Source organism: Rutidosis leptorrhynchoides, chromosome 3, assembly GCF_046630445.1.
Source record: "Rutidosis leptorrhynchoides isolate AG116_Rl617_1_P2 chromosome 3, CSIRO_AGI_Rlap_v1, whole genome shotgun sequence".
Lineage (NCBI taxonomy): Eukaryota > Viridiplantae > Streptophyta > Magnoliopsida > Asterales > Asteraceae > Rutidosis > Rutidosis leptorrhynchoides.
Genome location: NC_092335.1, coordinates 434,849,922 through 434,922,010, shown reverse-complemented (window position 1 = coordinate 434,922,010; position 72,089 = coordinate 434,849,922). Strand labels below are relative to the sequence as shown.

The following is a 72,089-nucleotide window of genomic DNA, read 5'->3' as shown; positions in this document are numbered from 1 at the left end:
ATAACAATATCGATACATGCACGTATATATATATATATAAACACCATATTTACCCAATTCATATACGTGATACTAACGTACTCATTTATATACATATATATAGTTATCACATAAATATATGTATACTCATATATATATATATATATATATATATATATATATATATATATATACACACACACACACACATATACATACATGTATATTCCTATATATGTATTCTCACATATATATATAATATATATATATATATATATATATATATACACACACATATACATACATGTATATTCCTATATATGTATTCTCACATATATATATAATATATATATATATATATATATATATATATATATATATATATATATATATATATATGTTAACACATATATATATATATATATTCATATATGTATACTTTCATACATATATATTAATACACACACATAAATATATATATTCAAGCCAATAATTAATCAAATGGGTAACTAGCAAAACGAGCACGAGCTAAAGGTAAACAATACCTTAGATGCACTTAAACATATACACACTCTTATATTCGCACAATAGCACAAAACGGGTCAAAGTCCAAATGGGCGATACAAACCAACATAAGCTTACCCAAACGGGTCATGGTCCAAACGAGTAACCCAAATTCAAACAAGTCAAATAATCAGTTCAAAGACTAAACAGGCGGTCCGAATAACATAAATTACACAATTACAATTTAAACCCGAGTTTAAAACTAACAAACCGGTTACGAGCTAAATAGCCATTCGAGTAACTTAAATTATCATGAACGTTTCGGGTTGAAACAAGTACACCAAACGACGCGAAAATCGTAACCCGAAAACCACCACCATCCGACAGCAGTCACCGAAGGCCGGCAGTAGCAGCTGCCGGAAACAGAAGGGAAAACAGCGGCAGTAGCCGCAACATTAAGCAGCAGCAGTAGCCGAAGCTAGTATCCGAAGCTACTGCATCAGAAACGGAAACAGAATAATAGCAGCGACAGCAAAAACAACATCCACCACCGCCAGCCACCGGTTGCCACCGGCATCTATGGTGGCAGCGGTCAGAACAGCAGCTATGGTGTTCCCAAATTTATTTCTTGCAAATTGATCCAAATTTGAGCTCACAATCACGCATACACAAGTTATATATCACAAGATTTGAACAAGAGTCAAACCAACTTATAATTTTCTAACATATGAAGAACCCTAGATATAAAGATGTAATAATCAAGAAATAAACACCAACTTGATTAGAAGATGCTAGTGAAGCATAAATTCGATTTTAGCTTGTGTTTAATCTTCATTTTCATCAAGAATCAAACTAGAGTTCCATGGTTTGGTTTGGGGTCGGTCGCGAGAGAGAGAAGGGGAGAACAGTGATCGAATAAAATAAAATAAAGATAAAGATAAAGGATGGTCCAATTTAATTAAATTGGTAATAAACCCATTCCCGACAATACATGGGTATTTACCAGTTTTCCATATTTTCTTTCCTACTCGATTCGGTTAACCAAACATAGTCCAATTTTAATAAACAAAATATTTATGTGACCCTTGTCACAAAATGAAGTCACTGGACTAATAATATAATATAAATTATTATTTCACTAGAAGTACTTAAAAAAACATTTTAAGGGCAATATAGTCATTTTAATCTAAGCCCACTTCGAGGGTGTTACAACTTGAAAAATGGTGGGTCAGAGAGTTTGGTGGTGGTGGTGGTGACCGGAAGTGGTTTTGCGGTGGTTATTGAAGGTGGTTGACATGTTAATTTGATTACTCCCATCAGCAACACCTTCATTTAGTAGGGATAGTAGGTGATGTTTTGTTATCAATTAGTGTATATTTTTCTTTTTGAAAATGGGTATATGAGAATAAGTATTGTTTTTTATATTATAATTTATAATAATTTTTAATTAATTAATTTATTTATAAATAGATAATAACTCAAACGCCTTTCTATTATTCTTGAGATTTTGTGCATTCAAATCCTAAAATCAATTTGTGATTTTTTATTAAGGTACTTAATTTGAAATTTTGGGTGCATAGCTTCTAATTTTAGGTATGTATATAAAAAATTAAACTATATCAATAACTATAAATATAAATTTTCTATTAATTGTGTTATCTTTATTTGTTTTATTTTTAGGAAAAATATTATTAAATACGATTATTCTATTAATTAAGTTGATTATTATTCATTTTATTTTGGGAATGCATATACCTCAAATGGTACTTGACTTCTATTTGAAGTATAATTTTTTCAAATTGATATATAATGTAATTACTGTCATACCCTCAAATAGGGCCGGGGAAATATGGCTTCACAATATCATAACACAAGTATGTATAAACAAGAACGACTCTAAATGAGACGTTTTATAACAAAATTTGAATTTGCAGCGGAAACATAATAATGTGTTACATAATGAAACTCATATGTAAATAACAAATGATAAGTCTAATATGTGGACTCCAATGCAACAGCTAACTAAGCATCATAGGGCATCACACAAGCTAATCTTCACCTGAGACAAACATGCTTAAAATGTCAACACAATGGTTGAATGAACATCATAGGTTTAACAACCATAATAAGTTTTAGACCACAAGATTTAGTTCAAAACATCAAAATATTTTTTGGTCCCTTGATAACAACAGGAGTATTGTAGAGGGGGGGAGGGGGGGGGGGTGAATACAATTTCTTTTAAATAACTTAGCAGTTAAACACGATTAGTATTCAAGCATGTAAATTAAATAAAGTCACAGGTAATTTTCAACGGTTATTCTTTATTGATTGAATCACAAAGAATCACAACTATCCTTGGCGGAATGATAGTTGGTTGATACAGATTACCTAGAATATAGCTAAGAGGTAAACTAAAAGCTATTACACGTTTTTGACCCTAAATAAATAAACCCACACCACTAGTTGTTACAATAGTGGATACAACAATTTATAGTAGTCCTATTAACCGTGTAATGATTCTATTGTCCACTGGTACATAGAATGTCTGTACTTGTGGGGACAACTGCATCAGAGAGCATGCTCTCCTCTTTCCTCTTTAGTAGCTATTTGCATGAACACCCTAATTCGGTTTGGCACCACTATTTGATTAAACAAATAAAATGTTGTGTTCCCTAGGTGTTGACAAAGTATAACCCATGTCTGCACATGCATTAAACTTCTGCATTCCCACGTGGTCTTGTAAGGTCACTTGTCAGCCGCCGACGCGTGTCCTTTTCTGTTCAACTTTGTCTTTGACTTCTGTTAAATAGTACCATTGATGTAGACCACTCAGGAAACTACTATGCTTATAATGGAGCATAGCTGTCTTATGTAGTAAGCTGCATTCCAGCTGTGCTGGTTCTTCATTGCTGAGACACTTGATATTCTTGAACTGCTGAGTACACATCCTGTGCTGATTGAAGAACACTGTCTACCTTGTGCTGGTAGACTGAGCAGCAAACTAAACACTCGACACAGCAATATCTGCTGTCAATACATAAACAAACTTGTGCTGACTGCACATAACATTTTAGTGCAAATAAATTACAGTTTTGTCATAATTAAATCCTTAATTATTTTGGGGACTCAACAATCTCCCCCTATTTGATGATGACAAAACCTATGACATATAGAGAAAACACTAAAGCTAGCACTGAGGGACCTAATGAAAAATAGGCAGTAAATTTGTCCCTTTTTAAGTTTGTTTTTTGGGATCTTTTGCTGAGTTATCTATATCTTATAATTTGATATGATTTTGAATATAAACTCATTTCACTTTCATTACAACAGAGTATATACAGTAATTACAAGAACATTATAATGAAAAATGAAATAAACAAAAGATACAATTTGAGCACTAGAGGGCTATCTATCTTTATCTTTATCTAATTCCTCTTCAGATAGCTCCTCTTGTTTGATTCTCTAGGCTTTAGGAAACAGGATACGTATATCAGCAGGATCAGATACAGGAATATGAGGAGGTAGAATGATGCGATCTCTTCTTTGTGGGCCTTCACCAGTAGATTTCTTCCCTTTAGGTTTTTGAGAAAGTACCTCTTCTACGTTTACTACTGGTGCATTCCCAAATTTTGTAGCTTTGTTGAAGAGATCCTGGAGTTCTGGCTTTAATGACTTTTTAATACCACTTTCAGCTTTACCAATGAAATACTCCAATATCTCCATCCATTCACTGAATCCTAAAGATCGTAACTCATCATAATTTATCCTTTCTTGAACATTATTCTCCCTGCTGACATTGAAAGCTCTTTTTGAGCCTTTGTGCACCTTGATGATCTTGCTGGGCTTTGATCTTCTGTTCATCACATCACCATACTTGCTCCTATAATAATGATCAGATAGTTCTATGGTTCGAGCAGTTTCTTTAGGAGCAATAGCAGGTGCTTTCTCAACAGCTTCTAGTTCATCAAGGGCCTTATCCTGTTCCTTGACAATGGCTTTAGCTAATTTGAGGGACTCATCCTCTAGCTTTCTATCAACAGCCAATTTGTCTTCTATTTCCTGAAGCCTTACCCTCTCAGCGAGTTCAGCATCAGCAGCCTCCCTTCTTTGCATTTCAGCTTGTAAGCCCAACAGATAATCATCGGCAGTAATTTTCAGGGACTTTGCTGTTTCAATCATCTTTCTACCCTCTTCAGTTCTAAGGGCAGCACGATACTCCCTTAGATCCATACCCAGCTGGCGAGCCTATTGAAATTGAGCTTTCTCCTCATCAGTAGAGAGCCTTTGACCACTGTTGTTTAAGTATACACCAATTTCAATGCCATAAGTCAAGACAGTGATGTAGAGTGGCTGATCAAGAGGATGATGCAGCAATCTAACTTGGCGTATCCTTTCATTAATAGCTGCTTGTCTTTGCTCAAGCAATTCTGGTACAGTGATCTCCAGCCTGTAAGCATCTCTTTCATCTGGATTCATTTTAAATAAGTCTGGCTCACCACGGGTAACTGAATCATCTTTCCAAGTTCTGTGTTTACCATGATGTTTTGGGGAAGATGGAGGATACATGATTGATTCACCTATGCCATATGAACTCACTGGAAACTGATTAACACGATTATCCTGTATTCTATTAAAATAAGTGAGGGTTCGGGGAGAGATAGGTGATTGAACAAATAAGTGATCTCCACTACGCCAGACTGTAAAGTCAGTCGAATTAACCGTATCATCATCTTGATTATCACCCAGCACATCCACCTTTGCCGGGTCTTCAACACTTGTTTCACCCAGCAGCACACTACTGGCTGGGTCTTCATTCACAGCACTCCTTGCTGTGTCTTCAGTACCAGTTGACTGATTAGTATCAGCTGGCACAACTGCCTCAGTATCTTCATCAGCTGCCTTAAATAGGGGTCCTTTTCTTAGGGGCTGGTTGTCCCTAGGAGCAGATTTCACCCTTTGTTTGTCAATTAGCATGGGTTCAGCTGATGGTTCTTATGTTGATACTGATTCTTGTGGTGGCAGATAGGGAACAATAGCAAGATGCTCCCCCTGAATATCAACATCTACTGGCTGTTGTTGTGTAGCTGGCTGAGTAGACGATAATGGTCGAGAAGATGAGCTGGTTTCTAACATTGCATCCAGCCATTTCATAAATACATCAGCTCTAACTCCTCCTGACCTAGTAGAAGCTAAATAGTCTTTCATCTCTTCAGGAGTCATCATCTTTATTCTATCTGCTCGCTCAGCATTCAGCTTGGCTTTCTTTTTATCATACTTGATCATGAACTTTAGCATTTCTTTTCAGTGTAGCCCTTTTATATTCTTCAATGCGGATCAGATCATCATCAATTTCATGCTTATCAGGAGTGAGGGTTCGCCTACGCTCCATTTTAAGTCTTTTTAGAGCAGCATAGGCCCCAAACTTAGCGTTGAAAGCAGCGTCTAATTCCTACTGTCTCTTCTGATGTCTCTCCATTTTTGTTTTCAATTTACGTTCAATGGTTTAAGAGACTGCAAAAGATTCAGCAACAACCAATTCAGAAACGTCACTGGGCTTACTGTCAGAACCAATATCATCCACTGATGTGGCAGACACACTGGGTTGAGATTCACCAGCTTCCTGTACACCAGCTTCAGTATGAGCGTTGCTGGGCTTAGTGCCAGTACCATCACCACCATCATCATCATCTCTCCTTTGCTGTTTAGGAGCCTTTTCATGCTCATGCTCCCCCTCAGATTGTTTTCTCTTTTTGGACTTTTTTCTAGACTTCTTCTCCCCCTTTTTGTCATCAGCAGGGGCAGAAGGGTGAGCAGGGGAGACCTGTGCATCAAGGTCACTATCTAACTGAGGAACAGAGAAAGTAAAATTGTTCCAGTCAGCATCAGCAGGAGAAAGATGGGCACCAGGATCTACACCATATTATCTTAGGCAGAGGTTGGAAGTTCGAACTTCATTTCTAGCAACACCCATGGCCATATTTTGTACATCATCCCTAACACCAGCTTTAAGATCAACCATGCGTTGCATTACCTCCACCATTTGAACATAAGCTGAGGTAAGAATCATAGTAGCCATTTGCTGTTCCTACGAATCCAATCTCTCTTCTAATACCCTATTTTCTTCATCAAGGAAAAGAATTCAGCGATTAGCAGCATCCAAATTAGCTTGAAGACGAGCAATATCCTCAGTATACTCATTGTGAGAGATGATTCGCTTCTTTAAATCCTCCTCCTCTTCATGTTATTTGACAATGGCTTCCACAGCAAGATCTGCAAAGGCACACACTTGTTTGAGCTTGTTCTCAATAGAAGAATTGGTAACCTCCCCAGCTGTGCGTACTGCTTCATACACTCTTTCAATAATAGCAGATCGAATGGTGTTCTGTAGATCCGGTGTGACTTCAGCTAATGTCTTATAGACAGCCAAAGTGGAGATGGCAGCCACCTCATCAGCATTAAACTTAGTATAGCTGGTTGAGGGGCGATCACTAGTAGCTAACACAGGAGTACCTTCGTGGGGTGGTGGAGGTGGAAGGTCAGAGTCTGACTCGTCACCATGATCACCATCATTTTTACCTTCACCCGAAGGTTTAGAACCACTGGTATCCTTGTCAGCATCATTATTAGCATCATCAGTGAGATCCACTGGTTTATCTTTGGAGCCAGTCACATTATCATAAATGACTGGCTCTGCCTTACCAGTACCTTTATCAGCATCACCATCAGATGAAGAAGATGATGAGGAAGAAGATGATGAATCAGAAGGTACTGGTGAATCAGGAAGTTGTTGCATGATAAACTTACCAGTAGTGGGATCTCTGATGAACTTGAGAGGCCTTCATGTACCAGGCCATGGAGAAGCAGCTGGAGCCATATAAAAATAGTGATAGTATGGCTGCTCGTTAATCTGTTCTAAAGTAGCCAGCCTCTCATATACCTCTTCTTTTGCTGGTCGATCAAGCTGAGACAGCATTTCGGTCAGCTCTTCCCTAGGTAGTTTACTGGCTGACACCCGAGCACTTTGGGGATCAATAATCAGCTGATCCACCAGCAAGGCAACTCTGGGAGTGATGTAGGCTCCCTTATAGATGATGTTAGGTACAACTTCATCAGGATCTGGTACCTGGCACACATATGTCTGCTGCTCAGCAGAAGCAGCAGCCTGAGATGAGTCAGTAGTGGCAGTAGCAGAGGTACCAGCATCCATAAAGGGTTATGTAAAACCAGTAGCAGCAGTAGGTGACTGTGTAGTAGGCGAAGAAGAAGCATCTGCAGCACCTTTAAAGAAAGTATCCGGTGTTGAATCAGAAACCTGTAGATTACCAGTGGAATCTACAGTAATAAATTGTCTCGATTGAAGATCAGAAACATCCAAAATAATAGTAGGAGCAGCAGTTGTAGTAATAGTGGGAGTGGTAGCAGCATCAATATCAAGAACCTCCTTAACAATGTTATCAATAACATTTTCAAGTACCAGAGGAGGTTCCATTATCATCTCATCAACCACTTCAGAATCAGTGGTTGAAGCAGCAATACCAGATAAAGTAAGAGGAGTAGCAGATATATCAGCAGTAGCTACCTCCTCATTAACAGTAAGATCAGTGGAACCAACAGCCACATTATCTCCAGTAGAGCCAGCAGCAGTAGAGACAACAATACTAGTATCAGCACTACCAGTAGGCAAATCAGTAGCACCAACACTAGTAGCAGTAGCAGAGAGCTCATCATTAGAAACATTAACATCCTTTTCTTGCTCCCCCTCTGCCTGTTCATCTACCCTGCTAAGAACTGAAACAAAAGAACATTTTATGTTAACAACAATAGAACCAAATAAATTTGACTCAACAATTGCATCTGTTGTTGTTCTCTGGGGACAGACTGGTGATTTAGTCAGCCCTTTGATTGAGATAGAGTTAGGTGTCTGTAAGTGCAGCTGTGACTCTGCTGACTCTTTGGCAACACATGTTGACCCAGATAGTGTAGCAGATCTGGCTGGTAATGATGTAGGAGTGAGACTCTTATCATGATCCAAGTAACATATTGGTTGTGCAGTAGCCTGAGCTGATTCAACATGATGAGGAGCCAGCTCAAGATTGCTTCGAGGGTCAGTGATGTTCTCTGCTGGTTGTACTGTCAGCAGAGGATATTGCATTATGTTTATTTGAGAAAAATGTGGAAGTGTCTGGTTAGAAGAATATGGGTTGCTACTCTTCTTAACACCAGTTTTAAAACCAGTCAGCTTGGGAGCCAAGGTTATACCTTTAACTCCACGTTCATTTTTCAAGTCAGCAGTTAAAATGTTTTCAATTAAGTTAGAATTTTCTGCTGTATGGTCTAGAAACGCACCAGGTTCCATAGCCACATCCTTTGTAGGAGCAGCAGTTAAGACTGGTGCAATCTCCCCTGTGGTTTGCTTGGAGCCAGCCTTTGCATGTTTGGATTTGCCTGTTACCAAGAAATAGATAAGCAACGGATTCCAATACTAGAATTGGGTAGTCAGTATATAAGACTATGGCTGTTCTTTATTATCAGAGAGCACTAGATTCTAATACAACTACTGCTTTACCAGTATGTGAAAAGATGGATGTTCTAGTTGAGGTAGCTGGCTGCTTCCTACGCATAGCTGGCTTACGCCGAGGACCCTCCCCCTCAGCAGGTGCAGAATCAGAGGCAGTCGATTGGTTAGCTCCACCCTAAGCAGCAAGATACTCGAGCATGCCTGGTGTCAAACTAGTATATGGAGCAGCAGGTGCATCTTTTGGCATACCCCCTTGTTTTAGAGGCAGGTCGTATGATTGATCAGCAATCTGCTGGTAAGCTTCACCCAGCTCACTTTCAAAAACCAGGCTTAAAAACCTTGGAAAGGGGATTAAATATGTTCGTTTAGGTGCTTGCACCATCTCCCTTAGCCTCAAATAAATTTCTCTGGCATAATCAATGTTCCTGTTGAACAACAAACCATGACCAATTTTAAGCTCAAAATCTGAGCACTGGTCAAAACTTCTAGATTTCTGGCTGATGCACTGGGTCAGCAGCCCAAAGAAGTAGTACCAAAGAGGTGGCATATGCTTCCTCAAAGGTGTATGAGCAATTGGTTGAGTAAACCCAATGATTTCTAGCACCTCCCTTCTGAATACATCGCTGGTTGGTGAATCGACAAACGGTCCATCTGGTAATTGAAGGGCACGACGGATGGCTTCAGCGGTGACGGAGCAAGTTAGGGTTTCGGTTACCATGCCACGAATACATGGAACATTCTGGGGAGTGGTGGCAGTGGTGGCAGTATACCAAAATCGTGCCAAGCAGGCAGCATATAATCGTGAAGGTACACCGGTGATAGCTCTAGCCAGAGGGGATTGCCGGATGTAGTCAATTAGCGTTTCATAACCCATATTGGCTTTTGATTTGGGAATGGAGAGTGAATGAGCAGCATTGCCTCTCGATAGGTGAATAGTCGTGTGTTCAGGTGCATTAGCAGCCCTAACCAGAGCTGGGTGGAGATTGAACAGTGGTCCTTGAACAACCTGTTCCTCCGGTGCCGGTTGTGGTTGTTGATTAGGTTGTTGTGCCGGTTGTTGTTGATGTTCTTGTTCCTCTGGCTGGTGTTCAACATGTGGTGATTATGGTTGGTCTGCCATTGATGATGGGTAAAGATGAAGATATGAAGTTGTGAAAGTTGGAAGATTTGAAGATTTTGAGAGAAAGGAGTGTGTGATTTTGAATAATGAATAACCGAAGGTTATTATGGAAGATAAAACGCTCTTTTAACCATTGTGATTGGATGAAAAAGTGCAGGAGAGAGAAAATGGCAACTGTCATCTGCAGGCGCGTGAGCAGATGTGATAGACTGGCACACTTTCGAGGGGACACAGACTGTTGACATGACGTATATACGGCTTGAACACTCATACCTCCCATTCTGCATTAAATGCAGCAGGTTTTAATTCAAAATTGATTTAAAGACCACAAAATAAGTTTTGTATTAAATACAAAATTCTTTGTTACATTTAATATGTCATGAATTTAATTTAAATCATTGGGAGTAAATGAGTTTCAGTTTTAAGGAATCATTTAATTTTGTGAGCTATTTATTATTTCATTTAAAATATTTTGAGTAACCAAAGTATAAAAGACCTTGTTGTACTGAGTGTTTGACATGTAGGCAGTAAGTTAACAAATGTGATTTACTGGTTTGCCCTATATGTTGTAATGCCAGCACACCAACAAAAATTGTCTTTTATTTAAAGTTCAAACATACCCAGCTCAGAGATGAGATATTTAAAACGTTTTTCATCTAAGGGCTTTGTGAATAGATCTGCTAACTGCTGGTCTGTTGAAATAAAATGTAGCTCCACATCTCCTTTTTGAACATGATCCCTTATGAAATGATATCGAACGTCAATGTGCTTTGTTCTTGAATGCATCACATGATTGTTGGTGATAGCAATTGCACTTGTGTTGTCACAGTAGATTGGAGTCTTTGTAACATGAACACCATAGTCTTTCAGTTGGCTTTGCATCCATAGTACTTGAGCAGTACAACTACCAGCAGAAACGTATTCTGTCTCAGCAGTAGATGTGGACACGGTATTTTGCTTTTTGCTCGTCCAGCTGACTAGCCTACCACCCAGTAACTGGCAACCATCAGTAGTACTTTTCCTGTCTATTTTACACCCTACAAAGTCAGCATCTGAATACCCAATTAGCTCAAAATCCTGGTCTTTGGGATACCAAAGACCACGTTTAGCAGTAGCTTTCAGATACCTAAATATCCTTTTTACTGCTAGCAAGTGTGACTCTTTAGGATCAGCTTGATATCTGGCACAGAGACATGTGGCAAACATAATATCTGGTCTGCTGGCTGTAAGATAAAGTAGGAATCCAATCATACCTCTATATTAAGTGATATTGACTGATTCACCATTGGGATCAGCATCTATTTTAATAGATGCTGCCATTGGGGTCCCTATATCTTTTAAACAGGTCAGACCAAATTTCTTTAACATATCTTTGATATATTTATCCTGACTTATAAAAATTCCATCATCAAGTTGTTTAATTTTCAATCCCAAAAAGTATTGCAAATCTCTTTGTAAGCTCATTTCATATGTCTTTGACATAAGTTTTGAAAAATCTTGACAATGTTTCTCATTTTTAGATCCATAAATAATATCATCCACATATATCTGTACCAGCAAGAGATCACCATCTGTCTCTTTTGAGAACAGAGTGGTATCAATTGTTCCAACTTTAAAACCTATACCAGTGAGATACACATGAAGTGTCTCATACCATGCTCTTGGAGCCTGTTTGAGGCCATAAAGAGATTTGTCTAGCTTGTAGACATGGTTTGGATATTTACTGCTTACAAAACCAAGAGGCTGTTTGACATAAACTTCTTCTTGCAGCTTCCCATTTAGAAATGCAGATTTAACATCCATCTGGAATACCCTAAAGTTCATCTTAGCAGCATATGCCAAGAACAATCTGATAGCTTCCATCCTAGCCACTGGAGCATATGTCTCTCCATAATCTAATCCTTCTTCCTGTTTGAACCCTTGAGCTACCAACCTATCTTTGTTTCTGATCATAATCCCATCTTCATCCATCTTGTTCTTGAAAACCCACTTGGTACCAATGATCTTCTTAGTTTCATCATCAGGTTTAGGTACCAATGTCCAAACCTTATTCCTATCAAACTGGGAGATCTCTTCTTGCATAGCTCCTGCCCAGCTTGGATCTTTGATTGCTTCATCAGGACATGTAGGTTCAATGGTAGACACAAAATTTACATGCATACAAAAGTTGCTGGTTGCATGCCTTCTTGTTTTAACACCACTAGCCAGATTACCAATAACTTGCTCAATTGGATGCTCTTTTGTTCATCTAGTGTTATGAACAGGTGAGCTTATCGTGGAACACACAGCATCTTGATCATCAGCTGGTTCAAAGGGATGAGCAGCAGTTGGAGACAGCTGTTCATTATTAATGTAACCAGTACCAACTTGTGATCCTTCAGAACCAGTAGACCTATGCTCAAGTTGTAGGACTTTAGTAGAGCTAGTAGGTCCACTTGGTTTAGACATAGATGGAACAGAGTGTTCCATCTCATCATCAGAGAACCCAGCAACATGGATTGGTGAGGGATTTATAGCTGGTTCTTCTTCATCATCAAGAGCTTGCTGAGAAGGCTCTTCAAACAATAACTCTTTCTCTTCTTGACTGGGAGATGAGGTTGGGGCATTTTCATCAAATGTAACATTAATTGATTCTTCAAAACAACCCCTCCTTTTATTGAAAACCCTATATGCCTTTGACATGTTGGAATATCCCAAGAATATACCTTCATCAGCCTTAGCATCAAACTTGCCTAGCTGATCCCTATTGTTTAGAATGAAACAGGGAGTGCCAAATACATGAAGAAATGAAATTGAGGGTCTTCTTCCTTTGAGAACTTCATAAGCAGTTTTCTGATGTCTTTTCACTATTAAAGATCTATTCTGGGTAAAACATGCAGTGTTCACAGCTTCTGTTCAATATGAATTTTTCAGCCCAGACTCAGCTAACATAGATCTTGCTGCTTCAATGAGAGTTCTGTTTCTTCTTTCTGCAACACCATTCTGTTGAGGTGTTCTCACAGCAGAAAAGTTCTGTGAAATACCTTTGTCAGCACAAAATTCTTCTAATGTAGCATTTCTGAATTCTGTACCATGATCACTTCTTAGCTGTTTCACCAGTTGCCCATTCAAAAGCTCCATTCTTTTGATAAAATTGATAATTTCATCAGCAGCTTCACTCTTTTGCTTCAAAAAGAATACCCAGGTGTATCTGGAATATTCATCAACAATAACCAGTGTATACTTCTTCTCACTACAGCTGGCCACATTAACAGGACCAAAAAGATCCATATGAAGTAAATGAAATGGTTTCTCAACAGATGAGATTTGCTTTGATTTGAATGAGGCATGGTGATATTTTCCGTTTTCACAGCCAGGACACAATCTGTCCTTTACATAAGACATGGTGGGTAGCCCAGACACCAAACTTCTACTGGATAATTTGTGAATGTATTTGAAGTTGAGATGTGAGAGTCTCTTGTGCCATAACCACTTCAGATTGTTTGCTGCCTTTGAATAGAAACAAGTATCAGTTGTTGTGACTGCTGTGTTCATGTCAATTTGATACATGTTTTCATGACGTTTTGCAGTCAGCAGTGGCTTCCCTGTCTTATCAAAAATAGTGCCAATTTTCTTTCTGAACTGGACTATCTTATTCTTACTTGTCAGTTGGCTTATGCTAAGTAAATTATGTTTAAGCCCAACGACATATGCAACATTTGAGAACGTGACATTCCCATTTGTCAAAGTACCAAAACCCTTTGCGTAACCCAACGAATTATCTCCATACGAAACAACTGGACCATCCTTTTCTTGATAGTCCATCAGCAGGGACTTACATCCGGTCATATGTCTCGAACAACCACTATCGAGATACCAGATTTGCTTGTTTTGAATGCCCTGCACAGTAGCTAAGAGATTAGTTCTTTTTGGGAACCCATCCAAGGATGGGTTCTGGAAGGGTCATCTTTGATGATCTCTTCTTGTCTGCTGGTTTGCTTGAAGAAGCAGCAGCAGATGGGGTTAGGGTTAGAGGACACTGGTTGGCTAAGTGAAACTTGCTGCCACATTTGTAGCATTTTCTCACATTTAGTATCGGTGACTAGTCATACACTGAGTAAATGGGTGCAGTAAGATCAGGCCGACTTTTGGTTACTGCCTCAATTAGCTGGTCAAGCTTGACTGTCATAATCTCAGTGATAGACAGCTCATCATTCGAGTCCACTTTTGTTTTTCCCTTAAGGGCAGCTTTTTTTGGAACCAGTACCATAGTCAAGACATATTGCTTTGCCTTTATCACTTGACGAGCCAGCGTGGGAAGTTACTGGCTTATCTACTGAAGCTGATGAGCTAGAAGAAGTTTTTCCTGCTGCCTTGGACTTGCCAGTATTACGTTTGACTGGCTTGTCTACAGTTACTGGTTGACCAGTAAGTTTGTCATCAGTTGGCTCAGCACAATTTGAACACGAACACGAAGGGGAATCAGTTGGTTTAACTTTTCTTAGATTATTTTTAGTAATTTCCCTTTTGATACGTCTTTCTTTTGGAGTCATGTAGTAGATGCTTGAGGGGTCGGTAGTCTCATCAATTGAGGTACTGGCCTCTCTTGCTCTAACTTCATCCTCCAAAATCTCTTTCATGGCCGGTGGTGGGGACACAGCAGGTCTAACAAACTTATTTGTCAAGATCTTTTTACCCTTAACTATCTTGGCAAAAGTATTTGGCAAGACAGCTTCAGGATCAGTTTCAAGAATTGGGTCCATGAAAGTAACTTCTGCAATAGCAGCAGCATAGTCACCAGCAAAGAAAGCTTCAACTTGGGCAGGCACCTGCTAGTTAACACACTTTGCTGTGCGTTGAGCTAATGTACACCATGAAGCGACAACCTTTTTAAGATTATCCAGCTGGTTCTTGACTTCTGCTGCCTCAACGTTAAGAGACCTTAAAGCAAAGTTTTGTTTTTCAAGTTTGGAAATATCATCTTTCAAGATTTTAATTTCATCATTTTTGCTTTTAAGTTTCTCATTTAAAGATTTGTTGTCAGTTTTCAAAACTTCTTCACGTTTGCTGCATCTACATAAGTCAACTTTTAGGTAGTCAAACATTTCGGATTTTTCATCATCAGTATAAGTTCAAAAATTATCAACCTTATACATCAATTCAGTTTTTCATTGAGGTGAATCTCTTTTCTGATCAGCTTCCCTCATATCAGCCAAAAACTTACCACCACTATCATCCTCATCAGACTCCTTGACCTCCTTGGCCATTAAACACAGCTTTTTATCTGGAGCATAACCAGCACCATCATCATAAGTATCGCTATCAGAGGAAGACGATGAGCTGGTTTCATCCCAATCATGATGCTCAACAACTAGAACCTTTTCTGGCTTTTTACCCTTCTTATCAGTCTTAGCACTTTCCTTCATCTGAGCTTTCATAGCTTTGTACTTGTTCTTGTACTTGTCAGCTTTTGAGAAAGAGTTAGCATGTGAAGTTGAAGGTTTCCTGGACATGCATTCAGCAGCAAAATGTCCAACCTTCCCACAATTATAACACTCAGATTTAGGACCCTTGACTAACTTGCTGCTATACCTAGCACTTGGTTTCTTACTCCCTTTGTATGACTTGCTGGTTCTATTACGATTGAACCTTTTGAACTGCCTAGCCAGTAAAGCCATACCTTCAGCAAACCCTTTTACATCACTTTCATCATCACTGCTTTCTTCAGACCCAGTACCACTATCCACATCACTCTCAGCTGTCTCTTCTTCTGCCAATAGCTTTTGAACTAGTAAGGCCTTTTGAGCTTTCTTTTTAGCAGCAGCAATAAGAGCAGTATCATCTGTCTTAGAAGATTTTGAAGTGGTGGGGGCAGACCTAAAGTTTTCTTTCAAGTTAAGTTCAAATTTAGCCTCTGCCTTCTCATGGTTCCAAAGTGAACTGTAGAGAGAAGACATGTTAAAGTTCTTTAGGGTCTGAGTGGTTCTTAAAGGGTCAGTAACAGATTTCCATTTAGTAGGCAGTGAATCTATGAATTTGTTTACTTGTTCAAATTCAGTATAGGTGACATTCAAAGTGATCAGGTCTGCAATCAAGGAGTTAAACCTGATGAAGGTTTGCTTAAGGGTTTCATTCATGTAGGCAAAGAACATTTCATATTCTCTTTTTAAAGCAATCATTCTGTTCTGCCTTACTTCTCCCATACCCTCATAGGTAACATCTAGATAGTCCAATATAATCTTGGCATTTTCTTTTCCCTTAATCAATTTGAATAGTGGGTTAGGCAAAGTTATAGCTAACAGGGTTATGATTTTAGGGTCAAGTCCAAATCGATGTTTATCCTCAGCATCTCATCTAGAAGGGGTGAGAATTGAAAGGACCCGTTCATATACATTATAAACGATTCACAATAGTTGATTACATTGCGAGGTATTTGACCTATATATGATACATTTTACAAACATTGCATTCGTTTTAAAAAGACAATCTTTCTTTACATCAAAAATTGACAGGCATGCATACCATTTCATAATATCCACTATCCAACTATAAATTGATTTAATAATAATCTTTGATGAACTCAATGACTCGAATGCAACGTTCTTCGAAATATGCTATGAAAGACTCCAAGTAATATCTTTAAAATGAGCAAATGCACAGCGGAAGATTTTTTTAACACCTGAGAATAAACATGCTTTAAAGTGTCAACCAAAAGGTTGGTGAGTTCATTAGTTTATCATAATCATTTATTTCCATCATTTTAATAGACCACAAGAATTTTATTTCCAGTTCTCATAAATATACGTCTCATGCATAGAGACAAAAATAATCATTCATATGGTGAACACCTGGTAACCGACATTAACTAGATACATATAAGAATATCCCCTATCATTCCGGGATCCTCCTTCAGACATGATAAAAATTTCGAAGTACTAAAGCATCTGGTACTTTGGATGGGGTTTGTTAGGCCCAATAGATCTATCTTTAGGATTCGCGTCAATTAGGGTGTCTGTTCCCTAATTCTTAGATTACCAGACTTTAATAAAAAGGGGCATATTCGATTTCGATAATTCAACCATAGAATGTAGTTTCAATTACTTGTGTCTATTTCGTCAAACATTTATAAAAGTGCATGTATTCTCAGTCCCAAAAATATAAAGGGTAAAAAGGCAAATGAAACTCACCATACTGTATTTCGTAGTAAAAATACATATAACGTCATTGAACAAGTGCAAGGTTGGCTTCGGATTCACGAACCTAAATTAATTATATATATTTATGTGTTGGTCAATATTTATCTAACAAATTAAGTCAAGTCATAGTGTACCACAATCCTAATGCTCGAGACTAATATGCAAAAGTCAACAAAAGTAAATTTGACTCAAAATAATTTCCAAAAATCTATACATGATTAATATATAGTTTAAATATCGTCGTTTTATATTTTTAAATATTTTTAAAAGATTTATTAGAGTAAATAATATAATTTATTTATTAATAAATAAAATTTTATATTAAATTTATATAATAAAATATACTTTTATATATATTAAGTAATAAAATTTATAGGGTTCATTTAATATCATAAAGATAATATGATAGGTATTATTAAAGTAAGTTATTACACGTAGTAAAATATGTTTGTATCACATATTTATTTGATAAAATAATATCTATAATGATAGTAAGTAAAAGTTGTATTATTTTGTAATAATAATTATTATTATAAAAATATCAATATTTATAATTACTAAGATGACATTATGATAAAACGATAATTCTAATTATGATAACTTTAATATTTACGATAATTTTTAATATTATTTTTAAAATAATAATTCTATTTAAAATAATAATAATAATAATGATATTTTATAGTAACAATGATATTTCTATTAAAATGATAATTTTTATTAAAATGATAGTTTTAATACTAACGATACTTTTAATAATAATAGTAATGATAAAAATAATAAGAACGATAATTTTATCTAAATCAATATCTTATAATATTTTAATTTCATCATGATACTCTTACCCATTATTTCCTAATAGTTTCATTTAATAGCTTTTAATCGTCTTTTATATCGTGTTCATAATAATGATAATAATAGTAATCAAAATAATTAGGTGTTACAAACATTTGTTTTAATTACACTAATATTAATAATGATAGTTACTATAACATTATTATCGATAATACTAATAATTATCTTAATGATAATATAGTAATAATAATAATAACAATAACAATAACCATTTTTAAATAATGATATATATATTAATAATGATAATAATAATAATAATACCAATAATAATAATAATAATAATAATAATAATAATAATAATAATAATAATAATAATAATAATAATAATAATAATAATAATAATAATAATAATAATAATAATTGGATAATAATAATAATACTAATTATAACTTTAATGATAATAACGATAGTAATAATAAAAAAAATAACAATTTTTAATGATAAATCCCTTTTATTAATAAAGATAATAATAATGATAATAATAAGATAAAACTAGAACGACGATAAAAACGACGATAATAATAATCATTTTTAATAAAAATATCGAAAATTCAATTGATTATAACTTCTAATCCGTTCATCGAAACCATTCGATATCTAAAGGAAAAGTTCTTAATTTTTCGCTAGCTTTCTAAGGACATGCATATCTTATACCTTATCTCAACCGCAAGTGTAACTAATTCAAGATTCAACCTAACCTGTCTAAGAGCAATATCAAAAATACAAGCATGCATAATCTTAAATACTCGAGCACTAGTCAGGGATACACTATTAGTATGTAAAAGTTAAATTATGAGTACTCACGTATCAATATTGAGATTCAATATTGCAGGAAAGGTACGTAGACGCAACGGAAATGATAAACACTATATTGACCTCACGAGCATACCCATGAACCATACTCAATCACCTCCATAGCTATAACCCATAATTTCCTTAATCCTATCCCACTCGAAAAATAATTTCGAAATCACTCGGACAGCACTCCGTCGTAATATTTTATGTATACTAATAATATCTTGAAATAATACGGAGTAAATATATATATATATATATGTAAATCGATTGAGAGAGTTTAGAGAAAAATATTTTCAAGTTTCTATGAAATAATGAAACCTATTGAATTCTATTTATAATAGATTTTTGAATTATTAAAGTGAATTATTAAAGTATGAATTATTAAAGTGAATTATTAAAGTATGAATTATTAAAGTGAATTATTAAAGTAAATTATTAAAACATGAATTATTAAAGTGAATTATTAAAGTTAAAGTAAAGTAAAAATAAAGTAAAGGTAAAGTTTAAGTATAGCAAAAGTATAAAACTATGTACGTACAATATGCGTATAAATATATATAATATTAATTTAAATCGTTATATATATTTAATAAAATAAAATATAAATATCGTCATACTAGTTAAGTAATGAGTTGTCAAAAGTGGTTCTAGATATTTATAAAAGTTATATACATTTTAATAATAAAGTTCTTTTTAAACTGAAAACGTTTTTGTACGTTTGAAACTAAATAGATCAATCGAGTCTTTATGAGATTCACTCTTTCCACTATCCTTTGTCTAGTTCTCAATGATTGAAAATTTGTTCTTATTTATAAATCACTTTACCATTTTCCGAATATAGTTAAAATGGAAAGATTTCTCAAATCAACGTGGGCCTTTCAACAGAGACTTGTAATCATAATTCAATATATCTGATAATTCAATCATTTGATCTTATCTTCTAATTCCATTGATAAACATTTTGAAACAGATACAATCATATAAAGTATTTAATCTAATATTTTGTTTACGTTTCAAGTTATAATATATATATACACATATACATATATAATCATATTCGTTTAATGGTTCGTGAATCGTTGGAACTTGGTCAAGGTTGAATGAATGTATGAACATAGATTAAAATTCTTGAAATTTAACTTAACAAATATTGCTTATCGTGTCGGAAACATATAAAGATTAAAGTTTAAATTTGGTTGGAAATTTCCGGGTTGTCACAGTACCTACCCGTTAAAGAAATTTCATCCCGAAATTTGAGTGGAAAGGTCGTGAATGATAATAAGTATGTTTTCATGATGCATACGGGCTGAAAATTAGAGTTTTATCATCAGCGAATAATTTGGATAAACAATCCATTTATATGAAGAGTACGAATGAAGCTAACATAGAAGAGTGAAATGAGTAAGTGTAGATTCATCTTATCATTTGACGTAGATATGATTGATTCCCAGATTTCAAGGGATTTGAAGAAAATCTTCTTAATAAGATTTGACTCTCCGGTAATCAAGGGAATTAGGATCCGCTTTAAATGCGATCGTCCATTTTAATTGTTCTGTCAGAGATTTTCTTATAAATTCACCTCCTTCGTTTCCTTACAACTCACACCTTCTATTGATGCATTTTATGCAAGTCTCTAGACATCTACCCACGTCCATTGTAGGTAGAACAGTTTACAGGCCACCATGATTGCTCGTTATTATCCTATCCGTGTTTGTATGTGGTTACAGGAACTGCAGGAACGAGATTTAGATGTTTGACTATGTTAGACTTAGTCAGACGTACGAGTGAAGCCTCACTAGTACGGCTGACAGACTCATACGCACGGTTGATGCTGAGCTAAGTCACAATTACAACCTAAATGAGAAGACACGAGTGAGTGATCACCCGTACGGCTGATGAAGCCAACTCGTACGTGTGATGAATGAATCGTATGGGTGAGTCAACAGCAGGGGTATATAAAGTCTTATGTTCTTCATTTTAGGTTAAGCCTTTCATTTGTTACACACACTCGGATCTAGTGAGCTCCTCCAATTCTCTCTCAGTCCAAATCACCCAGGTAGTGAATAATAGCTCTAGGTGTTGATCTAATCACACTTAATTTAGTTGTGGTTTGACTAAATAAATCAAAAAAAACTTAACCTATTCACTAGAGGGTTTGATTCACTTATTCCGCCATTGTGTGAGTTAAATCTGTTGATTTCTAAGTTCCTAGTCATGTTTCATCACCTTCTATTCTTTCCCCCTCAACTCATATTTTAAAGTATTCATCAATATGCTCCATCCAGTTCTGATTCTCGATGTACTTCTAACTTTCATATCGGTCATTCTTCTTTTTCATCTACCGCTGGAAGAATCTATTTACTTCTACTATACTCTTGGGTTTATAGTGTTTCTAGTTCTCCCGTGTCTTTATATTGCTATATGCATCGATATATATGGTTTATAATTTCTGGTTTATCGTTGAGCTTTATATGTTCCCTTATATTTCAAACTCTCTACTTCTGTCTTCTATAATCATTATCATTCACAGTTAATGCTCTCTTTTATTTGCTGCAATTTATACCCCAATTTCTATTTCGGAGTTTTGTCCTTTCGTTTCTTCTTCTTGCGATTAAGCACCGCTTGTATTGGTCCAGAATTCATAGATATGAATTTCGGAATGAACATTGTTAATGTTCTAGGAAGGAAATTGTGATGGCACGATCTTGACTTGTCAAATTACTAGAATACCTTGGAAAAGGCCGAATCATCAAGAAATATTTTCTTGATATTTTAGAGGTTAAATAGAATACAAGAGTCGTATAACATGGCACATGATGTTGTTATGATCTGTGAATCATCACGTTCTATTTAGAAACTCAGCATGACTTACTGTAATATAATCACGATGATCAAGTGTCATTATATTATACTAATTCATGCTTCAGTTCCCAACACTACTTCAAAATATTCCTATTTTAAACTTGAATGTTTCAGAATTTAGAAACTAAAATAGTTTCTTTTATGATGTAATACAGATAGCGCGAAGAGGTAAATGATTTCAAATAAGAAAAATTAAGAAAATATCTTCAGAAATATGGAGGATATTTATAATGAAAGATATGATGATATTTTAGAATTTCTAATATCAGAGGATGATGAAGAATATTGTCCGCAGGGGTTTAGAGTCAGGAGCAAGGTATTCGTTAATGACTTCAGCAGGTACTGAATCATTTGGATCCTTTGAAGTCAGGTTCAGTCTTTGTAATTTGTCCACAGTCTCCTTCCTACTTTGCTCAATCCGTTTTCCAGTTCCAAAACTTCTCTTTTTCTGCGCTTTGCCAGCACACTTCATCATTACCATCCAGCTTTTACCGTTTAAAGTCGTTTATAGTTTTTGCTGCTTCATCAGCATTTTTTTTCCATTTTCGGAGAACCAATTCGTAGTTCGGAGTGTTTTTCAGAAACTTCACATTCAAATTAAGTCCAGAAGATAGACGTTATATATACACATATAACTGTTGGTGTAGACATGCTGCAAGATTTCAAAATACTGATTGCTAATTCCCAATGATTCGTATGGTAATTCTCATTACAAGATGCGAATGAGTAAATGATGGGGTTTCAATAAATAATTATAATGACTTTTTGGAGAGGCTAAAGTCAAAGGGTAATGAAGTTGTTGGTACATCTGCTAATAATGTGGTGGAATGTAAAAGGTTCCCTGGTAACGATGGTGTATATCTCAAGGTTATAATAAGGTTAGTCTGACTGAAAAGTCGAAGTTGACTTGCTGGAACTGTGACAAAACTGGCTACTTTGAATAGGAGTCGCAAAGTTATTTTTGCTAATAAATGCCAAAGAATCTGACGCGGATACATTGTTTAAACTTTTACTTTGGTTTCAAGAGTTTTTCGGGTACATAACTGTGGGTAACATGTGGTTGGATCATCATCTCGATTGCTCATCATTCGAAGTGTCTTCAGAAATTTTTGAAGGGTTTGAACACATATTGTAATCGTTAGCATACATTTGATATTCTAACACAGTTTTGAAGTCAAAATATAGCTTGTGAAAGATGTAAGGATCTAAGAGTGATGATTTTGGTCATATCTCGAGTTGAATTTTGAGATTTCAAAATCAGAATATGTAATTTAATTTTGAATGAGTATGGTTGTTTTGATTTCTATAAATGAATGTATATTGTTGTGAAAGTAGGGAGTATCATGGATGATTTGCTGAATCAGATTCGAAGAATGTAACATATTATTTGTGAATTTATATATCTCTCGGGTATTACCTACCCGTTAAAGAAAAAAATTTCACAATTAATATTTTGTACAAAAGAATTTTATTACAGTCTTTATGAAAAAATATATATGTATATTTTCTTCAGATGTAACATAGATTTAATGAGTTAATGTTAAATTAAACTCATTTAATTTACGGTTGAAACTAGAATTGAATAATCCCTAAAGGTTTTAAAAAGTACATAACTTTTACGCAGTATTTCTTTAATGACATTAAAATTATGAATCAATACTTCGTTATTTGTTGATGTATGATGTTCGGTTCGTGGAATTCTTGTGAATTTCGCAAAGTACGAATGATGTTATCTGAAAAGTTTCGGGTACATCGATGATGAAAGTGTAAAATCAAATATATACTTGATTTATTATGAATTGGAATTTGTTGAATTGCAACAGAGATTGTAGTTAACGCTGGTTAAGTTGCGGCCGAAGGACGTACATTATTGCATATTTGTAATATGAATTAACCGAGTAGTTAAGATTCACACACAATAGCTTAGCACGGAAAGATTTATTTCAATATATATATATATATATATATATATATATATATATAATATACATATAATTTCTTCAGAGGGAATGAGTTAATTCTTCATAACTCGTTGATACAATATACACGTTATTGATTCGTAATGATGTCCACAGTGATTCTTGAACTGACAGAGTTTGTGATGTTATCGGTGTTGTTGATTCGGATGTTGACTGTACTGACGATGCTGGTAACGCTGACGGTACTGTTGATGCTGTTGGTAAAGCAAGTTTAGCTTGTTAATCACACACCATTTTTGTCAGAGTTTCTACTCTTCCTTCTATCATTTTGGTTCGCTTAACTGATTTATGGTTAGGGCTAGATTAGATAATCTCTAAGACTTTAGAGATTACATAATCTCCGCGGAATGTTTCTCCAATGAAGTTATGAATTAATACTTCGTCAGTTATTGTTGTTGGTACTCCTTGGTATCTATGGTGCGTATGACATTGATGCTCGTGGGACAGATTGTGAAGTTGAGGTTTACGACGTGGTTGTGGTTGGAGGTGGTAATGGTACTGTTGGCGTTGATGATGGTGGTACTGGTTATGCTGCTGATGCTGCTGCTGGTGTTTGTAATCTCTGCACCATATTCTCCAAAGCCACTACCCGAGCGCGAAGCTCGTTAACTTCTTATATTACTCCGGGGTGATTGTCGGTTCGGACGAGCGGATAAATAAAATATAAAATTTGATGTAATATATAATCGTGATGAGATACTCTGGAAATGAGCGAGAACATGGTGTTTCGGACAGGTTTGTCGGTAAGTGCTTCAGGTTCTTCGTCAAGAGGGCAATGTGGTGGATGGAAGGGATCACCTTCTTCTTGTCTCCAATGATTGAGGAGGCTATGAACCCATCCCCAATTCATCCAGAATAGGTGATGACTGATTGGTTGATCTATTCCGGTCACACTGCTTTCGGAGCTTGAATGGGATTTCATTTCGGAATCTGAGTGACTTGAACTGATGACGAATTCCATTTCGTACTATATATATATATATATATATATATATATATATATATATATACATATATATATGTATACATATATATATGTATATGTATACATATATATATATATACATATAGAGAGAGAGAGAGAGAGATCAAAAGATTTCGTAGACTACGGAGGACTTTGCGGGATATGTCAGGAAAAGTTTAAAGTAACATATACGATAAGATATGATTTAGCAGATATGCTAAGATATGAATTTTTGTCTATACACTATTCATGCAATCAATGCAGCAAGACTTGTCTTAGACTAAAAATGATAAGCAGGTAATTTCCTAAGGATGATAAGTAGTTAATTTTCGACACAAAATGATAAGCAAAACTTTTGACATGCAGACACGGTCGAAGTCCAGACTCACTAATGCATCCTATCGACTTATCAGTTAGACACACTAATGCAGACCTGATTCGCTAAGACCACCGCTCTGATACCAACTGAAAGGACCCGTTCATATACATTATAAACGATTCACAATAGTTGATTACATTGCGAGGTATTTGACCTCTATATGATACATTTTACAAACATTGCATTCGTTTTTAAAAGACAATCTTTCTTTACATCGAAAATTGACAGGCATGCATACCATTTCATAATATCCACTATCCAACTATAAATTGATTTAATAATAATCTTTGATGAACTCAATGACTCGAATGCAACGTTCTTCGAAATATGCTATGAAAGACTCCAAGTAATATCTTTAAAATGAGCAAATGCACAGCGGAAGATTTCTTTAACACCTGAGAATAAACATGCTTTAAAGTGTCAACCAAAAGGTTGGTGAGTTCATTAGTTTATCATAATCATTTATTTCCATCATTTTAATAGACCACAAGAATTTCATTTCCAGTTCTCATAAATATACGTCCCATGCATAGAGACAAAAATAATCATTCATATGGTGAACACCTGGTAACCGACATTAACTAGATACATATAAGAATATCCTCTATCATTCCGAGATCCTCCTTCGGACATGATATAAATTTCAAAGTACTAAAGCATCCGGTACTTTGGATGGGGTTTGTTAGGCCCAATAGATCTATCTTTAGGATTCGCGTCAATTAGGGTGTCTGTTCCCTAATTCTTAGATTACCAGACTTTAATAAAAAGGGGCATATTCGATTTCGATAATTCAACCATAGAATGTAGTTTCAATTACTTGTGTCTATTTCATCAAACATTTATAAAAGCGCATGTATTCTCAGTCCCAAAAATATAAAGGGTAAAAAGGCAAATGAAACTCACCATACTGTATTTCGTAGTAAAAATACATATAACGTCATTGAACAAGTGCAAGGTTGGCTTCGGATTCACGAACCTAAATTAATTATATATATTTATGTGTTGGTCAATATTTGTCTAACAAATTAGGTCAAGTCATAGTGTACCACAATCCTAATGCTCGAGACTAATATGCAAAAGTCAACAAAAGTAAATTTGACTCAAAATAATTTCCAAAAATCTATACATGATTAATATATAGTTTAAATATCGTTGTTTTATATTTTTAAATATTTTTAAAAGATTTATTAGAGTAAATAATATAATTTATTTATTAATAAATAAAATTTTATATTAAATTTATATAATAAAATATACTTTTATATATATTAAGTAATAAAATTTATAGGGTTCATTTAATATCATAAAGATAATATGATAGGTATTATTAAAGTAAGTTATTACACGTAGTAAAATATGTTTGTATCACATATTTATTTGATAAAATAATATCTATAATGATAGTAAGTAAAATTTGTATTATTTTGTAATAATTATTATTATTATAAAAATATCAATATTTATAATTACTAAGATGACATTATGATAAAATGATAATTCTAATTATGATAACTTTAATATTTACGATAATTTTTAATATTATCTTTAAAATAATAATTCTATTTAAAATAATAATAATAATGATATCTTATAGTAACAATGACATTTCTATTAAAATGATAATTTTTGTTAAAAGGATAGTTTTAATACTAATGATACTTTTAATAATAATAGTAATGATAAAAATAATAAGAACGATAATTTTATCTAAATCAATATCTTATAATATTTTAATTTCATCATGATACTCTTACCCATTATTTCCTAATCGTTTCGTTTAATAGCTTTTAATCGTCTTTTATATCGTGTTCATAATAATGATAATAATAGTAATCAAAATAATTAGGTGTTACAAATATTTGTTTTAATTACACTAATATTAATAATGATAGTTACTATAACATTATTATCGATAATACTAATAATTATCTTAATGATAATATAGTAATAATAATAATAACAATAACAATAACCATTTTTAAATAATGATATATATATTAATAATGATAATAATAATAATAATACCAATAATAATAATAATAATAATAAAAATAATAATAATAATAATAATAATAATAATAATAATAATAATAATAATAATAATAATAATAATAATAATAATAATAATAATAATAATAATAATAATAATAATAATAATAATTGGATAATAATAATAATACTAATTATAACTTTAACGATAATAACGATAGAAATAATAAAAAAAATAACAATTTTTAATGATAAATCCCTTTTATTGATAAAGATAATAATAATGATAATAATAAGATAAAACTAGAATGACGATAAAAACGACGATAATAATAATCATTTTTAATAAAAATATCGAAAATTCAATTGATTATAACTTCTAATCCGTTCATCGAAACCATTCGATATCTAAAGGAAAAGTTCTTAATTTTTCGCTAGCTTTCCAAGGACATGCATATCTTATACTTTATCTCAACCGCAAGTGTAACTAATTCAAGATTCAACCTAACCTGTCTAAGGGCAATATCAAAAGTACAAGCATGCATAATCTTAAATACTCGAGCACTAGTCAGGGATACACTATTAGTATGTAAAAGTTAAATTATGACTACTCACGTATCAATATTGAGATTCAATATTGCAGGAAAGGTACGTAGACGCAACGGAAATGATAAACACTATATTGACCTCGCGAGCATACCCATGAACCATACTCAATCACCTCCATAGCTATAACCCATAATTTCCTTAATCCTATCCCACTCGAAAAATAATTTCGAAATCACTCGGACAGCACTCCGTCATAATATTTTATGTATACTAATAATATCTTGAAATAATACGGAGTAAATATATATATATGTAAATCGATTGAGAGAGTTTAGAGAAAAATATTTTCAAGTTTCTATGAAATAATGAAACATATTGAATTCTATTTATAATAGATTTTTGAATTATTAAAGTGAATTATTAAAGTATGAATTATTAAAGTGAATTATTAAAGTATGAATTATTAAAGTAAATTATTAAAACATGAATTATTAAAGTGAATTATTAAAGTTAAAGTAAAGTAAAAATAAAGTAAAGGTAAAGTTTAAGTATAGCAAAAGTATAAAACTATATACGTATAATATGCGTATAAATATATATAATATTAATTTAAATCGTTATATATATTTAATAAAATAAAATATAAATATCTTCATACTAGTTAAGTAATGAGTTGTCAAAAGTGGTTCTAATATTTATAAAAGTTATATACGTTTTAATAATAAAGTTCTTTTTAAACTGAAAACGTTTTTGTACGTTTGAAACTAAATAGATCAATCGACTCTTTATGAGATTCACTCTTTCCACTATCCTTTATCTAGTTCTCAATTATTGACAATTTGTTCTTATTTATAAATCACTTTACCATTTTTCGAATATTGTTAAAATGGAAAGATTTCTCAAATCAACGTGGGCCTTTCAACAGAGACTTGTAATCATAATTCAATATATCTGATAATTCAATCATTTGATCTTATCTTCTAATTCCATTGATAAACATTTTGAAACAGATACAATCATATAAAGTATTTAATCTAATATTTTGTTTACGTTTCAAGTTATAATATATATACACATATACATATATAATCATATTCGTTTAATGGTTCGTGAATCGTTGGAACTTGGTCAAGGTTGAATGAATGTATGAACATAGTTTAAAATTCTTGAAATTTAACTTAACAAATATTACTTATCGTGTCGGAAACATATAAAGATTAAAGTTTAAATTTGGTTGGAAATTTTCGGGTTGTCACAAGAATAACCTCTCTGCCAGGAACAGCAGGAGTGTCAGCTGTAACTGGAGCACTACCAATAGTCTCAGTGGGAACAAATGGACCATCTGTGGCAATACCAGGCATGAGTGTGTCAATAGACTTAAGGTGAAGTATGAATCTTGCCTTCCAAGTTTCATACTCATCTTCATCAAATTTGGGTGGTCTATTGGATGAGTCATTTTCAAGGTAAGCTGTATTTGAATATGCAGCCATGAGAGAATTCAGATCCAAGATATTAATTATCAAGACTGAAGCTCTGATACCAGTTGTTGGTCCCTTGATAACAACAGGAGTATTGTAGGGGGGTGAATACAATTTCTTTTAAATAACTTAGCAGTTAAACACGATTAATATTCAAGTATGTAAATTAAATAGAGTCACAGTTAATTTTCAACGATTATTCTTTATTGATTGCATCACAAAGAATCTCAACTATCCTTGGTGGAATGATAGTTGGTTGATACAGATTACCTAGAATATAGCTAAGAGGTAAACTAAAAGCTATTACACGTTTTTGACTCTAAATAAATAAACCCACACCACTAGTTGTTATAATAGTGGATACAACAATTTATAGTAGTCCTATTAACCGTGTAATAATTCTATTGTCCACTGGTACATAGAATGTCTGTACTTGTGGGGACAACTACATCAGATAGCATGCTCTCCTCTTTCCTCTTTAGTAGCTATTTGCAGGAACACCCCAATTCGGTTTGGCACCACTATTTGATTAACAAATAGAATGTTGTGTTCCCTAGGTGTTGACAAAGTATAACCCATGTCTGCACATGCATTAAACTTCTGAATTCCCACATGGTCTTGTAAGGTCACTTGTCAGCCACCGACGCGTGTCCTTTTCTGTTAAACTTTGTCTTTGACTTCTTTTGAATACTACCATTGATGTAGACCACTTGGGAAACTACTATGCTTATAATGGAGCATAGCTGTCTTATGTAGTAAGCTGCATTCCAGCTGTGCTGGTTTTTCATTGCTGAGACACTTGATATTCTTGAACTGCTAAGTACACATCCTGTACTGATTGAAGAACAGTCTACCTTGTGCTGGTAGACTGAGCAACAAACTAAACACTCGACACAGCAATATCTGCTGTCAATACATAAACAAACTTGTGTTGACTGCACATAACATTTTAGTGCAAATAAATTACAGTTTTGTCATAATTAAATCCTTAATTATTTTGGGGACTCAACAATATTCAATATGCCATGAGTTATAATATCGAACTAAACATTAACCCCTGACACTGTACGGGTGTCGGCAATCATTATTATGTACCCCCTTGACGATCACGCCAATGGGTAGAGACGTCACTCTCAATAGGCCTACTCACAATAATTAAGCTTGCAATATTTCAATTCCAGCAATTAACTATATTATGGCAGGGATTTACATGTAAAGATATAATCAATACAAGTTAACAAAAGTCTCACGAAGTTGCATATCAAATAGTTTAGGTACTTGTGTCTAAATTGTAAATCATTTAAAAGCAAGCATGTGTCTCACCCCAAAAGTTGTAAAACAGTTTGCATGTGTCTCACCCCAAAAGTTGTAAAACAGTTAATAAATAGTAAAAATGGGGCTATGAAGTTCACCTTAGTAGCAAGTAAGATATTTCACGCAAGAAGTATGAACGGAGTATGTAATCGGATATCTCAACCTAGAGATATAACGCTTGATTAGTTATTGTCTAACAGACAATGTTTGTTTATTAATATAGCAAACTATATTAACAGTGATGGCTTTCGAGGAAAGTTCCTATTCTTAAAAGTTTCTATTTTTGGAAACCTACTGTTTATGGAAAGCTTTCTCTTATAGTAAGCTTCTAGTTTAAAGAAGTTCGGGTTATAATTCTTAACAAAGATGTTGTACAATCTCGTCCAAACTTCGTTGTTATCATGCAAGTCACTCGAATGATTTGTTGTTACCGGGCACCCAGGATTCTTAACCAGAATCTAAGTCATGGCATTCGAAATCTACAAGCGGTTCCCATAAGGCAACAAGGATCACCCTAGGCCACAAGTAGCGATGATGTTTGTAGTCTTTGTACGTTATCTTTAATTATAACCTTCACGCTATAGATGTATACACATAACTATTTATTGATGTACTTATTAATTATATATATAGGTGATAATATACTTAGTGTAATTTACGGTGTTACTATATAGTTAGGTTTATAGGTTTTAATAATATTATTATTATCTAATTAGTCAATCGTTAAGTAATCTTATCAATATATGTGTTACATATATAAATATACACCTATGTGATACATACATATATATTCTTTATTCTTATAATACATGTATATGTTCATAACTATATGATATATGTATATATTCTATGCAAGTGTTACATATATAATTAGAAAGGTGGTACATATATATATATATAACTACTTATCATCTTTGTAATTTCTTATAATATATATACATGATACATATACACACTCATACATACATTCACACGTACATATACATACATTCGCACGTACATATACATACATATACACGTATGTATACATCTAAATATATACACAAGCATATACCTACCTATATATATGTACATACATACGTATGTATGCATGCATGCATACACGTATATTATTATTATTATTATTATTATTATTATTATTATTATTATTATTATTATTTACTAATCCTTTTTCATATATTAACACTAATCCTTTCATGTACATAAAATCATAACCTATTTATCATAATCATGAATCATGTTAATTATTCTCATTCATAATCTTAAACTTTTAATCATTATTATCTAATTAATCATTAACACATAAAATCATAATCAATTCATATTCATAATCTTTATCTTCTTAACTAGCTTTATATCTTTATAATTATTCATGCATCATTATTCATAACACATATTCTTATTATTCATAAACATAATCTTTCATTATAACTTTAACCTTATTCATAATCTTTTATCTTTTAATCATGTTCATGATTCTTAATCATCATAAAATAATTAATATCCATAATACTTTTAAGCATTTATTTATCTATCTTCATGATCATCATTCATATTACTTCTTTTATTTACTAACACCATGATCAATTCAATATTAATCAACACAATACTTAGAGTAAATAAATTAATGAGTAACTTTTAGCTAGGGTTTTAAGGATACCTTTAGAGATTAATATCAAGAACAAGAAGATGATAAAAGTGGACTGAAATAGCAGCAGATATCCAGCAGGATATCACGACTCAAACTAAGTGTTTTGGGTCTGTTTTGCTCGACAGAAACTGCAGCAGGATACCAAGCAACAATGAGCACTTGGAGGGCTGTTTGAGGGTCACAAACACCAGCAGAAAATAGCAGGAAATCGAGATCAAAATGTGGCATATATGGTTGGGTTTTGGGCCTCTTGGTTGTAGTGACCCGAACTTTTCCATGTTTATATATATATTAAATGAAATTGTTATTTACATGATTAAGTGTTTCCAACATGTTAAGCAATCAAACTTATTAAGACTTGATTAATTGAAATAGGTTTCATATAGACAATTGACCACCCAAGTTGACCGGTGATTCACGAACGTTAAAACTTGTAAAAACTATATGATGACATATATACGTATATATATATATATATATATATATAGTTAATATGATATTATGATAAGTAAACATATCAATAAGTATATTAACAATGAACTACATATGTAAAAACAAGACTACTAACTTAATGATTTTGAAACGAGACATATATGTAACGATTATCGTTGTAACGACATTTAATGTATATATATCATATTAAGAGATATTCATACATCATAATATCATGATAATATAATAATTTAAAATCTCATTTGATTTAATAAACAATGGGTTAACAACATTTAACAAGATCGTTAACCTAAAGGTTTCAAAACAACACTTACATGTAACGACTAACGATAACTTAACGACTCAGTTAAAATGTATATACATTTAGTGTTTTAATATGTATTCATACACTTTTGAAAGACTTCAAGACACTTATCAAAATACTTCTACTTAACAAAAATACTTACAATTACATCCTCGTTCAGTTTCATCAACAATTCTACTCGTATGCACCTGTATTCGTACTCGTACAATACACAGCTTTTAGATGTATGTACTATTGGTATATACACTCTAATGATCAGCTCTTAGTAGCCCATGTGAGTCACCTAACACATATGGGAACCATCATTTGGAAACTAGCATGAAATATCTCATAAAATTACAAAAATATGAGTAATCATTCAAGACTTATTTACATGAAAACAAAATTACATATCCTTTATATCTAATCCATACACCAACGACCAAAAACACCTACAAACACTTTCATTCTTCAATTTTCTTCATCTAATTGATCTCTCTCAAGTTCTATCTTCAAGTTCTAAGTGTTCTTCATAAATTCTACAAGTTCTAGTTTCATAAAATCAAGAATACTTCCAAGTTTGCTAGCTTACTTCCAATCTTGTAGAGTGATCATCCAACCTCAAGAAATCTTTCTTATTTATAGTAAGATATTTTTCTAATACAAGGTAATACTCATATTCAAACTTTGATTCAATTTCTATAACTATAACAATCTTATTTCGAGTGGAAATCTTACTTGAACTTGTTTTCGTGTCATGATTCTGCTTCAAGAACTTTCAAGCCATCCAAAGATCCTTTGAAGCTAGATCCATTTTTTCTCATTTCCAGTAGATTTATCCAGAAAACTTGAGGTAGTGATGATGTTCATAACATCATTCAATTCATACATATAAAGCTATCTTATTCGAAGGTTTAAACTTGTAATCACTAGAACATAGTTTAGTTAATTCTAAACTTGTTCGCAAACAAAAGTTAATTCTTCTAACTTGACTTTTAAAATCAACTAAACACATGTTCTATATCTATATGATATGCTAACTTAATGATTTAAAACCTGGAAACACGAAGAACACTGTAAAACCAGACATACGCCGTCGTAGTAACACTGCGGGCTGTTTTGGGTTAGTTAATTAAAAACTATGATTAACTTTGATTTAAAAGTTGTTCTTCTGGGAAAATGATTTTTCTTTTGAACATGAAACTATATCCAAAAATCATGATTAAACTCAAAGTGGATGTATGTTTTCTAAAATGGTCATCTAGACGTCGTTCTTTCGACTGAAATGACTACCTTTACAAAAATGACTTGTAACTTATATTTCCATCTATAAACCTATACTTTTTCTGTTTAGATTCATAAAATAGAGTTCAATATGAAACCTTAGAAATTTGATTCAATCAAAACGGATTTAAAATGAAGAAGTTATGGGTAAAACAAGATTGGATAATTTTTCTTGTTGTAGCAACGTGAAAATTGGTAACAAATCTATATTAATCATATCCTAGCTAACTTATATTGTATTATACATGTATTCTAATATATTATGTAATCTTGGGATACCATAGACACGTATGCAGATGTTTTGACATATCATATCGACCCATGTGTATATATTATTTGGAACAACCATAGACACTCTATATGCAGTAATGTGGGAGTTAGCTATACAGGGTTGAGGTTGATTCCAAAAATATATATACTTTGAGTTGTGATCTAGCCTGAGACGTGTATACACTGGGTCGTGGATTGATTCAAGATAATATATATCAATTTTTTTCTGTACATCTAACGTTGGACAACTAGTTGTAGGTTACTAACGAGGACAGCTGACTTAATAAACTTAAAACATCAAAATGTATTAAAAGTGTTGTAAATATATTTTGAACATACTTTGATATATATGTACATATTTGTTATAGGTTCGTGAATCGACCAGTGGCCAAGTCTTACTTCCCGACGAAGTAAAAATCTGTGAAAGTGAGTTATAGTCCCACTTTTAAAATCTAATATTTTGGGATGAGAATACATGCAGGTTTTATAAATGATTTACAAAATAGACACAAGTACGTGAAACTACATTCTATGGTTGAATTATCGAAATCGAATATGCCCCTTTTTATTAAGTCTGGTAATCTAAGAATTAGGGAACAGACACCCTAATTGACGCGAATCTTAAAGATAGATCTATTGGGCCTAACAAACCCCATCCAAAGTACCGGATGCTTTAGTACTTCAAAATTTATATCATATCCGAAGGGTGTCCCGGAATGATGGGGATATTCTTATATATGCATCTTGTTAATGTCGGTTACCAGGTGTTCACCATATGAATGATTTTTATCTCTATGTATGGGATGTGTATCGAAATATGAAATCTTGTGGTCTATTGTTACGATTTGATATATATATATATAGGTTAAACCTATAACTCACCAACATTTTTGTTGACGTTTAAAGCATGTTTATTCTCAGGTGAATACTAAAAGCTTCCGCTGTTGCATACTAAAATAAGGACAAGATTTGGAGTCCATGTTTGTATGATATTGTGTAGAAACTGCATTTAAGAAACATATGTCGATGTAATATATTTCTATTGTAAACCATTATGTAATGGTCGTGTGTAAACAGTATATTTTAGATTATCATTATTTGATAATCTACGTAATGCTTTTGAAACCTTTATTGATAAAATAAAGGTTATGGTTGTTTTAAAAATGAATGCAGTCTTTGAAACACGTCTCATATAGAGGTCAAAACCTCGCAACGAAATCAATTAATATGGAACGTTTATAATTAATATGAACGGGACATTTCATTGGCCACGACAGAAAACAGCAACAATTGCAGCAACAATCACGATCACACAAGGGTTTTTCTTGGGCTGTTTTGGTTCGCAGACAAGCAGGAAACATGTGACGACCCGGAAATTTCCGACCAAATTTAAACTTAATCTTTATATGTTCTGACACGATAAGTAAAGTCTGAAATGTTGAGTCTCGAAAACTTTGGAATTATGTTCATATATTCAGTTAACCTTTGACTATTCCCGACGATTCATGAACAATTGTGCATAATTAAAAATGTAAAATAATAATAATTAAGTATTATCAAAATGAATATATATATATATATATGATATGATATGAAACTATATATATATATATATGATATGAAACTATATATATATATATATATATAGGATTCTTATTTATAATTATTATTATACAGTAATAAATATAAAATGTATATATATTATTGGATAAAAATAGAAAGCATGTAACTTGTTATATCTTCATTATTGTTAAATATTATTATTATTAAAATATATAAAAATTTAATAATCATTATTATATAATATACAATATATAATTATAATCTATAATATGTAATACTTATATATTAAGAATATTTGTTATAGTAATATTATTATTATTATTAGTATTTTGATTATTATTATTATTATTATTAATATAATTATAATTAATAATTATTAAATTATTAAAATCATTTATATAAAATTGTAAATTTGGATATGGAATCAAAATCTGTTGCATGTAATAATCATACTGTTTCAAAATTTGGTTCTTGTCTCTAAATCGAATCAAATCACAGTTAAACTCCAAAATTTGTGCCAATCTTTTCCACTATCTATTCTATATTACACATATACATGGCATAATATATGAACCTCATTTGTCATCACCTCTAACAACTAAACAAAACTCCATTTAACTTAATTCTCATATTCGTCTCCTTCACTGTTCGAGCAAGATCAAGAACCTCATTTTAGTTTCACCACCGACTGCCATCTTCAACCTCCTTCATCCTTCGATCACACAAACACCATGAACTTTTTACGGCTGCCTTTTTCTCACGATCAAACACACACCCACACAATCATCAACCATCAATTTTCATCATCTTCAAACACCACTTGAAACCATCGAGCCACCACCTTTACCCTCTCCATCGAACACCTCTTTTGATACAAACCAAAAACTACAACAACAACTCACGAAAGCCTGTTACTACTCAACTACTATATTGCTTCAAATCCTGTCGAGTGAATCAACCCATTTCACCACCTCTTTATATATATATACATACGTACACCTAAATCATCACCACCACCGAAACTTGTTTAGAACTATCACCAAACTACCACCTTTTCTTGTTGATGTTGTCGTCAAAGACCCTCAACCACCACTAGTTCTGCTGCTACAATAACAAACCATTGCTGCTACCATTATCTGTAAACCGTACCCATGCACCATCAAATTTTTACTACTCGATTACTCATTGCTGCTGTTCCCAAATTGCTGTTCTTACGTTAAAGATGACCATTTTCTTGACCCTAAGGAACAACCATTTACTCTTCAAAACCCAAGTAAATACTACAGCTTGTTTCTTTTTTTTTTTATTATTCCCAATCGAACAAACTTTGCTATCATGATATTATTATTTAACTATTGTGGCCGACACCTATTAAATCAAATACCTCACATTTTGTCTTCCACTAAAATCGTGAATCATTGATGAGTGATAAAAATGTTTGAACTAAATTAATTCTTCTTGGACTACAATATTTTAATGAACTCCTTTTAATACTTGATTTGCTTAGGGGACGCGAATTAAAAAGCTATCGTGAATTTTTTTTTTTTTGGTCCTTACTCGATTAACAAACAAAACCCTGTGAACGATTGTTAGGTTACGGCTGTTGTTTGAAGAATGATGATAATAAAAATACAACAAAGATGGTATTAATATATGATCATGAAGGTAACGATCGATGAGTACATGGATGATGATAAGGATAGTATGATGATGAGTAAACCGGAGATGGATAGTGACCTGTGTTAATTTATTATTATTTTTTTATCTTTCATTCCTCTTCCTGTTTCCAGTTTCAGCTGGGGTCGAGAACACCAACTAAAGTGTTGGGCCGTATTTTCTGTTTTGGGTCGAATTTCTTGTTGAGGATAATTGGGCCGAAAACAGTTTTACATGTTGGGCCATGTTTATTTTGTTGTTGGGCTGAAAAATAACAATGATGATGAGTGTATCAATGAGTGTATGAATGATGTATGATGATTAATAGGACGATGACGGGATGGATATGATTAAATGATGATAATAAAGATGATAGTGATGATGTTATGATCATGATGATTATTTGATTTTGATGCGGGATATAGATAATGATGATATCATAGGCTCGATTATGATGTTATGATGATGATAATACATGGTGAAGGATGTCGTTGATGATTATAATTGATATATGATGATGATGGTATTACATATATCATGATGTTAGAATAATGTTAATGATAATGATTTCACGATGAAGAGGACACTTGAGGTATTTGGTGGTGATGATGAAATGAAACCGTATGATCATGCCACGGATTATAGCTGTGGTGATATTATTAAATGATGAAAATAATTTCAATAATGATTAAAATGATGATGGTGAAGTTTAACGTATGAAGATGATGAGATGAAGAGAACTGTTATGATTAGGGTTAGAAAAGGATGATGTACGATATTAGATAATGATAGTTATGAAGTTAGGAATGATGTTGATCAAAACGAACGACGATAATATAAATGATATGTTTGATACACGATAGTGTAGGATTCGATGATGGTGATATAATGATAAAAGGATTGATGATGAATGTATTTGGGTTTTGTGTTATGAAGATGAAGACAGAAATATACGGGTTATATAGAATTTAAGGATATTATTGGGTTAGCGGAACGTCGCGGGTTCAAACCCGGGCATTTTTTTTTCGGACTACTTCTTTGAGGTAGATTACTTATTACTCATTATTATTATTTTTATTATATTTACTAATTATTATTATTATTATTATTATTATTATTATTATTATTATTATTATTATTGTTGTTGTTATTGTTAGTATTGTTAGATTATTTATTATTATTACCAAAATTATATCATAATTATTATTATTATCATTAAACGTTATTAGTATTATCATTACAAATAATTTTCATTATTAGTACTATCTTTATCACTAATATTAAAATTATCATTATTATTATTATTATTAGAATTATCATAATTTTTATCGTAATTTGTATTATTTTTATCATTATATTTATTAGTACTATTAATATATCAAATGAAGATTTTCTATATAAAAATATATTTATTTCATAAAACCTAACCATATTAATACTTTTGTAATAAATGTTAATTATCTATATAAAGATAAATATATCTAATTAAGTTATTAATAAAACACATGATATAAAATAACAAATAAAATCACTAATAATATATATATTTGTTTGATTACCATTACATGTATTAATTTACATGATTGAATAATAGGTTCGTGAATCGAAAGCCAACCCTACACTTGTTCAATGTCGTCATATGTATTTTTACTACAAAATATGGTATAGTGAATTTCATTTGCTCCCTTTTTAAATGCTTTTGCAATATATATTTTTGGGCCTGAGAATACATGCGCTATTTTTATAAATGTTTTACGAAATAGACACAAGTAATTGAAACTAAATTATATGGTTGAATGGATCGAAGCCGAATATGCCCCTTTTAGCCTGGTAATCTAAGAATTAGGGAACATCACTAATTTTGAGAATTCGTACACCCCTAATTGACACGAATCCTAAAGGTAGATCTACGGGAACTAACAACCCCCATTCTGGAATTTGGAATGCTTTAGTACTTCGAGTTTATCATGTCCGATGGGTGTTTCGGAATGATGGGGATATTCTATATGCATCTTGTTAATGTCGGTTACCAGGTGTTCACCATATTAATGATTTTTACCTCTATGCAGTTTGCAAAATGCCTGATATGAGATGGATGTTTATGAAAAATAAAAATCTTGTGGTCTATTAAAATGATGGAAATGAATGTTTATGATAAACTAATGAACTCACCAACCTTTTGTTTGACACTTTAAAGCATGTTTATTCTCAGGTATGAAAGAAATCTTCGGCTGTGCATTTGCTCATTTTAGAGATATTACTTGGAGTCATTCATGACATATTTCAAAAGATGTTGCATTCGAGTCGTTGAGTTCATCCAGATTATTATTAAGTCAATTATAGTTGGATATATTATGAAATAGTATGCATGCCGTCAACTTTCAATGTAATGAAAGTTTGTCTTTTAAAAACGAATGCAATGTTTGTAAAATGTATCATATAGAGGTCAAGTACCTCGCGGTGTAACCAAATGTAATGCATTCGTCCAGATGGATTAGGACGGGTCATTAAAGTTGGTATCAGAGAGGTGGTCTTAGCGAACCAGGTCTTGCATTAATGTGTCTAACTGATAGTTGCTTAGATGCATTAGTGAGTCTGGACTTCGATCGTGTCTGCATGTCAAAAGTTTTGCTTATCATTTCGTGTCAAAAATTACCTGCTTATCATTCTTAGGGAATCACTTGCTTATCATTCTTAATCTAGACATATCTTACTGCCTGGATTGCATGAATAGTGTACAGACAAAAATTCATATCTTAGCGTATCTGTTACTGTAAGCTTTGTCTGACATATTCCGTAAATTCCTCCGTAGTCTACGAAATCTTTTGTTCTATATAAATAGATATTCTATGTAATTAGAATACCATCTGATAGCAGAAAATCATTTCATATTGAAAAATCCTTTATTCAAAAGTACGAAATGGAACTCATTACTAGTTCAAATTCCTCGGATTCCGACAGCTATTCCGACATGGATGTTCACCTAAGCTCCGAAAGCAGCGTCACCAGAATGAATCAACCAATCATCCATCCCCAATTCATCTGATGGGTTCGTCACCTACTTAATCATTTGAGACAAGAAGAAGGCGATCCCTTCCATCCACCACATTTCCCTCTTGGCGAAGAACCTGAAGCACTTACCGGCGAACCTATTCGAAACACTATTTTCAGTCTCATTTCGAGAGTAGCTCGACATGATTATATTCTATCCACAATTCTAAACCTTATTCATTCGCTCGTTCCTACCGAAAATCATCCCAAAGTAATAAGTCAACGAGCTTCGCGCTCGAGTAATCAATTTGGAGAATATGTTGCAAAACGTACCAACCTCAACAACAACATCAGCATCAACAGTACCACCAATAACCCAAGTTTCAACATCACACACCTCAACAACTCATTATGTACCTCGAGCATAATCATCATTCTACGAATCGTTCTACATAATTTATCTTCGTTCTACATGACAATTATATAATTTCTAATATTTTAGAAATTATGTGTTCTAGTTCTAACGATAAATCAAATGAGATTAATATCATATTAACTCATTAAATCCACGATTACATCTGAAGAAAATATATATGTATATATGTTTTCATAAAGATTGTAATTAACAATTCTTTTGTACAAACTGTTAATGGTGAAAATATTTTAACGGGTAGGTAATACCCGAGGAATATTTAGATTTCACATTAATAAGTTACACTGTACATTCTTAGAATCTGATTCAACAGTCATTTACCATCCTACTTACATCCACAGATATACAAATCCATTCACCACAGAATAACAATTTTTATTCAATTTCATATTTGGATTTTGACTTATCAGAATCAACAAGTGGCATAATGAAGAAAATATTGGACGAAATAAAATTTGTTAGAAATAAACAAATCAACTATGAGAAATTTTGTTAAGAAACCACGCTAACAAAATCCTAGCTAACTGTTCCTAGCTAATTGTTAATTCCTTATTACATCTTATTTATCGCAATTCAATTATCACAATTTTAATTCTCTCAATTTTATTTATCGTCATTTAATTGTTGTTATTTATTTTACGCACTTTAAATATCGGGACACGTATATAAAGTTTTGACATAGCATATTGACGCATCTATATATATTATTTGGAATAACCATAGACACTCTATATGCAGTAATGTTCGAGTTAGCTATACAGGGTTGAGGTTGATTCTCAAATAATATATATACTTTGAATTGTGATCGAGTCTGAGACTTGTATACAATGGGTCACGACATGTATTAATTAATTCGAATATTATATATTAAACTATATATGAATTGTTGAACTATTAATTGTGGACTTCTAACTGTGGAATAATAATATTGGACAATTAAAATGAATTAAAATATTGATTATAACATATGAAACTAAACAATTTTTCAAGTTTGCCACTTGATTTCATCTTAAACCTCATTTGTATCTTGACGATTACAATCTGTGTTCAAACTTTTCATGACTCTTGAAAACACCTCAATCGAGAGGATGAACCAACCGCACTTCAACTACGGGAGAAAAGATTTATACATATAGTTATGCACCTAAAAACACTCGGAAACTGAGTAAACATTTAACACGTAGCTGTGCTAATTCCTTTAGCATTATTATTAACGAAAATAATTTTGCAACTCCTGTTCGAGATAGCCAATTTTGTCACAGCTCCAGTAAATCAACTTCGACTTTTCAATCAGACTAACCTTATTATAACCTCGATATACACATTTCCTTTCGCCATCGTCACTGGGGAACCGCTTATATTCAACCACATTAGCAGTAAATTTACTAGCAACTTCATTACTCATTGGCTTAAGTCTCTTCGAAGAACCATTATATTTGTTCGTTAAAATCTATTCATATACTCATCCATATCTTATAACGAGAATTACCACAGCAATTAACGGAAATTAGCAATTAGTATTTTGAATCTCGCAGTGTTTTTACATCAACAGTTATATGTATACATATAACAGTTATCTCTTAGAATTATGATCTTCCATTTTGAAATTCTGGAAAGCACCCAGTCTACAAATCAATACTCTGAATGTTGAAAAAGCTGAATGAAGTAGCAAAAACTGTAAACGATCTTAATAGGCAAAAGTTTGATGATAAAGAATAGTATGTTGGCAAAGCTCAGAAATGTTGGAACTGGAAAACAGATTAAGCAAACCGTGAAGGAGGCTGTGGATAAATCATAAAGACTAAACCTGCCTTCAAAGAATCCAAATGATTCGGTATCTGCTGAAGTCATTAACAACTACCTTGCTTCCGACTCTACACTTTTACGAACAAATCTTCATCATCATCCATTGATATTATAAATTCTAAGGTATCATCGTATCTTTCATTATAAATATTCTCGATATCTCTGAAGATATTTTAATAACTATTCTTACATGAAATCATTTATCTTTTCACAATATCAGTGTTACATCAGAAAAGAAACTATTTTAGTTTCTAAATTCTGAAAAATTCGAATTTAAAATATGAATGTTTTGAAGTAGTGTTGGGAACTGAAGCATGAGTTAGTATAATATAATGACACTTGATCAACGTGATTATATTATAGTAAGTCATGCTGAGTTTCTAAATGGAACGGGATGATTCACAGACTCTACCGTCATCATGTGCCATATTACACGACTCTTACATTCTATCGAATATATAAACACGTCAAGAACATATTTTCTTGATAGTTCTATCTTTTTCCTTGAATTCTGGTAATTTGACAAGTCAGATTGTACTATTACCTTTTCTTCTTAAAACATAAACTATGTTCATTCTGAAATTCATATATACGAATTCTGGACCATTGTTCGCTTGATTTAAAGTCGAGAAGTGACAAAAATATGAACTGAGGGAGAAAGAATAGAAGGTGTGAGCTGTGGAAATAAAAAAACGAAGGGAGTGGATTTATAGAGAAATATCCGACAGAGAAATCGAGACATATTACCGCATTTAATTAAAGAGGATCGTAATTTCCTTAATTACCGAAGAATCAAATCTTATATAAATTACGAAGATTTCCTTTAAATCCCATTAAATCAGGAATTCAACAGTGACTACGTCACCGGTTAAGACGAACCTGCATTTACTCATTTCATTCTTTTGTGATAGCTTCACTCGTACGCTTCACATAGTTGGATCAGTTTATCTATATTAATCAATAATGATAAAACTCTATTTATTAACTCATATTCGTCATGAAAACATTTTTATTGTTAGCCATGACGACCTCATTCAAATTTAGGGACGAAATTTCTTTAACGGGTAGGTACTGTGACGAACCGGAAATTTTTGACCAAATTTAAACTTAATCTTTATATGTTCCGACACGATAAGCAAAGTCTGAAATGTTGAGTCTCGAAAACTTTGGAATTATGTTCATATATTCAGTTAACCTTTGACTATTCCCGACGATTCATGAACAATTGTGCGTAATTAAAAATGTAAAATAATAATAATTAAGTATTATCAAAATGAATATATATATGATATGAAACTATATATATATATATATATATATATATATATATATATAGGATTCTTATTTATAATTATTATTTTACAGTAATATATATAAAATGTATATATATTATTGGATAAAAATAGAAAGCATGTAACTTGTTATATCTTCATTATTGTTAAATATTTTTATTATTAAAATATATAAAAATTTAATAATCATTATTATATAATATACAATATATAATTATAATCTATAATATGTAATACTTATATATTAAGAATATTTTTTATAGTAATATTATTATTATTATTATTAGTATTTTGATTATTATTATTATTAATATAATTATAATTATTAATTATTAAATTATTAAAATCATTTATATAGAATTGTAAATTTGGATATGGAATCAAAATCTGTTGCATGTAATAATCATACTGTTTCAAAATTTGGTTCTTGTCTCTAAATCGAATCAAATCACAGTTAAACTCCAAAATTTGTGCCAATCTTTTCCACTATCTATTCTATATTACACATATACATGGCATAATATATGAACCTCATTTGTCATCACCTCTAACAACTAAACAAAACTCCATTTAACTTAATTCTCATATTCGTCTCCTTCACTGTTCGAGCAAGATCAAGAACCTCATTTTCGTTTCACCACCGACTGCCATCTTCAACCTCCTTCATCCTTCGATCACACAAACATCATGAACTTTTTACGGCTGCCTTTTTCTCACGATCAAACACACACCCACACAATCATTAACCATCGATTTTCATCATCTTCAAACACCACTTGAAACCATCGAGCCACCACCTTTACCCTCTCCATCGAACACCTCTTTTGATACAAACCGAAAACTACAACAACAACTCACGAAAGCCTGTTACTACTCGACTACTATATTGCTTCAAATCCTGTCGAGTGAATCAACCCATTTCACCACCTCTTTCTATATATATACATACGTACACCCAAATCATCACCACCACCGAAAGTCGTTTAGAACTATCACCAAACTACCACCTTTTCTTGTTGATGTTGTCGTCAAAGACCCTCAACCACCACTAGTTTTGCTGCTATAATACCAAACCATTGCTGCTACCATTATCTGTAAACAGTACCCATGCACCATCGAATTTTTACTACTCGATTACTCGTTGCTGCTATTCCCAAATTGCTATTCTTACGTTAAAGATGACCATTTTCTTGACCCTAAGGAACAACCATTTACTCTTCAAAACCCAAGTAAATACTACAGCTTGTTTCTTTTTTTTCTTTTTTTTCCCAATCGAACAAACTTTGCTATCATGAGATTATTATTTAACTATTGTGGCCGACACCTATTAAATCAAATACCCCACATTTTGTCTTCCACTAAAATCGTGAATCATTGATGAGTGATAAAAACGTTTGAACTTAATTAATTCTTCTTGGACTACAATATTTTAATGAACTCCTTTTAATACTTGATTAGCTTGAGGGACGCGAATTAAAAAGCTATCGTGAATTTTTTTTTTGGGTCCTTACTCGATCAACAAACAAAACCCTGTGAACGATTGTTAGGTTACGGCTGTTGTTTGAAGAATGATGATAATAAAAATACAACAAAGATGGTATTAATATATGATCATGAAGGTAACGATCAATGAGGACATGGATGATGATAAGGATAGTATGACGATGAGTAAACTGAAGATGGATAGTGACCTGTGTTGATTTATTATTATTTTTTTATCTTTCGTTCCTCTTCCTGTTTCCAGTTTCAGCTGGGGTCGAGAACACCAACTAAAGTGTTGGGCTGTATTTTCTGTTTTGGGTCGAATTTCTTGTTGAGGATAATTGGGCCGAAAACAGTTTTACATGTTGGGCCGTGTTTATTTTGTTGTTGGGCTGAAAAATAACAATGATGATGAGTGTATCAATGAGTGTATGAATGATGTATGATGATTAATAGGACGATGACGGGATGGGTATGATTAAATGATGATAATAAAGATGATAGTGATGATGTTATGATCATGATGATTATTTGATTTTGATGCGGGATATAGATAATGATGATATCATAGGCTCGATTATGATGTTATGATGATGATAATACATGGTGAAGGATGTCGTTGATGATTATAATTGATATATGATGATGATGGTATTACATATAACATGATGTTAGAATAATGTTAATGATAATGATTTCACGATGAAGAGGACACTTGAGGTATTTGGTGGTGATGATGAAATGAAACCGTATGATCATGCCACGGATTATAGCTGTGGTGATATTACTAAATGATGAAAATAATTTCAATAATGATTAAAATGATGATGGTGAAGTTTAGCGTATGAAGATGATGAGATGAAGAGCACTGTTATGATTAGGGTTAGAAAAGGATGATGTACGATATTAGATGATGATAGTTATGAAGTTAGGAATGATGTTGATCAAAACGAATGATGATAATATAAATGATAGGTTTGATACACGATAGTGTAGGATTCGATGATGGTGATATAATGATAAAAGGATTGATGATGAAGATGTATTTGGGTTTTGTGTTATGAAGATGAAGACAGAAATATACGGGTTATATAGAATTAAGGATATTATCGGGTTAGCGGGACGTCGCGGGTTCAAATCCGGACTTGAGCATTTTTTTAGGACTACTTCTTTGAGGTTGATTACTTATTACTCATTATTATTATTTTTATTATATTTACTAATTATTATTATTATTATTATTATTATTATTATTATTATTATTATTGTTAGTATTGTTAGATTATTTATTATTATTACCAAAATTATATCATAATTATTAGTATTATCATTAAATGTTATTAGTATTATCATTACAAACAATTTTTATTATTAGTACTATCTTTATCACTAATATTAAAATTATCATTATTATTATTATTAGAATTATCATAATTTTTATCGTAATTAGTATTATTTTTATCATTATATTTATTAGTACTATTAATATATCAAATGAAGATTTTCTATATAAAAATATATTTATGACATAAAACCTAACCATATTAATACTTTTGTAATAAATGTTAATTATCTATATAAAGATAAATATATCTAATTAAGTTATTAATAAAACACATGATATAAAATAACAAATAAAATCACTAATAATATATATATTTGTTCGATTACCATTACATGTATTAATTTATATGATTGAATAATAGGTTCGTGAATCGGAGGCCAACCCTACACTTGTTCAATGTCGTCATATGTATTTTTACTATAGAATACAGTATAGTGAGTTTCATTTGCTCCCTTTTTAAATGCTTTTGCAATATATATTTTTGGGACTGAGAATACATGCGCTATTTTTATAACTGTTTTACGAAATAGACACAAGTAATTGAAACTACATTATATGGTTGAATGGATCGAAGCTGAATATGCCCCTTTTAGCCTGGTAATCTAAGAATTATGGAACATCACTAATTTTGAGAATTAGTGCACCCCTAATTGACGCGAATCCTAAAGATAGATCTATGGGAACTAACAACCCCCATTCTGGAATTTGGAATGCTTTAGTACTTCGGGTTTATCATGTCCGATGGGTGTCTCGGAATGATGAGGATATTCTATATGCATCTTGTTAATGTCGGTTACCAGGTGTTCACCATATGAATGATTTTTATCTCTATGCAGTTTGCGAAATGCCTGATATGAGATGGATGTTTATGAAAAATGAAAACCTTGTGGTCTATTAAAATGATGGAAATGAATGTTTATGATAAACTAATGAACCCACCAACCTTTTGTTTGACACTTTAAAGCATGTTTATTCTCAGGTATGAAAGAAATCTTTCGCTGTGCATTTGCTCATTTTAGAGATATTACTTGGAGTCATTCATGACATATTTTAAAAGACGTTGCATTCGAGTCGTTGAGTTCATCCAGATTATTATCAAGTCAATTATAGTTGGATATATTATGAAATGGTATGCATGCCGTCAACTTTCGATGTAATGAAAGTTTGTCTTTTAAAAACGAATGCAATGTTTGTAAAATGTATCATATAGAGGTCAAGTACCTCGCGACGTAACCAAATGTAATGCATTCGTCCAGATGGATTACGACAGGTCATTAAAAACACAGCAGGGTGTTGGGTTGTTATGGTGGTCGAATGCAGGGCTACTACAGCAGCAAAAAGAGTGGCGAATGGGGCTGAAGAAGGTGGCGATTTGTGGCTGTGTAGGTGGGGGTTTAATTCGACTGAAAAGGCTGTGATGGAGGGCTGTTTTCAGTCGACAAAAGGATGATGATGGTGTTGCCAAAATTTTCGACTAAAAAGGCTACAAGGAGAGGGACTTTGAACTTAATTGGTGATGCATATTATGGGAAAACTTGAGCCTATTTATAGATAATTAACATGAGTTGTGATCATTTTAGGATTCATGAAATACTTCATGATCAAGGATTAATGTAGAAGTATTAGGATTAGATTAGGATTAGTGATTAGCTTAGTAATCAAGTTCTTGCCCCTTTTTTCTCTTTTTTTATATATACATATTATTATTTTTTTATATGGCTTTATTTATATATAATATATATATATATATATATATATATATATATATATATATATATATATATATATATATATATATATATATATATATATATATATATATATATATCTTTAAAATTACATTTATTTAAAGTATATTTTATTTAATCATGTATTTATTTGTCCATATCCCTTTTTATAAATTTTTACTTAGTTTCTAATAGTTAAATTTTTATAACGTCATAATTTATTTATTACATATAATTTATATTATTAATTTAGTATTAGGGTTAGGGTTTACAAGATTAGGGTTTTAATTAATATTTGAAATTAGGGTTTCAAGTTATTAATGACATGCATTAATTATAGAACATTTAATTATCTGGATAACAACCCTAATGACAATACACAGGATCAGAAAATGAAACCCTAAGGGGAATCTGGTAAATTCGGAATGGAAAAGTGAGGGTGGTTATAATTACCTTTTTCTGTTTTTAAAAGTCTAATTTTACACTCAAATTTGTATCTAAATTCAAATACTTGTAGTTGGAATAAAATCTGATCGTAAACATGACAAAAGTAGCTATATAAGAATCAAATCATCTACGTATATTAGCATATATTAACATCCATCTACAATATATATATGTATGTATATATATATATATATATATAGATATATATATATATATATATATATATATATATATATATATATATATATATGTATATGGTGAGAATTCAAAAAGGTTGTGGTCGAACAAAAAAGAAGCGAGCGAACAATTTTTGTCCAAGTTCAAACCTCTATTTTTCCTAAATCTTTTCCTGTCAATTTCACCAAAAAAAAGTTAAAGAAATTGAAAATACACGAAAATGTCCACATACTTCGTCATGTAATATGCTTGGGGAAGGAATAGCTAGTATGAAATGGAAAGAGAAAGTGGAGGGCGACAGGAATGCCATCGGCGCCCTCGATGGAAATGGTGGAAGACACAATCCAACACGTACGCTGGTTCTGATCTTTCATAAGATCTATCTCAATTTGTAACACGTTTAGCTCTTTAGTGTACTTTAATTTAATCCATGTTTTTAGAAGAAAAAAAATAATTCACAAAAAAAAAAAAATGTGTAAATTATTGAAATTGAAATCATCGAAAATAACATAACTAACTAAAACAATCCCATTCTTGAACCCACCTTTGAGAATGACCATCCCATTTTTGAACCCACCTCTGAGAACGACCATCCAATTCTTGAACCCATCTCTGAGAACGACCAAGACAATTGTGGTGGAAAAGATTGTAGATCATCATGCGCCATTACTCGTAACAATATTCAAAAAGATAAGGAGTTAAATGCTTACGACATTTCCTCATCAAAACCAAAAAGTCCTGTTGTCCACAAAAGTCCCGTTAAAGATAACAAAACGAAAGCTAAAAAGAAAGCATTGAATGAGGAGATTTACGATGCTTCAATGTTGTTTGATTCCAACGATGCTATCGAAATAGACGATGTCTCTGTTAAACCTCTCAAAGGCAGTAGCAAGCCCATCACTAACAAGAAAGGTCAAAGAAAAGAAGACCTTAAGAAATTTGGGGACCTCATGAAGGGCATCGAAGGTAACGGGTTAGAGTCTTTTAAAAGAAAAATGAGAGTAGCATTCCGGAACACACGAGATCTCAGTAACAATTCACGAGCCAACAAAGTTGGTACTTGTAGATGATTATTCACGGATCTTAGGTCGCTTGCAAACTATCCTAGAGGCGGAATTCACTAGAATAGAGATAAACCAAGATATGGGTCGTATCGGGATCGAATAAATCAAACCTAGGACAAGAACTAGATTAGATCGACTCCTAAACGATATATTTCGGTGGTATATGGTGTTAGGGTTCTCTGGAGATGAAAAACCAGTCGACTAAGGTAAAAGGGATGAGTAACCCTACAAAAGAGAAACAAAGCCGTATATATACTGCAGGTCAGACACACTCGGTCGAGTGTGTCTCTCAGTCTGTTGACTGAGTAACACAGTCGGTCGAGTGTGTATACACACTCGGCCGACTGTGTGTGCAGTTTAACATATTGATTATTTAACAAGGTAAGAACGCACAATCACAAACGTAATCAATAGTCACAAGTAAACGTTATTACATAACCGAATGTGTTAAACGTTAAGATAAACTACGGCTGGGGATTCATGCACCAACAAACTCCCCCTAAGACCTAGCCGTAGAGCAGAAAGATTCAGTTATCAATCAGTAAACGGATCTGTCACCCAGTTCTTCAGATAACAAAGTTTCACAACTCTGCAGTACTGTTCAGCCTGCACACGATTTTCTGGACGATACAGCATCCGGTTGTAGTATAAGGTGAACATATATTCCTCACAGCAGTTCCTCAACCAAACTGGATCCAAAACCCTTATACTATCATTTTCATCTCCTCCATCTTTGTCTAACACGATAACTGCTTCCTCCGAGAGTTCATCGTAATACCACCAATGAAAACGAGAGCTGAAGTGTTGCGGCATTTTCCTCAATAGAACCTTTCGCATATACTTCACAGGTTGATATTTTACAATCTTCCTTCTTACCCCTGTTTTCTTGTTCGTTCTGTAAGAGATCTTTGGAAATTGTGGTCGAAAATCTACAAAATTAAGTGACCAAAATATCAGGAATTCCACAATAATCCTGATATAACATCTTAAGCCTGGCCACCTGCATAAACTCAAAATAAGGTAACGATTTGAATTCGTATAGAGACTTGATATAATCCACTCCGTGTTCTTTCTTGATCGCATACATATCAAATTCTTTAATATAAGCCCAGGCTATTATCTTCCCCTTAGCACGCAAACTCTCACAGTGCTCGATAAACTTCAAAAACTGCGGCTCCACCTTAGGCTTCATCACATACTGCCTAATCCGCATCAAAATCTTCCATTCTTCTTCCAATACTTCAACCTTTTCTTTATTGATCTTCACCGGCAAGAAACCTTCTGGCAACACACTCTCTTGCTCTTTCTGTTCTTTTTCCTTGCACTTTCTGTTCAAAAGTTCATCATTCATCTGAAAGTACTCAGCAAAAGTTGGATAATCATCATCACAGCCTTCATAACGAGGATAAGGCTCAGTTGGCTCATCCTCAATAACAACTTCATCAAAACTATTCTCACTTTCATCAAAAACATCAGTATCACTGATATCATCTTCAAAATTATGAGCTCCTGAAGTCGAAGCTTCAGTTGAAGCTTTTGATACAGCATCAGCAGATTCCTTAGCTTGTCACTCTAGATTCTCCATCAAATCCTGCCCAGTTTCGGTGAGATCCGGAGGGATCTCCCCTTCTTCTAGATCAGTGTAAATAGTAGAGTGATTAAGTCGATCCTGCATAGCTAAAAATTCAGAAACTGTTATAACTTGAAGTGGAGTTACATACAGCGGGTTATCCTCCGTATATCCTTTAGCAAGCTCGAGAGCCCTGTCCTCTTCTTCTTCTTCACCAACAGTACCAAAAGGATCTGGTTCATTATCCTCCTTTTCTATCACAATCTTCTTCTCTCATTCGTTCAATCTCTCAGTCAATTCTTGATTCCGTGTCTGAAGAGTCAAGATTTCTCCAGCCTGACTTCCCACATTTTTCTCAAGCTCATTAATCTTCAACTGTTGTTGATCAACTAACTTCCTCAACCCAGACATTTTTGTCTCCGTCTTCTTCTTGTCTTCATCAGCAGTCTTTTGGAATTTAGCAAAATCTGCACTCAACTGAATCAATCACTGATTAACTATTCCTGTTAGATCACCTGAAACAACTTCAGAATGCTGAGAAGTTTGTACTTGTTGAGTAGTGGAAGGTTGTTGTGGTTGAGTGGGTGGAACTTGTGTAGAAACACCAGCATCACCAGTAGCTTGAACATTCGGAGTGACCTTCGGTTGTGATTTTATTGTAGACGATGAACTTCCATCCTTGACCAAAATTTTCAAACGCTTCTGCCTCCTTCTAGTTGACACCTTAGGAGCTTCAGCTAACTTCCTTTTAACCAAATTAACTTGACTGTCATCAAGAGCAGTCACCTCATCTTCATCAACCAACCGAGGATCAGTTTGTTTCGGCGGTGGCTGATTCACTTCTTCTTCACCCTCGATGGTAATATCAGTCTCGTATCCAGAATTACTATTCTCATGTCGGCAGTGTAAACCTTCCGGACACACATAATTCTCATTAGCCAGATGTCCAATCAACCCCTTCTCCGGAACCTCAACTCTGTTCTGAAGAAACCTATTGAAAGACTGATCGTTTAAATGATTCTGTTTCAGCTCATCCTGAGGAATTTTCACTAATCCTTGAACATGCTTCTCAAGCATAATCTGAAGAAACCTTGGAAACACCAGATGTATCTTACTCTTAACATTCAGAACCATCCCATCAAATATAACTTGAGAGAAGTTAGAATCAGCATTCAAAACCAACGTGACAAACATAGAACTATACTTCGCGATCATCTCATCGAAACCACCCTGTATCGGGCTCAAGCATCTCAGAAGAACGTATGTAAAGTATCTGTACTGCCTTGGAAGCTTAGTACGTTTCACAGCTTTGGTTATATCACCAGCATAACCACATCTCTTCAAACATCTTCTTACTTTCAGAATTGGTAAAGAAGTTGGCATATCATCATTATCTGGAAACCCCAAATCTTCCCTGATAGTCTGAGCAGAGATCCAAACGATGGTATTGTTGACTGAGCTTAGAATCACCTGCTTGTTGTTCTCAATAACAATGCTAGCAACTTCCCAAAACTTTCTCTGATGTGAGTAATAAGGAGTGCACTCAGTGGTGATAGCTTTGAAAATTCTAGATCTCTTCAGAAATGCTATGATCGGACTAAATCCTCCTCTTTGAGCTTCAGACCCTGTTTCATCAACACAAGCAAGCACATTTGTATCTTCACGTCCAATTAGACCTGGTAACTCTGAAGATAACGGGATCTATGGTTCATTCTCTTCATCTGATATCTGCTGATGTTCTTGAGACATACTAAATAACTGAAAAACACTCAAAATAATGTAACTAATAAGCATTTACCTCCATGTATCATGGGGTATATAGTTAATTATACGAATCAATGGATAAACAAACATAATAAGCAAATTAACTAATACACGCACAGTTACATCATTCAGAGGTTATTGTTTATTACAAACCAAAGTACCAAGGCTAACAGTCTAGCCATCAAATTACACATCAAACGTAACCAAACATAAACAAACGAAATCACAAGCATTAGAACTATCCTTCAATAACATCCTCTGGGACTGGCTTCAATTTGTAATTCGTGTCCTCAAACAAATCAAGCTCATCAAACAAATGATTTAAAAGAACGGCATAAGGAAAAGGTTTTTCCTCATTATCCAAGGTGTCTTTCATGACGTTAATGAAAATCTGACTCAAATTCACCTTGATACGTTCCATAAGACAGTACAACAGAACAGCCTCAGTACCAGATAGCAAATCGTCATTTGGATCTCTAAACACCACGTTTCTTTTAATAATCCTCATGTTAGGCACCAAGTCATCCCTAACATCACTATCCTTGATCTCAATTCTATTGGAACCAATTACATACCCTGGCTTAGTGATGTGAGAAGCCACCCCACCAGCGTCAAATTTGCTAGTAATATTTCTAAGATCTTTACTAGGGTAATAAATCTTGGCTCCCCAGTAAGGCAAAAGTAAGTGATCTGCAAAGTCATCTATGGTCCACTTATAGGCATTACCAAAGAAATTAGCATGAACATGCTTCTTCTCTAAGGCCACACTAGAATAGAACTCTCGAATAAGCTTAGGACAGAAATGATTCCCTATCTAAAGAAAGGTTAAGCAATCTAAACCTTTCCACTGATCTTGAGTGGCCTGTGTTGCAACAACTTTGGTCTCTATTTGGATAGGTCTGTGTTTGGTCAAAGCTTTCTTACGTTCAAGATCATATCTCCAAGTTCCACTTAACCTACTACTTGGACCTGACATTCTTAGAGCAAAACTATACAAAACATTCAGTATAACATGATACGAACACAATCAAAACAACCAAAAATAGCAAAAATCAAAAATTAGGGTTTCAGTACACTCGGTCGAGTGTGTACACACACACGGTCGCGTGTGTAGTCAACCGGTCGAGTGTGAACTCACTCGGTCGAGTGTGTCACGCACTCGGTCGAGTGTGTTCATCAGATCTGTGAACACCCAACTTTTCGAATCAATCAAATCTGTTGTTTTTGGTTTGAAATCTGGTCACATCAACATCTAAAGAGGCCGATTAACAAGTTTATATCATCAATTTTAACAGATTAAGTCCAAAAAGCTCTCGATTAGTGTTTTCCAACTCGAATACAAAATTAAAGATTTAGAACAAATGAAAACGAGTTAGAATACCTCGTTAGTGGCACTGTAATCACACGAGAAAGATGTATCTAAAACTTGAGATCAAAAAACTCGTTCCACAAACTTGAAAATAACTTGGTAAAATTATCTCCCAAAAACACACAAGTGGTTTGAGCTGTCTGACCTTCAAACCCTTTTATACCCTCAGACACACTCAGTCGAGTGTGTCACTCACTCGGCCGTGAGAGTGTATATACTCAGCCGAGTGTGTATATTAACAAACACCTCATTATTTCACTTCAGTCGGTCGTATGAGTGAGTCACACGGTCGTGTGTATATACTCATTCGGCCGACTGTCTTTTGATTTCAAAATTTAACACTTTCAACTTTCAAATTCACATACTTTTCCTGTCCACTCCCCCTGGGACTGATCTCCATAGTATAAATACAAACACATTTGTTCCTTTAATCTCTAAACAACTTGTTTTCAAATTTAACATAAAACATAGGATTCCTCTCACAATAAACCTTTCCGAGAACTGAGTTGTTAAGCTTAAAATACAAAACATAGATGCACATGCAACAAACTTATGAATGCAAATAAGAATACACATGCAAACACCCAAAGCAAACTACTGTACAAGATTCAGCCTGTCATGATCAGCAATATTATAACAGACATATTCAGTAACTTATAACCTTTTAAGTCACAAATAACTCAACTTCTAACATCAGTTTCATTAAACAATAGCATAAACAGATATATGATGTTATCAGCATACGAGCAAGTGATACCGCTTATCATGAAGCACAATAAGAAGAGTAAAACACATATTTTTGTGAGTTGACATAACAAATTGATTCAATCTTTGGTTTCAGGGATCAGAACTGAACTATGTTGACATGTTATTCCACAATTCATTCCTTAACTTATTTAGAAAAGCATATACAGAACAACTTTCAAATATATCAATATACATTCACCAACTTTCACCCTAGACTTCGATGATCACGTTATATTAATTACTTTAACATTTTTCAATGCCAGATTTTGATCACAAAGTCAGTCCTCATTTGAGATCGCACGATGTTTCAGGTAGAACAATTGAGCACAACATGTTGACGCTGTCCTCTTATCACATCTATGTACTTTCAATTTGATTGAACAGAACCATCTCACGATGTTTCTAGTAACCCTGTCAGCCATGAGCTTCTACCTTAAATTTACACTTTTCGTTTCAGATAACATTATTTGTCTCAAATTTATTGCATACTTTGAAAAGACGTATACCGACCTGTATAAACCCCATACTTAAACGGAAATCGTATGATGTATGATGTTGGATTGGATAGTAGTGATATATATATTTGAGTGATGGAACGCTAAGATACCTTCCAGAAGATATTCCCTGCTATCCAGGCCAATAGGTACAATCCCATACCACAGACAAAAGATGTAAAGTCCACCAAATAAGAGATGTGGACTGAATGATTTAAGTTCTCTATATCTGATGATCTGATGATTTCTCCCCCTCGGATGTAGATAACTAAATCGTCCAAATAATTCTCCGATTGGAATATTTGTTGTCTTAGACTTAGATAACGTAATAATCCTCGAAGCTTTGTTCAATTCTTGATCCATGATTCTCTTGCAGTAATGTGATGCATCATGTTATTTATAACTTGAAATAAACACACATAAACATAATTTTTTTTTTTTTTGGATTTTCTTATATTGCCTTTTTCGCCATGCTATTCAACAGTACATAAATAAAATAACCAAAATAAATAAGTACAACTATACATGATAATGCACCACTGTCTCTGACTTTTGTTGTAATTGCACAAAAACCAAACTTCTGATGTTGAAATCTATAACCCGATGACGTTGTCTTGTACAAATCATTCTGTGTCTGTGATACAAAACTGCACTTCTCAACCCTTCAAGAGAAAACACCTCTCTTTGGGCACCCGATATGTATGTTGTTGATTTTCGGTCCAAGCATTAAAGGTAGATAGAAACAAGTATGCATCCTAGACAAAGTATGCTCACCTTGGGGACTCACAAAATTATCCTTCGCTACCAAGTATAAATCGTAGTGGGGGAGACCTCAACTGTCTGTTGTGTTTCTGAACAATCATTTCTCAGTACATATTCAGTGATAAGTAGGTGACTACCCTCAATCGCTGTAAATCTTTCCATGATTTCCTCATCATGGTATTTACGCATTGTTAGTGTGATCATCTCTATCTAGAATTATGTCAGTAAAGTCTACTAACATGTTATCAATCATTCTGTATTACTTGTTTTCTACAACTTACATGTCAGTTCAGTATTGCAATCACTTCCCCACAAATAGAATACACAACTCATTTTCAGGCTTCTTTTTTTTTATATATATATATATATATTTCCAATTTTTATTAGCTTTTCTGGTTTTTTAAATTTTTATGGTTTTTAGAATTTCTCTGTTCAAGAACATAAAACTATCTAAAACCATAAGCAAGCATGCAGAAATATCATAAAAGGCTAACTTATCATGCAAACGAAAAGAAAACATGCAAATGAACTACAAGCTACCATGCAAAACTACACATACTATACAAGCAGTTTCAAGTCATTCACAACTCAATCTCTTGGTTAGGTTCCTCTGTGTTAGGAACCACAGTTTCAGGAACCACGTCATTAAGCAATTTAATACCTATCTCTTTTAACAAGTAATCAAAGCGTGGTTTATCAAAAGCTTTAGTGAAGAGATCAGCCCTTTGGGTTGTAGTGTCTATCTGCACTACATCAATCAACTTTTTCTCATAGCAATCTCTAATGAAATGGTATTTAATCCCTATATGTTTCATTTTAGAATGATTTACGGGATTTTTAGTGACAGCTATGGCAGCAGTATTATCAACATAAATACGAGTGTTAGAAATTTACAAACCGTAGTCACGTAGTTGCTGTTGAATCCAGATAACCTGTGATGTACAGCTTGCCGCGACAATATATTCTTCTTCACAAGTGGACTGAGCCACTTCGGTCTGCTTCTTACACTGCCAGGTAACTAGTTTGCTACCAAGGAACTGACAACCTCCCGATGTTGACTTGAAATCCTTCTTGCACCCTCCATAGTCAGAATCACTATAAGCTGTGAGATCAAACCCATCCTCACACGGATACCATAACCCTAAACTCGGTGTATCTTTCAAATACCTCAGAATCTTCTTAACCACGAGCATAAGATGAACATTAGGATTCGCCTGATAACGAGCACACAGACAAACTGCAAACATAATATCTGGTCGAGAGGCTGTAAGATACATTAGAGAACCTATGATTGCCCTGTATAATGTAGGGTCCACTGAAGCACCCTCACAATCAGGTGAGATCCCATGATTCATCGACAACGGAGTCTTAGCTGGTCTCTCTGATTCCATTTGAAATCTCTTCAGGATATCAGCAACGTACTTGGTTTGATGCAATAAGATGCCTTTATCCGCCTGAGCTACCTGCAGACCTAAGAAAAACTTTATAGTTCCCATGGAACTCGTTTTGAACTTCTGCTGCATGACTTTCTCAAACTCATCAACCATTCCTTGATCTGTTGACACGAAGATAATATCATCAACGTAAACCTGCACTAACATAAGATGTTGTCCCTTCTTCTTGATGAAAAGTGTCTGATCAATGACACCTCTCCTAAAACCGTTTTCAAGCATATAGTTGGACAACGTTGTATACCATGATCTAGGAGCTTGGTGAAGACCATAAAGTGCCTTTTCAAGTTGATAAACCTTTTCTGGGAAATGCGGGTCTTTGAAACCGGGTGGTTGTTCAACAAAAACTCTTTCATTGATCTCTCCGTACAAAAAGGCGCTTTTCACATCCATCTGAAAAACTTTAAATCCCATTAAGGATGCAAAAGCCAAGAAAATTCTAATTGCTTCCAGTCGCGCAACTGGAGCAAAAACCTCATCATAGTCAATTTCAGGGATTTGTTGATATCCCTTTACCACCAATCTAGCTTTGTTTCTGATCACAATACCCTGTTCATCTTTCTTATTCTTCAACACCCATCGAAGACCATAGGGTACATAACCATGTGGTGGATTGACTAGTTTCCAAACTTTCAAATGCTTAAACTGTAACAGCTCTTCCTGCATAGCACTAATCCACTCATCATATTTCAACGCTTCATAAGCATCTTTTGGTTCAATTTAACACACATAGCATGAATGAGCATGCACAAATACTCTTCATGTCTTATTCAATGAAGAATAAAAAGCTGTTACCACATTCGTACTTGCAGATTCAACATTTTCTGCTGTCGATTGACTCTAAGTAACTTTAGGAACATCAGGTGTAGTATGGGCTTTAGACGTAGATGCTTCATTAGTCTTGGCATGAGGAATGCCAATATGAGGTATGCCTCTTGTATCAACATAGTAGTCATCTAAACGCTTTGGAGGCATGATTACATGATTTGACCTACGTACTCCTCCTGCTTCAGTTGGTTGTTCAGACTCTGTTATAGTAGGAGGTTGATTATAAAGAGGATTTAAGTGCTCTTCTGTCAACCGTGCTCGATTAACACCCTCATCTTCTTCTGAATCACTATCTTCATCTGTCTCGCACACCATCTCCACATTAGGATTATCACCCTGCGTACTTTGTCGAGGACTCTGTACCGGACTCGGATGAGTAATTAGAGTCTAATCCTGAGTTTGGGCAGGAATAGATATTACATTTTCTGTGGAGTTCTGAGAATCATACAACATCTGAGTGAGTATCTCCTCATCTGTAGCCTCCGGTGGAAAGTTAAAAGAATCAAATAATTTATCGTATTCAAACTGCCATGCGAACACTTTACTAACACGAGGCAGGGCATTGCGCTGAATATCAACTTCATAACGTTCTTTCACACACTTTGACTCAGTGTTATACACTCGTTTGTTTGGATTCCCATATCCCAAGAAGATACCAGAGACAACCTTTGAATTAAATTTTCCTCCAGCGTCTCGTACCAGAATTGTACAAGGTGCACCAAAGGGTTCAAAATGTTTAATATTAGGCTTTCTCTTGTGCAATAATTCATAACACGTCTTACCGTGTATCTTCACCACCAGAACTCTGTTCATCACATAACACGCTGTGATCACGGCTTCTCCCCATAAAACAATAGATAAGCATGCATCAGCTAGCATAGTTCTCGCGGTTTCAATTAACGTCATATTCTTTCTTTTAGCAACCCCATTTGACTGAGGTGTATAAGCAGGACTGAACTGTTGTTGTATCCCCTTTTCATTACAAAACAGCAGCATTTTGTTGTTCTTGAATTCCGTACCATTGTCGGTACGAATCTTTCTGACTTTCAACTTGTATAAACTTTCAAGCTTCAGAATCAAAACTTTATTGTGCTCGAAAGTATCTGATTTATGCTTCAGCATCACAACCCAGGAGAAACGTGAATACTCATCTGTAACTACCAAGCAATATAATTCTCCTGTGATAGTCTTGCAATTAACTGGGCCGAAGAGATCCATATGCAACAACTCCAAAGGAATATTAACAGAATGATGCTTCTTGGATGCATGAGATTTTCTTGTCTGTTTTCTTTTCTTACACGGAAGACAACCTTCAGGAATATGAAAGCTTTTAAGATTAACACCATCCACCAGTCCATTGTGAACTAGATTATTCATCTTCCTTAAACTCAAATGACCCATACGCCTGTGCCAGATGATAGACTCTTATTCAGTAGCCTTAGAAAAGAAAGCCTGGTAACCTGTAGCTGCTTTAACATGAGCCCTACACATATCAAGGATGTAAAGATCCTTGCACCTTGGAGCAGTCATCATAATCATGTCTTCCAAAATTACAAACTCTTTTCTCAAAATATAACAAAACTTTTCATCAAACGCAACTGTATACTTTTTTTTCAGCAACTTGTGAAACTGAAAGCAGATTGTTAGATATCTGCTCCACATAATTGAATTTATCAAAACTGACGTTCTCATTAGCAATCACCCCTTGCGCAGTAATAAAACCTCCTTCACTACCTGCAAAAGAAACTGGTCTTCCATCCACTGTTTTCATATTAGAAAGTAAGGACAAGTTCCCTGTCATGTGCCTGGACGCCCCACTATCAACAATCTAACTACTGCAGTGAGGATTGTAGGTGACCTGCACATAAAAATAAGGAGATTAGTTAGAAAGGGCCACTCATGCCCGAATGGCAGTGGGTTTCCATCAACGCCAACCACTGGCAATTCCACCCATTTTCCCTTAGATCCAGAAGGACCTTCAGAATTTTGGACACCTCTAACTTCATATTTACGTTTCCAAACAACATTTTTTAGTAATGGTTTCCTGTAATAGTCATTTGTTTGAAAAATTTTTGTTTCAGTTGGTTTGACAGAAGTAGATGTAAACACAGGTGAAGATGATCTTTTATCAAAAGTACGTTTGGGACTAAGATCAATCTTCTTGTGTGGTGTCTGTCGAATGGGTTTGCAATTCATAGCCCTGTGTCCCAACATCCCACAATTGAAACAGTTAACATTATCAAAACCATTAGCATTAACCACTTGACTCCTAAAAGTTGAATACTGTCTCCTCGGTGGTGTATTCAGTTGTCTAGCTGGAGGAGGTGACATGACTTGTTGTTTAACAGTCTGTCGACGATTAGGTGGAATGTATTTCGTCACGCTTTCTGAATTTGAACTCCCACCTTTTGGTGGAAGTTCAACTTTGGAATCAACGACCTGAAAATTCACAGTACTACTATCCTTAACAAACTTAACCGGAGTGAGCTTAGTGTTTTTCTTCCTAGATTGTTTCGGTTTACTAACACTCCTTTTCTCAGACTTCTGACCCTCACTCCTATTTGCCTCATTCTTGGGATTCTTCAGAATAGTAATTGGCTTAGTCACAACAAACGGTTTCCCGTCCTTTTCGGTGTCGATATCAGTATCGGACTCCGTCTCATAAACAACATCTAAGTGCTTTTTACCATCACCATTCTCACTTTTACTCTTATCAGTAGTTTTCTCAGGCTTACCATACTTCGGTTCTACAATCGGATCTCTACTTTTCCCAACAGGTTTATTTACAAACTCTCCTAACAGTGGTGGTGCAACCTGATTATAGCCTATCCCTTGGTTTTTCGGATGTTTCAAGGGTTGAGTCACGTATGACATCATCTGCCATTTATCAATCCTAGCCTTTTCTGACTCATATTTTAACTTGTATGAATCTTTTTCAGCCTTAAGACCATTTTTAACCCTGCCTGTGACGTCACAGGCAGATTATCCACTTTTTGGCCAAAAAGTGCAATCTGCCTCTGACGTGGCAGTGTCACCCTCTGACACCAAAATAACCCTGACGCCCCTCCAGTGTCAAATAGGTCCCACCAGTTTTATTTTTTCTTTTTCTTTTTTATTTTATTATGCATACAAATTATATTACATATAATTAAAAAACATATAAAAATTAACCATTACATAAAAAATTAACCATTACATAAAATTTAACCATTACATAAATTATTGAGTTTGATGTGTTAAAAATGATAGGTTTTGATGGGTTTATATAGAAAAGAATATAAATAATTCAAATAAACAAAACAAAACAAAAATCATTTGAATGAAAGTGTTAAAAAGAGAGAGAAAATTGAGTTTAATGTGTTAAAAATGATAGGTTTTGATGGTTATATATAAAAGAAAATAAATAATTTAAATAAATAAAAAAACAAAAACAAAAAAAAATTGAATGAAAGTGTTAAAATGAGAGAAAATATTGAGTTTGATGGGTTAAAATGATGGGTTTTGATGTGTTTATATAGAAAAGAATATAAATAATTTAAATAAAAAAAACAAAAACAAAATTAAAATCATTAAAATACGTGGACCAATCAGAAACCCTGACGCCTTTTTTCGGTGAAAAAGTTGACTGACGCCCCTCCCGCGTCAGCCGTAACGCCCTACTAGGGGCGTCAGGGGGCGTCACCCACTGCCAGCGCGTCTGACGGGACCCCTCTGACGCCGCGTTAAAAATGGTCTAAGTGCTTTTATCTGGCTCAAATACAGGTGAATCACTTTCTCATCATCTACAATAGTTGATTTTAAATGACCTACCTGATTCTCTAAGGATTTAATAACATCAACATACTCTTACTGTTTATTGAGGTTGAAAAGGGTATCATCATAGTTCTTCCTATGTGTCTGACTTTCTAGACTCAAGTTCTTAAGTTCTAATCTAAGTTTCGGACAAGTTTCACAGGTAGTAGGTATCTCATTAAGCTTAGAGACTACACGTTCAAGTCTAGCTATTTCCTGTTCAAGGTCAGTGCATTTTAAGCATGAAGAATCTGAATCATTACATACCTTGTCATTGCTGGATGTGTTAGCCATGAACGCGTAATCTTTTCTACCATCTTGCGAATCTGTATCTGATTCTGATTCTGACTCTGAACTTGTACTGTCTTAATAATCAGCATCATAACCTTCTTTTCCCTCAACTTTAGCAGAATTATCCAAACTTGTTACCGTGATTACCTTCTCATCAGTACCCTCAACATCACCCTTGATCAAATGTGCAAGTTCTTTTCTAAACCAGGTTCCTGTATGACAACTCATTCCCGAGGATTCATCGTCATCCGAAGAGTCAGTTGTGAATTCAAGATCGGACAAGTCCTTGGCTTTGCGGAACTTATCATACAACCTGTCACTAATTCTCTTTCTAAGACACATTTTCATTACAGCTTCAACCCTTTTCATACGTGCGTCACATTTGCATACATAGCATATACAAGCAGGTTCATCTTTACCTATACAACCAGCATTTTTTCTGATAACCCTTTCTTCTTCTATTTCAGCTTCACTCTTACCAACAAAAACCACGTTAGCCTTTTCAGTATCAAGAGAGATCAACCAATCACACACTTCATCAGCATAAGTAGTAGTCAAAGCTTTTGATTGACCACTAGAAGTTGCTTCTTTGTTCACTGTCGGACCAGCATGTCCAGGAGTCACCTCAATTGAAGTGTTATGAAAAGGATTATGAAAACCAGGCTTAGATGGTCTTGTGCATGTCCTTTTGAAATGACCAAGCTCATCATAATTATGGCATTTAACTTTGGACATATCAAAACCAAACTTAGTATTGCGGTTCAGACTCAAAGTATTCTGACCTGTTCTTTTCAAATACTTCCTAGCACGTCTCACCACACTTCCCATAGCAAACATGATGTCCATTCTCTCAATCTCATCCTCATCAATCTGATTATAATCATCATTCTCCAGATGACCATTGATTATCTGTCCACTTATCATATCATTGTAAGAATTAACAACGATGGCAGCTAAATCCATATCCTCCTGAATCAATTCTAGAGCCTTTTCTTGATATTTTCCGCCTTGATCACTGGTGATTGATGTAGTGACCTGAACTTTTCCATGTTTATATATATATTACATGAAATTGTTATTTACATGATTAAGTGTTTCCAACATGTTAAGCAATCAAAGTTGTTAAGACTTGATTAATTGAAATAGGTTTCATATAGACAATTGACCACCCAAGTTGACCGGTGATTCGCGAACGTTAAAACTTGTAAAAACTATACGATGACATATATATGGTTATATATATAGTTAACATGATTTTATTATAAGTATGTATCTCATTAGGTATTTTAACAATGAGTTATATACATAAAAATGAGACTATTAATTTAAGAAACTCGAAAACGATATATATATAACGATTATCGTTATAACAACGTCTTACTAGGTACATATGAATCATATTAAGATATTGATACACTTGGTTAATTATGTTAAATGATAAGTAAATATATTATTAAGTGTATTAACAATGAAATACATATGTAAAAATAAGACTACTAACTTAATGATTTCGAAACGAGACATATATGTAACGATTATCGTTGTAACGACATTTAAGTGTATATATATCATACTAAGATATATTATATATCATAATATCATGATAATATTACAATTTAACATCTCATTTGTTATAATAAACAATGGGTTAACAACATTCAACAAGATCGTTAACCTAAAGGTTTCAAAACAACATTTACATGTAACGACTAACAATGACTTAACGACTCAGTTAAAATGTATATACATGTAGTGTTTTAATATGTATTCATACACTTTTCAAAGACTTCAAGCCACTTATCAAAATACTTCTACTTAACAAAAATGCTTACAATTACATTCTCGTTCAGTTTCATCAACAATTCTACTCGTATGCACCCGTATTCGTACTCGTACAATACACAGCTTTTAGATGTATGCACTATTGGTATATACACTCCAATGATCAGCTCTTAGCAGCCCATTTGAGTCACCTAACACATGTGGGAACCATCATTTGGCAACTAGCATGAAATATCTCATAAAATTACAAAAATATGAGTAATCATTCATGACTTATTTACATGAAAACAAAATTACATATCCTTTATATCTAATCCATACACCAACGACCAAAAACACCTACAAACACTTTCATTCTTCAATTTTCTTCATCTAATTGATCTCTCTCAAGTTCTATCTTCAAGTTCTAAGTGTTCTTCATAAATTCCAAAAGTTCTAGTTTCATAAAATCAAGAATACTTTCAAGTTTGCTAGCTCACTTCCAATCTTGTAAGGTGATCATCCAACCTTAAGAAATCTTTGTTTCTTACAGTAGGTTATCATTCTAATACAAGATAATAATCATATTCAAACTTTGGTTCAATTTCTATAACTATAACAATCTTATTTCAAGTGATGATCTTACTTGAACTTGTTTTCGTGTCATGATTTTGCTTCAAGAACTTCGAGCCATCCAAGGATCCGTTGAAGCTAGATCCATTTTTCTCTTTTCCAGTAGGTTTATCCAAGGAACTTAAGGTAGTAATGATTTTCATAACATCATTCGATTCATACAAAAAAAGCTATCATATTCGAAGTGGTAAACTTGTAATCACTAGAACATAGTTTAGTTAATTCTAAACTTGTTCGCAAATAAAAGTTAATCCTTCTAACTTGACTTTTAAAATCAACTAAACACATGTTCTATATCTATATGATATGCTAACTTAATGATTTAAAACCTGGAAACACGAAAAACACCGTAAAACCGGATTTACGCCGTCGTAGTAACACCGCGGGCTGTTTTGGGTTAGTTAATTAAAAACTATGATAAACTTTGATTTAAAAGTTGTTATTCTGAGAAAATGATTTTTATTATGAACATGAAACTATATCCAAAAATTATGGTTAAACTCAAAGTGGAAGTATGTTTTCTAAAATGGTCATCTAGACGTCGTTCTTTCGACTGAAATGACTACCTTTACAAAAACGACTTGTAACTTATTTTTCCGACTATAAACCTATACTTTTTCTGTTTAGATTCATAAAATAGAGTTCAATATGAAACCATAGCAATTTGATTCACTCAAAACGGATTTAAAATGAAGAAGTTATGGGTAAAACAAGATTGGATAATTTTTCTCATTTTAGCTACGTGAAAATTGGTAACAAATCTATTCCAACCATAACTTAATCAACTTGTATTGTATATTATGTAATCTTGAGATACCATAGACACGTATACAATGTTTTGACCTATCATGTCGACACATCTATAAATATTTCGGAACAACCATAGACACTCTATATGTGAATGTTGGAGTTAGCTATACAGGGTTGAGGTTGATTCCAAAATATATATAGTTTGAGTTGTGATCAATACTGAGATACGTATACATTGGGTCGTGGATTGATTCAAGATAATATTTATCGATTTATTTCTGTACATCTAACTGTGGACAACTAGTTGTAGGTCACTAACGAGGACAGCTGACTTAATAAACTTAAAACATCAAAATATATTAAAAGTGTTGTAAATATATTTTGAACATACTTTGATATACATGTATATATTGTTATAGATTCGTGAATCAACAGTGGTCAAGTCTTACTTCTCGACGAAGTAAAAATCTGTGAATGTGAGTTATAGTCCCACTTTTAAAATCTAATATTTTTGGGATGAGAATACATGCAGGTTTTATAAATGATTTACAAAATAGACACAAGTACGTGAAACTACATTCTATGGTTGAATTATCGAAATCGAATATGCCCCTTTTTATTAAGTCTGGTAATCTAAGAATTAGGGAACAGACACCCTAATTGACGCGAATCCTAAAGATAGATCTATTGGGCCTAACAAACCCCATCCAAAGTATCGGATGCTTTAGTACTTCGAAATTTATATCATATCCGAAGGGTGTCCCGGAATGATGGGGATATTCTTATATATGCATCTTGTTAATGTCGGTTACCAGGTGTTCACCATATGAATGATTTTTATCTCTATGTATGGGATGTGTATTGAAATATGAAATCTTGTGGTCTATTGTTACGATTTGATATATATAGGTTAAACCTATAACTCACCAACATTTTTGTTGATGTTTAAAGCATGTTTATTCTCAGGTGAATATTAAGAGCTTCCGCTGTTGCATACTAAAATAAGGACAAGATTTGGAGTCCATGTTTGTATGATATTGTGTAAAAACTGCATTCAAGAAACTGATTTCGATGTAACATATTTGTATTGTAAACCATTATGTAATGGTCGTGTGTAAACAGGATATTTTAGATTATCATTATTTGATAATCTACGTAAAGCTTTTTAAACCTTTATTTATGAAATAAAGGTTATGGTTTGTTTTAAAAATGAATGCAGTCTTTGAAAAACGTCTCATATAGAGGTCAAAACCTCGCAACGAAATCAATTAATATGGAACGTTTTTAATCAATAAGAACGGGACATTTCAATTGAGTCTGTTGTAGAATGCTTGAATCAATTAGTTTAGCAGTTGATATCTGTGCTTGAGATTTGGCGTTGAAATAACCAGAATCTGATACTGGAGCTGAGATCTGTGATGCATTGGTAGAAATGTAAGCTGTTTGCAAAGGAGCATGATTTCCCGATGATGACCCAATAATGGACGAACCAGCCACAACACCAAGTCTCTTTCTCTTTGCCTCAACCTGAATATCTTTTTCCATCAACTTGGAAGTAAAAGCTGTCAAGGTTAACGTACGACCTGATGAAATGTACCTATTCTGAATCTTTTCAATTTCATTATCCCATTTCTCAGGAAGAACGTCTTTCAAAACTCGAACTGCTTTCTCATCAGATAAATCTATTCCATAATCTGCCATTTCAGCAACCAATAAACGATACCTTTCCAAAGTTTGTCCAAGAGACTCGGAAGGAAGTGCAGCAAACACTCTCCATTCATCTTTGAGAACCTTACCCTTAGTGGCACGATAAGTGGCTGTTCCTTCTGTGGCTGATTGAAGTGCAAGCCAAAGGGTATGCGAGGTCTTGTTTTTGTTCTTGAACTGTGAGAAAATCTCCTTAGACAGTGCTTGAGTAAGTTGAGCGTAGCATTTACACTCCAAGTTGTACTGTTCGCGCTCAGCTGGATTGAACTGACCAGTTTCTTTAGGTTCACCGTCTGCCCCATTTGGCCATGCAAACTCATTCTCAATAAACTCCCATAGTCTAGAGTCTATACCATTCAAATATATCATGAAACGCGCCTTCCAGTCTAAAAAGTCCTTTAGATTGTCAAGCTTAGGAACCCTATTGGAAGTTCCAGACTCATTCTCATTTAGTAACAGTTTTTGTAGTCCTGGAGCAATCACCAATGCACTATATTCGTTTGTTACTTGTTCATTAGTGTCCGACATTTTAAATTAGATAGAATAAAGTTCAAGATTAATGAAGTTTCTGATTAATGACACACGGTCGATTGTCTTATATACACGGTCGATTGTCTTAGACACACGGTCGAGTGTATGAGACACGCGGTCGATTGTATGACTAACACGGTCGATTGTCTGACAAAATTTGGGCAGCACTTCGTTACTCAATAAGCCTTTGGTATTACAAACTCACACGGCCGACTGTCTATCTCCTTCGGTCGATTGTATATCTCACACGGTCGAGTGACTGAACTCACACGGTCGATTAACTAAAGGAAACACACACGGTTTAACTGAAAGACACAAGGTCGGTTTACAAACTCAATCGGTCGATCTAATGATACACACGGTCGGTTGTCGAGACACACACAGCCGAGTGTGTTCTTGACAGATGCAGGTCGACTATTAGGGTTTTCTAGACCAAAATCGATTTTTCGATCGATTTTTGATGAAAAACACTAAACCAAAACGTAGAGAACAAAGGAAAATACTCCAGAAACACTTTTTGACAACAAAAACACCAACTATAACGTAGAAAAAGGGATTAAATGATTAAGACACAAAAACACCAAAAATACCACTTTCCTTGACCCAAAAACGATTTTAGACAAGCAAAACCAGAGGCTCCAGCTCTGATACCACTTTGTAGACGATTATTCACGGATCTTAGGTCGCTTGCAAACTATCCTAGAGGTGGAATTCACTAGAATAGAGATAAACCGAGATATGGGTCGTATCGGGATCGAATAAATCAAACCTAGGACAAGAACTAGATTAGATCGACTCCTAAACGATATATTTCGGTGGTATATGGTGTTAGGGTTCTCTGGAGATGAAAAACCAGTCGACTAAGGTAAAAGGGATGAGTAACCCTACAAAAGAGAAACAAACCCGTATATATACTGCAGGTCAGACACACTCGGTCGAGGTTGTCTCTCAGTCGGTCGACTGAGTAACACAGTCGGTCGAGTGTGTATACACACTCGGTCGACTGTGTGTGCAGTTTAACATATTGATTATTTAACAAGGTAAGAACGCACAATCACAAACGTAATCAATAGTCACAAGTAAACGTTATTACATAACCGAATGTGTTAAACGTAAGGATAAACTACGGCTGGGGATTCATGCACCAACCGTACTTTGCCCAACTTTAATCAAGTTCAATTCATTGTAATTCAACGGACAATAGTCCAGGATGTTTCCCAAAGAAGAGACAATGAAGTTGGTTACTTGGAACATAAGGGGTTGTATGGTTGGGGTCAACTGAATTAAATACTCCATGATGGGTCAAAACAAAATGGAACAATAATATTTATTCCTTCGTAGATCCTTGTTTTCCTATATGGTTGGCGTTATATGGTTGTATACAAGTTAAGCAAGTTGTAATCCGTTGAATGTTTCGTGGTTTGTGTTTCCAGTTGGTCAACAACGGTGAGGCCAATCAAGCACATAGTTTTCATGTGGCGTCAAATTCAAAATTATGCTTTGCTATTCCATGTTGGGTATAGAATTCATCTCATTGGATGCAGATTAGATAAAATGAGCTTTGATAGTTTTTGTTGTTTAGTCAAGCCATGTGTTTGTAGGGCATGTAGATTGGTTTTGTGCAAGGAGGTGGTTACAACAATCAAGCCCCTATTCAACCTTTTCATCTTTTGGATGAATTGGTTTTTCTATTTAATTATATGTTTTTTCGCCAAAAAAAAATAAAAAATAAAAAAAAAAAAAACAATCCAACAACGAATTTTGAGTGTTGAATTGCTCAAGGCTGATTATATAAAAAACATCAAATCATTTTAAACGAGGCTACTTTCACTCATTCCGCAATGTGAATACTCGAATACAACGCATTATAATGCATCAGGGGTATACAAGTAATTATCACATATTTCTCAACAAACAATTGAGTCATTTTTTAAAAGGAGTTTAACTTCTAGCCGCCTGGATCACCCTAGGATCCATTTAGTTCCAGCTACCTAATTTTCTCACCAATTGTGTTTGGATCTATACACTATCAAAGTCACACACTTGTGACTTGTCAATGTAAATGACTAAAATGCCCTCCATTCTTTTACCCTTCATCAGCATCTGCCTGAAGAAGTTGTTCTGGTGTTGCAGCAGGGTCAAGATCCCAGCATCCATCTGGCAAGTTCAAACCTTGACCTTTTAACAAACAAGACGGAACTTGGTGCGAAAATCGACCCATTTCTTTTCTGGGTATTAATCGCACCCCGCTCTTATTTGGGTTTCTTTGATAAACCGTCTTGTACCCTTTTAATTTGACCAAAGGTGTTACAGAAACTCCATTTTTTTCGGAATAATCATCAAGAATCTCCACCATCTCATATTGTTTTCTCACTTTTTTCGTTGTTTTCTTACTCCAAGTTTCAGACCAGTTCCTATAAACAGCCCAAATATCCCCCCTCTTCGGGTATATGTTAACACACGAAACTTTGTACGCCTTCTCTCGGCCCAAAAAATGAGAAAAGATGTTGACTTGGTCAACAAAATCCGAATGAGCAACCTGGAAACTCCCACACGATTTATTAATTCCAAATTCGGCGTCGGGTTTTGAGTTTAAGTAACTGATCTGAAGCTGAAACGGTTTAACCGAGATGACCTGGCGAACCAAACAATAAAGACGCGGCATCCCGTCTTCTTCATCATATATAGCCCAAACTTGTTGCGGCTTGAACACTTCTTCAGACCGATCCGTATCAAAATCATGAAAATCAGGGTCGGGGACCGTTATCGCCATTGAACTACTTTTCTTGGGCGTCTTTTGTAACTTTTCAGCCTTCAAAGTGGGACCCACTTTCATTTCGTTTAACTTGGATCGAATTACCGATCTAGCCTTTTCAATTAACAGCTTTCGGGCATCAAAAGCGGGGACAACCGAGTAGTACTGCCTCGTATGAATGTCAGTTTTACCATTTACATTATTTACGACTGAGTCTGATTCAGTTTTAACGTCCGTTTCCCCGTTTTCCATCTTTCTTTTCTTTGGAGGCCTGCCCATCCTGGGAGCCGGGATGTCACCGGGGGCCACGTTCAATCTTGTCTGGTTCCTACCGTTAGATTTAGATCTGCACATGTCAGCAGGTTTCGAAGGTACACCGCTAGGATCCACAGGATAAGTATTCCACTGAAACGCGGTTCCTGCGTACCCATCACCTAAACACGTCGATGAAGTTTGTACATATGTGGGGCCCGCGTTATACGTAAGGTTAGCATAAC

At 33.9% G+C, this 72,089-nt stretch overlaps 1 protein-coding gene across 1 annotated transcript in view; it reads right to left on the bottom strand.

Annotated features, from left to right (window-relative positions):
- Positions 1-70,752: 70,752 nt before the first annotated feature.
- The window catches only part of LOC139897894 (uncharacterized), a 2,586-nt gene continuing 1,249 nt past the window's right edge, over positions 70,753-72,089 (bottom strand). Inside the window, exon 2 of the mRNA XM_071880606.1 lies at positions 70,753-72,089. This exon is cut by the window's right edge and continues 640 nt beyond it. Coding sequence (XP_071736707.1) covers positions 70,924-72,089 — 1,166 coding nt within the window. The 3' untranslated portion in view covers positions 70,753-70,923.